The sequence below is a fragment of the Gymnoscopelus microlampas genome, assembly GCF_963454915.1.
Source record: "Gymnoscopelus microlampas genome assembly, chromosome: 4".
In the NCBI taxonomy this organism is placed as follows: Eukaryota; Metazoa; Chordata; class Actinopteri; order Myctophiformes; family Myctophidae; genus Gymnoscopelus; species Gymnoscopelus microlampas.
The window spans coordinates 2,552,631-2,624,719 of record NC_139941.1 but is presented as its reverse complement, the minus strand read 5'-3'; the positions used below and the strand labels follow the sequence as shown (position 1 = coordinate 2,624,719).

Here is a 72,089-nt window from a genome sequence, read left to right as displayed (position 1 = left end):
GGTAGCGCCGAGTAAAAATGTGCCAAAATGGCCTGTTAGACTTTTCTGCTGACATTCAATGTTGTGACATTCATGACATTCAATGGGCTTCAGGTGTGTGCCAGTCACAGGTGTGTGACTGTCTCACAGGTGAGTGACTGGCACCTGAACATGGGTTCTGCAACTTTGTTGAGTTTGTGTATGCTCCAAGCAGCAACACTGCCCCCATGGAAAGATGCCACGTTTGTCAGGATAAGGCCCGTGCAACAGGGCAAGTGAAGCTGGTGTTCCGTTATGCAGAGTGACAGCATTATTTGGTGTTAGCCCTGGTACCATTTCCAAACTTACGATTAAGTTCTGTGAGACTGGTGAAGTCAACAAGGAAGACAACAACCCAGACCCCTTGCTTCACTGAGGAACCATACATTTACAGGCAAGATTTGCACAACGGTACCAGAGACAGATGTCAAAGTTGCAGGGCCCATGCTCAGGTGCCAGACACACACCTTTGACTGGCACACACCGGCCTGCAAATGCTACCAGGGCTGACATCAAATAAGCCATGTTGAACCCATGTTGCAGAACGCAAAGTTGCAGAACCAACCTTTCAGCAGGTGTGTGCTGGCAGGTCGCTCAAAACAAGAGCGATTACCAGCAAAAGCATACTGGGTGATTTTGGCACATTTTTGCTCGGCGCTACCGACACGTTTGCCTGTGTTGCTCATTCCATGAATGCCCGATGCTTACAAGCTGTACCTCGTTGTAAAGGTGACTAATCACCGATAAAAATGATATGTAACACTTTACTGATTGGTATTAGTAAAGGGGAGATATAATGGCCCAAATTCAAGTTTCCTTACATTTTGTGAGCAGTTGGACATGGGGATGCTAAAGAACCATATTCTAGCTACAGCTCAAAAGTGAGTTTCATTTCCCTTACAGAGTGAGGAATATTATGGATGTTTTTCCCAAATAAGAACAGCATGGTAGATAGTTGTCTCCACTACATTAATCTATTCTCTCTCTCTCTCTCTCTCTCTCTCTCTCTCTCTCTCTCTCTCTCTCTCTCTCTCTCTCTCTCTCTCTCTCTCTCTCTCTCTTATGCAAGTCCAGGCTAGTTTATGACTAGATGAGATATCAATACTGTACAATGTCGTACTATTGATGACATTCGGGTACTCTATATGTGGGGATTTGCTGTTTTAACTAAATGTTTTGGAGACCGCTCATCCGACAGACTCAGCCCACTTGTCACATCAAGCCCTCGGTTACTTGCCGATACACACGCCGAGTTTGAAGTCGTTCGTCCCGACCGACTTGACGGAGTGCACTGCACTCCCTTGTGTCATCAACTGTGCAGGCGCCGAGTTTGGCCAGTCAACTTCATTTATTTTGTACTTTTTTGAATACGCTTAAGTTTGTATTAGTTTTAGTGTTTTAGTTCATTTTAGCGTTTAGTGTTTGAATAGGCTAAAGTTTGTATTAGTTTTAGTATTTTTCATTTTCTTTTTAAATTTGTTTTTGTAACCCATTTTTTCACCCAGTGCCAATTGCCCAAGCTGTAATCCTGGTCGCTACTCTCCCTCTGCCAGCCTGGGGAGAGCCCCGAACTGAGCTCATGCTTCCTTCAATGCATGAGGAGTGAGCAGGCCGCTTCTTATCACCTGACAGGGTGATAAGACTCACCAAAGGACCATGTTGGTTTAAGAGGCCAGTGCCTTATCCATTAGGCCACCAGGGCTGCAACAGGGGCCACCACAGCCTGTATTGTACTGTTCATTTGTTCATTCCTACAATGAGATCATTCAGTCATATGTGGACTAATCTCTCAAGAACAGATTCCGACCTGCGGTGGAATCTGTCGGAGCGGTTCGTCCTAACCAGTGCGCATTGGATACAAGTGGGCGTGCCTTCAGATCAGGAAGTGGGCCGCGCTTTACCCAATCAAATGTAGTGGGCGGGATTCACGTGTCCATCCACCATGATCCACCCTCCCCCCCTCGAAACTAGCCGAAGCTAATTTAACAATAGCGTCCTCGGAGCGGACAAAACCACGGAAAGATATTCACATTTTAAATTACTCTTTCATCATAGAAACAAGTGGGCTTATAACCAAAACCATCCATGTTCTCTGGGAGAAGTGGTGTTAGTGTTCCGTGTAGAAATATTGTTAGTGGGAATGAAAACATGGTCGCACCAACCGGAAGTGATGCGCTATAGGCAGACATGAAACCGGTGTTTCCCTGCGCTCTAGTCTAACATTATACTCCTGCCAGACTCCACAGAATATCAGAAAAGCAGAGGTCGCTGTTTTTCATTTTCTGTGGGGTCTGGCTACGCGAGACTATATGTGGACAAACCATTATAGCAGAGGTGTCAGTGAAAGAGAGAGAGATAGAGGCAGTGGTGGAACGTTACTAAGTAAGGCAGTAGGATGACAGTAATAAGGCTGCATAAGGCACTATGGAGGCAGTAATAAGGCTGCATAAGGTAGTAGGGATGTCAGTTATAAGACAGCATATGGCAGTAGTGGGTTAGCAATACGGCTGCATTTAAATGATGAATGTTGATGAAAATACTCCGAATGGAAAGATGATTTAAGTTTGGCTGCATCTATTTCCCCACCCCATCTTTGTTAAATACCCTGAATAAACATGCTTTCTTGTGAAACCCAGCTCTCTCAGCGTCTTGGTGTTGATCAGCTTCCAGAATGTGTTGACAAATGTCGGGCACATAAAAGGGGGGGAAGAGGGGACACGGCAAACCACCAGCCCAGATCCCACCGCTCCGATGAAAGGAGAACAACACTGTGCAGCGAGAAGGGCTCCACGCCCCTGCCCACACTACCGGCCCAAACCACCGGCCCACACCACCGGCCCAAACCACCGGGCCACACCACCGGGCCACACCACCGGCCCAAACCACCGGCCCACACCACCGGCCCAAACCACCGGGCCACACCACCGGCCCAAACCACCGGCCCACACCACCGGCCCAAACCACCGGGCCACACCACCGGCCCACACCACCGGCCCACACCACCGGCCCAAACCACCGGGCCACACCACCGGCCCAAACCACCGGGCCACACCACCGGCCCACACCACCGGCCCAAACCACCGGCCCACACCACCGGCCCAAACCACCGGCCCACACCACCGGCCCACACCACCGGCCCACACCACCGCCCAAACTACCGGCCTACACCACCGGCCCAAACTACCGGCCTACACCACCGGCCCACACCACCGGGCACACGTTGGATGTGTTTAATTTGTATTTCATGTCTCCATCTGCTAGAGGCAGAGAAATAATTGTTTTAGTGAACGCTCACAATTCTGTAAAACTATTCAGAAACCTGTTAGGATTTAGATTTAGGTGTTTTTAGAATCGGCCTCAGGTATAAATGAGCAATATTTCACCACAGTGCCACTCGGGGACAAGCGTTTGGCAACCGTTTTTAAGTATAATTATTCACACTTCTGTAATCATGAGTAACATTATTTTATACTACTCCTACCAATTTTATCCAAATGTCATGCAAATCGGTACACATGATCTCTATAGTCATGTGATCAAGACGGATGTGATTGATTTTTCATATTCTATTCTGATTGGCTAAGATTGACATTAACAAAATTCCGCAAATCATGAACGCACTGTCCGAAACTTTGCACGCACATTCACACTATCTTGAGGAACAAATGCCACCCTTTTAACATTGGCCTGTTATAGCGCCACCAGCAGGTCTAATTTAGTAAAACAAATGTTTTTAACAAAATGCCTCAAATCATGAATGCAGTCAGGGTCCAATTGGGCCCAGTACGTTCCTGGGTGTTATTCTTCATTCAAAAATGCACACATTCAGTGACACAAGCTCTCTCTTTGTGCAGAATCCACAAATGATCTGTAAGTGTAATAAACACAGGTGAACAGAAACATATGCACATAGGGCAGGTGCACTAAAAGCATCAAAAGCACAGGCATCAAAACGTGATCAGACACACGCATGCACGCCTGCACACACGCACACATGCGTGAGCAGAAGGTGCTGGTGGCGGCATGCTCGTGAGAAGCTGTATTCATCAGTTTGAGGCAGTCCGGTTTGTGAGGCAGTCCGGTTTGTGAGAGCGGAATAAGCTGTGAAAACCAAGCTTAAAGGACGACTTCACCCATCTTCAACCTATCTTCATATAATAGGTCCTCACTAATGCTCATGACAAAATGATAAAACAATTATCTGTGTCTCATAGGAGGGCTGTGGACAGTCCAGAAACCTGTCTACCAGTGACATCATCGTTAGGCAGGATTTCCCCCCCCAAAAAGATTACATTTTTTTTATTCAGATTTGTATTAAGGCGAGAACAATGGGATCTATTATTGCATTGCAACTCTCCAGGAATACAAAGCCTGCAGTTTCTATTAGCTTGGATTCCCCATCGATGATGTCACTGGTAGACGGGTTTCTGAACTGTCTACAGCCCTCTCTGAGACACCGACTAATTAGAATTTCTTTTTACCATTTTATCATGAGCATTAGTGAGGACCAATTATATGAAGATAGGTTGAAAATGGGTGAAGTCGTTCTTTAAGGGATGTTCACACCAAGCAATATAATTAAGGGTAACTATCGTTCACCATTGTCTGTTATAGTTGTGATGTGGACACTGGCATCCACTGTGAGAGTGAAATAAGCTGTGAAAACCACAAAACTCTGTCAAGCTCAAGAACGGGAAGCATCGCGTTTTCTACATGAAGCAGAGGTACTGTACAAGAGAAAATACACATGAACTAGAAAAGGTGCTCCTCGGAGCACAAGTCTCCGCCAGGTCAGGTAGGTTATTATGGCCTCCTGGTGGCGCTATAATAGGCCAATGTGAAAAGGATGCCATTTATTCCTAGGCCTTGCACGGCAATCGGACACTGCATGCATGATTTGAGGCATTTTGTTCTAAAAATGTGTTTTGCTAAATTTGACCTGCTGGTGGCGCTATAACAGGCCAATTTTAAAAGGGTGGCATTTGTTCCTCAACATAGTGTGAATGTGCGTTCAAAGTTTCACCGTAATCGGACGCTGCATTCATGATTTGCGGCATTTTGTTCAAAACAGGCCACTTCTGCAAACATTACATGTCAATGTTAGCCAATCAGGATGGCATATGAAAAATCAAACAGATCCGTCTTGATCACATGACTATAGAGATCATGTGTACCGATTTGCGTGAAATTTGGATCAAATATGAAGGCTTAATATCAAAAAATGTGTTTTACATAAGTCTGCCTCCTGGTGGCGCTATAAAAGGCAAATGTGAAAAATGCAGGGCAAAGGTTTGTCCTTGGCCTCTAGAGAGTGTGCGTACAAAGTTTTACACTGATCGGTGCAGTTATAGGTAAAAACACGAATCGCCTGTTACAGCGCCACCATGAGGCTGATTTGAACATTTTCAAATGGCATTTCTTCCTCGGCCTAATGGGAATGTGTGTGCAAAATTGCACGGAAATTGCATGCTGTGTTCATGATTTGAGGTATTTTGTTCAAAACAGAGTACTCCTGCAAACTTTGAAAGACAATTTTTGCCAATCAGGATGGAATATGAAAAATCTGAAATGAGCCGTTTCTTTTAATGACTATAGAGATACTGTGTACCGATTTGGTGTATTTTTGGCCAAAATTTGTAGGAGTACTGTTCAAAAATGTGTTTTGCACAAATCGGCCTCCTGGTGGCGCTATAAAAGGCCCATGTGAAAGATTTGGAGCAGAGGTTCGGCTTTGGCATCCAGGGACTGTGTGTGCACAGTTTCGCTGCGATCAAGCCAACGGTGCCAGAGATTAGCTGTACACAGACAAAACAGAATGACACACACACACACGGACGGACGGACGGACGGACAGGGGGTAAAACATACTCTCTCACCATGCCTTTCGGCCTGGCGGAGACAACCATGTAAAAAATAAGTAAATACAAAATCAAATCATTTTCCCTAGTGAATACCGGTCTATATCTATACGACAGTATACAAATTAATTACATCAATAAACTGAGGAAACTTATTATTAGTATTTGGGTTTATTCCAGAGAAGAGATCTTACAAGCGTCGGAAAAGCATGGTTCCAGAAATATTATTCTGACGTAAAAACAAAGATACAGAGTTGTATACACATAACGTGGGGTAACGCCTTTCGTCATCACGTCAGCCGTCAGTTGTGTCTCGACTTGTTCCGTTTCCTGGGCAACCAGGGTGGTGGTGACACTTATGCACAGCGTTCATAACAACAAATCCGTGTGGCAACGAGGTTAACCTGCTATCTAATAGTGTTGACATACCAGAAGGAGCCCATCAGACCAAAACAACGTTGCAGCTGCCTCAGAGGCACAGACACTTTTAACCTTAAAGGGCAAGACCACTTTCGTAGAGGTTTGGGTTGTGTGGTTACCTTGCCATGATGTAACTCCAAAGGTGGGCAAGAAATAAAAAATAATTGCTCCATTGATTAGAAATTGATAATTCAAAATATGCTCCTCATTGACTTACATTGTACGGTAAAACTGCTCTCAAAGTCACTCTTTTAGCACAGAAACGAACGCAAACAAAGTTGAGTCAGACAATATAGAACATCACCAAACCCAGTACTGTTTTTTTTTTAAATAAAAATGTCAACTTCCTGTTGATTTTGCCATTTTTAATAATTAGAAAACCCGGACTGGATCGGCGGATCCGGATCCAGATCTTCAAATAGTAAAATCAACAGGAAGTTGACATTTGTATTAAAAAAACAAACAGTACTGGGTTTGGTGATGCTCTATATTGTCTGAATCAGCTATGTTTGGGTTCATTTATGTGCTAAAAGAGTGACTTTGAGAGCTGTTTTACCGTACAATGTAAGTCAATGAGGAGCATATTTTGAATTATCAATGTCTAATCAATAGAGCAATTATTTTTGATTTCTTGCCCACCTTTGGAGTTACATCATGGCAAGGTAACTACACAACCCAAACCTCTACCAAAGTGGTCTTACCCTTTAATTAACAGATACAAATGGAAAATGGTACACTTTAGATCCATCAGAAAATGGCACATTTTTTTTTTTTTTGGCGGGCTGGTAGCTGGGTGGCTGACTGGCTGTCTGCCTGGCGTTCTGGCAGCTGGGTGGCTGACTGGCTGGCTGACTGGCTGTCTGCCTGGCGTTCTGGCAGCTGGGTGGCTGGCTGGCTGGCTGGGTGGCCGGCTGGCAGCTGGGTGGCTGACTGGCTGTCTGGCTGGCGGGCTGGCAGCTGGGTGGCTGACTGGCTGTCTGGCTGGCGGGCTGGCAGCTGGGTGGCTGACTGGCTGGCTGCCTGGCGGTCTGGCAGCTGGGTGGCTGACTGGCTGTCTGGCTGGCGGTCTGGCAGCTGGGTGGCTGACTGGCTGGCTGCCTGGCGTTCTGGCAGCTGGGTGGCTGACTGGCTGTCTGGGTGGCCGGCTGGCAGCTGGGTGGCTGACTGGCTGGCTGGCTGGCGGGCTGGCAGCTGGGTGACTGACTGGCTGGCTGGCTGGCGGGCTGGCAGCTGGGTGGCTGGCTGGCTGGCTGGCTGGTGGGCTGGCAGCTGGGTGGCTGGCTGGCTAGCTGACTGAATGTCTGACTGGCTGTCTGACTGGCTGGCTGACTGGTTGGCTGACTGGCCGTCTGGCTGCTGGCTGGCTGGCTGGTCGGCTGGCTGGTCGGCTGGCTGCCGGTTGGCTGGCTTGCTGCGTGACTGGTAAACAAAACCGGTCCGCCCGTTGTAAAGCTCCTGGCGCTTGACCTCCAGGTGTTCCATGGTGGGCATGCGCGCCAGGCCCTCGGCCGTGCGCCACAGGAGGGTTACACCACACAGGTCGATCAGCGAGCCGTCCACCAGGTCCTGAGACTCACCGTCCACCTGGACGGAAACATGAGAACATAAGATTTGGTTGATGTTTTTTTAGACAAGAATGCACATACAGTACTATATGATGAACATAGATTTTGTACATAATTTCTCAAAAGCATAAAACAAAACAAGAGCTTATTTCCATTTTGTGGTACTTTGAGAGCTTGTGCAAATGTGTTTGGGGGAGGGTAAAAGACATACATAAAAATACAAATAAATCAATCAACAATAAATACATTCATTCAATTTCTACAATACAACTAAAATGGCAAAACCCAACATGGTATACTCAACATATTGATGGTTAGGCCTAGCTGATCTGAACCCGAGCATTCCTATGCTGTGAATGTCATATTAGGCGAACATTCAATGACAATAGTCTAAAGGATTTGGTGTAGAGGGGAAAAAGGGAGGGGATAAAGTATAGACCCCTGTAGGACGCATCTGAAGTCAGCCCAGCACCTGGTTATTAGTGAGTGGATGTGAGTGCTTTATTTTTTGTTTCTTCATTTATGTATGAAACAAAGGGAGACACGTGGTGCATTAAATCATGCAAAACGGAAGTTTGTGTGACCCTCTGATTTCCGTAGCGTATTTCACACTTTGATTTCGCACAATGATGTGCGCTGTCAACCAGTGGTGTAAAGTAACTAAGTACATTTACTCAAGTACTGTACTTAAAGGTAGGGTAAGTGTTTTTTTTTGGTTAAAATAAGTGTTAAATAGCTCTATATTCTGATAGTACTCGTTGCTATAGAGTGTTTGTTCAGTAAAAGGAGTCTCCTTGTCTCTCCAGCTCTTTATAAAATAGAAAATGCATTTTTGTTTCAGTTTCAGTTTCATTTCCAATTTTATCCAATCAGGATAGAGAACTCAATCAGGATATAGATTAAACAAGTGAAATTGGAAGTGATGACACTAAGAAATGAGCAGGCAAAATTGGAACTGCAACACTATACAAATGAAGCTTAAAAATGGGTACGCACAACGCGTCGCATAGCAAAGCGGTGTGATCTTGTAGATCTGCTATTTTCAAACACTTTTGTACTTTTACTTTTGATACTTTAAGTAAATGTTGATACCCATACTTTTGTACTTTTACCCAAGTCAATTTTGAATTACGAATTACTTTTACTTGTAACAGAGTACTTCTACATTGCAGTATTGATACTTTTACTTAAGTAAAACATTTGAGTACTTTGTCCACCACTGTGTGCACGTGTACTGTTTGTCGTGAACATGTATACTGTATAGTCCTCACCATCTTCCCCATCTTCATCCGTTGCTGATCGCCGGAGGTCTCCCGATGGGTGAGGACGTTGCCGCACACCGATATCTCCCTCCACAGGCCGGATATGGAGTCCTGAGTGAAGCCATTGAGCGGGTGCATCAGCAGCACGCCGTTGGTGGTCAGTCCATCCATCTGTCCATCAGGCATCTCCCATTTAAATGCCTTCTCCTGCGGGGGGAAAAAAAGGAATGGATAGGGGAGGGGACGGGGCGGAAAGGAGAGGGGGCGGGATTAATGGACTGTGACATCAAAGTCCAGGGGCCAATCACAGATTACTTTTCAGTTTATTTTTTGGGGGTCTAATTGAGGTCATAACCCCCCCCCCCCCCAAAAAAAAAAATGAATATGTATGTTATAGAACCTTTAAAGGGGAAATCCACCCATTTTCAATATTTAACTATGTCATTAATATAGCATAAAGGAGTTGTGTGGAAATAAGAAAAAAGTTCCCCCCTTTCTGTGTTGCCTTGAACTGGAGGATTGATTGTGGGTTTAACATTGCAAATTACAACGTGATGACTCGTCATGTTGTAATTTGCAATGTTGAACCCACAATCAATCCTCCTGTTCAAGGCAACACAGAAAGGGGGGAACTTTTTTCTTATTTCCACACAAATCCTTTATGCTATATTAATGACATAGTTAAATATTGAAAATGGGTGGATTTCCCCTTTAAGTAAAAGCAGCAATACCACAAAATACTACGTTTCAAGAGTAGCAGATCTAAAAGCTCAAAACACATTGCATTGTAATTAATCAAACAAGTTATGAATCCCTGCACAGTCGCACAGACACAATTGTGTATGAGACATTTCATCTGACATTTCACAACCTACACTCAGGAAGATGTTCTTGGAGGTGTCGAAGCCGGCGGCGTAGACACGGGCGGCGTAGGGCGGGCTCCTCTGACAGATGATGCGGCAGGCGATGCGCGAGACCAGAACCGCCTTGCCAACGGGCACTGTGTCCGTCACCACAAAGTCAATGGGACTCTTTTTGTCCCGCCCGATCTGTTATAGACAAACACACAAGGGGTTTCACATTACTCACAGCTTGTTTACATGCACTGTAATCAACCACTTCCACCCTAGTGTCAGTATTTCGGGCGTGTCATTTTAGTTATTCATTATAGGAGGGTGGTGACAGCAGAATGGGTAGAGAGGCCGCCAGGGAAACAAAAGGTCATAGGTTTGATTCCTAGCAAGACACTTGACCCCGTTTAACCTCCAATCAGGAGAGAAGACCATTCATCAGCTTCAAATGTTCCAGTTCCAATTTTGTCTGCTAATTATTAGGTGAAAATCTATGTTGTGTTTACTAAAGAGCTGGAGAGACAGGGTTCTTACTGAACAAACACTCTATAACTATCAGAATATTGGGATTTTTGTGAATCACTGGTTTATATAGTGCAAAGCATAATGTATGCATAATGGATCCTACAGACCTGAAACATGTCCGTGTTTATGTCAGAAGCGTATTCCACGACAGTGTAGGTTACGCTGTGCTGGTCCGGAATGCTGAAAGCCTATGGAACACAGAGAAGTTCACTGTTAGAAACATCCACTTCTGGACAAAGGACTCAACCTCAGTGCTTGAGTCAATGCATAGATTCTCCTCAAATATTACAAAACAGCAAGTAAGTTGTTCTGTCAAATTTGTACTTGAGTTAAAGTAATGGAACATTTGCTTTTAAAAATAAATTAAGCAAAAATAAAGAAAAATAAAAGAAGCAACTTTTTAATACAAGGCATTAATGTACTGCAAATTAGACATTTTCCAAGCAATTGAAATGTTTTGAAAAAGTCAATAATAGTTAAGATAGCGGATCTACAAGCTCACTGTGAGCTTGTAGATCAGCTATTTTCAATATATTTAAAATAGGGCTCTGGTTAATTTATTGTACGAGTGTGGAGTGAAAAGTTCAATATGTGTCTGGTAGTGGAGTCAAGTATAAACACATACAAATAAATACTTGAGTAAAGTACAGATACTAAAAAAAAAAAACGTACGTACAGTACCACTCTATTCAATGTACTTCGGTAGGAAACACAAAGAGTCTCCTTTGTGTCTCCTACCGGAAGCGCTGCCGGTCGTCAGATTATTGGCAAAAAATGTCCATGAATTCAAGTCTCCATGGGGTGACTAATGGATAGAAAAAATATATTTTGGGGGTGAACTATCCCTTTAAGACTTAAGACTCGTCAGCATATTTAACGCCTGGGGGAAAGTTAATTATGTAAGTAAGATCTACAAGCTTAAATGAGCTTGTGAGCTTTTTGAATATCTTAAGTATAAAATAGGGCTTAAGTGTTTAATGACCATTAATTATTACTAAAAAAAAAGAATGACTAAAAAAGTATTATTTTGATGCCAATACTTTTTAACTTGACTCAAGTAAGACGGTATGTTTTTACACTGTGGTTTTGTTGCTTTTTCTAAAGTCCCAAATCTGAGTACTTCTTCCACCACTGACTGTACCTCAGCTTCCTGTTGAGTGCAGTTCATGTACAGTGTCTGATCTCACACCGTTGGCCTTGGGTCTCTGGCACAAAGAGAAGTGGCTTTTCGTCCCGGCCTCGTCCCCGTTGTGCCTGTGAAGAGGAGATGAAACAGTGGCGGGAGCGCTGAGCTTAATAAAGCAAGCTTGAGACAAGTTTAGTTTAGTTTCAGATCTTTGGAACAGTAAGTATGCGTGGGCAGTGTCGTAATATGGAGCTTCATGGCGAAGAGTCATAGGATCAATACTCATTTTCAGAGGTATCAGCACCCTGACACTGTTTGAACAGAATGGAAGTAAGGAAGTAAGGAGGAGGCCCAATTTCTTTCCAATATGGCTGTTGTGCACAGAGCCTATTCAATGAATATGAATAAGTGAATGTTTCATACCCCAGGACAATGAGCTCCCCATATTTGACTGGGCCTTGGTACAGAGACACTGGTGCTTTCTTCTGAGGGAAGGCGGTGCTGGGCTCTCTCATTGCGAATCACTCCTCTGTCGCCTGCTTCAAAGTGTAGTGGTTGTTGCTGTCCTTTACGCCCCACTTAACCTGCAGACATCACAAGAAACACACATGTTAGGTTTCATTCCAAAATGAAGCATTGATATGTAATAATTAATATAAATTTACAAAGTAAATTTTGAATAAGGGTTTCAAATAATTCAGTAAAAAGTAACATATTGCCACACCGGCATGACACACAAGAAACGTTTTGATTGTGTGAGCTATTACAGCCTATAGACACACTAGAGACAATGTTTAGTTTGTATTTCAGACAAAATCTGAAGCAAAGCAAACCCCCCCCTAGCCAAGCTAACATTGGTCAAGCTTCACGTGACACGTGACAATATGTTGTCACCAATGCTTTTGATTGGCTAGCGAGACACATGACGAAATAAAATCCTATAAATAGGTGTGTCACTTCCAAAAAAGATTTATGTTTTTGGAAGTGAGATAACATTGGTCAAGCTAACGGGATCAAGCTAGCATTGGTCAAGTGACACGTGACAATATGTAAATAGGTAAGACAGGATTAATCAGGAACAGTACTGGCGGAGACCTGTGCTCCGAGGAGCACATTTTCTAGTTAATATTATTATTTGGATAAAGTAGTGGGCTACAACCATTAAAATCATAATCATTTAAAGTTTTTATCATGATCTGACTGTGCGGTTTAATTCCAACAGTCTGCTGCTGCTGCTGTGCGGAGTGTGTGCTGCAGTTATAGATTGGCCTATTCGTTGTACGATGGTGTCGCGCGTTGAAAATATCAGAGCTACAAGCTCACAGCAAGTCACAACGCGCCACACTGTGAGCTTGTATGTCTGCTATTTTTGATACACTACAACACAGCTGAGAGACACAGCTGCGTCTCCTCCTAATCAGCGCTGAGTATGGTGGTTCGCTCGGGTGTTGATAAACAGAACCGGGATGTTCCAAGGTGATAGAATCTGAACCAAGCCGGAACCAATGGGTCCAATGGGTCGTGGATATTATGCAAGCACAGTGACTGTCTGTCTGCAATGGATAAAGTGGTGAAAGTTGGTTTAAGCTGGTGACACTGATTGCAGCAGGCAAGTAATCAACTTTGCGCAAGGCCACCACATATATCATGACATATATAATTAACGTTAACAAAACAAAACAAAACCTACTTTTGCATATCAAGGTTGAATGAGAATCGATGTAAAGCCCAAAATATATATTAATTTGTTTATACTGTGCGACGGTGTCGCGCAGGGAAAGGCTCTGGCACAGGGTCGGTTGACTCGCCCCAAAACACCCTAGCCCCCATTTTTCAGGCGGACCAGCGGTTCTTGTATTCTTGTATTTGTTTTACTGAGGATAAGGGTAGAAATAGGTTTAGGATTAGGCATAGTTTTACTGAGGTTAAGATTAGGAATAAGGTTAGGTTTAGGCATAGTTTACTGATATGTTTACCAGGCGAATACCGCCGGATTTGTGTTTTGGGGCGAGCGGGCGTTTTGTTATTCGTCACGCAGCAGTTCACTCATGCGGTCATGCCCACTTTATTCATTTCATTTTTGGCAAGCTACATCTCTGCGTGATATAGTAGATCAGGGGTGGGCAGCATTTATTTCCAGAGGGCCATACTGACTTCGCTAAAATGAGTGAAGGGCCACACATTGTACAATTGAATTGAAACTTGAAACACATAGTGCTGAATGATGTTAAAACTGCATGAATTTGTTAGACATGCCAGACTACTTTAGAATAAGGTCCTTGCTTTCACAACAAGAATGTTCATCAACAAAATGTTGATCTTTCTTTGTCTTTTTGTATCACTCTGGTGTACTCTGTGAGAGGTTAAAATGAAAAGATTACAAAAAACAATCCACGTCAATGCCGTATCTTATCTTCTATGATAGGTCACTGATAAAACACATTGCAATCACGTTGCATTCATTATATATGAACTCACGGCAGACTGTTTCACTGCTACATTAAAACATAAAACATTTGAGTACATACGGATGTAGGAATGCAGATGTTCTCAAATGGCAAATATGAATTACTATTAATTGGAGTTAAATTAATTTGTCTCAAAACCATTAACATATGGCATATGACTTGGCGGGCCGGATTGAGATGGTCAAAGGGCTGGGTCCGGCCCCCGGGCCGTATGTTGCCCATGTGTGTAGCAGATCATATAATAGTTATCTATAAAAACAGGAACAGATTGCAGCTGTGATAAAGTGGAAAGAAGCGCAGCTCTAACGTAACAAGGTGTAATGATCAGTTGGGTGCATGTATGCAGTGCAAACACGCATGTGACGTTAATCATAATATTATGGCCGGTAAATGTATTCTTTGGCCGATAAACCCTGGCCAGGAAAGCACAGTTTCGGCTAGTCTTTGCTTATTAGCAAACTCACTGGTTTTATGTTGTTTTGATTATGCTATTAGCTCATGGTAAAGTGCCAAAGCCCTAAAAGAGAAGTTGCATGTTTCTCAAAATAGGTTGGTCAGGCTTGTCTTGGGGCTGTCTGCAGGGGACCATGTTGGAAAACAACCTTTCCAGCAGTTGGGTTGGCCCCCTCAGGCAGCCATCAATTCAACTACAGCTGAACTTCTAACATCTACATCAACAGCGCCCCTGTGTACCTCTGTAAGTTTTTTCAGAAGCGTAGCAAGGCCCATTCCCACCTAACCAGAGCCAGCATAGCAGACCTGACCATGCCCACGTTCACCACTGAAATACGCTCACTTTAGATTTGAAGGAACAGTTAACTGGACCTCGCTACCCCTGACTATACAGAGCATCAGCAGCCATCTAAGATAAGGGTCAAATCATGTCTTTTAGTAAATGTTGCAGAATAGTAGGGTCACTTATATTAGCAATGCGATTATATGTATTTATGCTGTAGGTAGCTATTATTTATTGCTGTACTGTTCTTGTGTTTGTATCCTTGACGTTTCTCCGATGAACATGATAACTTGTGTTTTTCTTGTCAAATCAAATCAAATCAAATCAAATCAAATCAAATCAAATCAAATCAAATCAAATCAAATATGGCAACAACTAATGTTACACAAAGGGGTTACCGAATTGAAAGGCATAACAATGTGGTTCCCGGCCTAAATGGGTTAAACCAAAAAGCTTTCAAGTTACAAACTGAGCCGGCCCTTTTTGCCTTTGCCTACTATTATTTTTTACAACATAAGACACAGAAAATACTTTTTTTTGTTAGAATCTATATTCCCATAGCAACCATTGTTTGTTTCAGTATGGGGTCTCTCCAGCTAAACAGAAAATAGGTTTTCAGTTGAGGATAACAATTCTGAACAAACATTCCATCACTTACACGACCAGTGGTGGAAAAAGTACTCACATTTTATACTTTTATACTTTGCTTGAGTAAAAGTACAAAATATCAAAATGTACTTAAAGTACTTCAAGTAAAAGTACTCATTATGCAGAATGTCCCATTTCAAAGGTTTTCAAATGTATAACAATCTTTTGAAAATTGCAGATCTGCAAGCTCACAATGCTGAAGTGGTTAATGTATGTGTTGTAATAATAATACAAATCGACAAAGTAACTAGTAACTAAAGCTTTCAAATAATTGTAGTGAAGTAAAAGTACAATATTTTCCTTTGAGATGTAGTGGAGTAGAAGTAAAAGTACTGAAAATAGGAAATACTTCAGTAAAGTAAAAATACCTAAAGATTGTACTTAAGTACAGTAAGTAAACATACTTAGTTACTTCATGCCACTGTACACAAAATGGTTTACAAAAGAGGAAAATCATATTGTAAAGATGCTGCTCACCACTACCCCCCGACCCCCCCCTCCAACTGCCCATCTGATGCCCCGTTGATTAATGGCTGTAGAGAGGCTCTGTCTCTCCTCAGCTGTGGACAATGAGTCTCTTATTAGCATTCTATTCAACTAAAACCGCTCACAAAATGTAAGGAGACTTGAATTTGGGCCATTATATCTCCCCTTTACTAATCAGTAAAGTCTTATATATCATTTTTATCGTTGATTAGTCACCTTTACAACGAGGTACGGCTTGTAAGCATCGGGCATTCATAGAATGAGCAACACAAGCAAACGTGTGGGTAGCGCCGAGTAAAAATGTGCCAAAATGGCCTGTTAGACTTTTCTGCTGACATTCAATGTTGTGACATTCATGACATTCAATGGGCTTCAGGTGTGTGCCAGTCACAGGTGTGTGACTGTCTCACAGGTGAGTGACTGGCACCTGAACATGGGTTCTGCAACTTTGTTGAGTTTGTGTATGCTCCAAGCAGCAACACTGCCCCCATGGAAAGATGCCACGTTTGTCAGGATAAGGCCCGTGCAACAGGGCAAGTGAAGCTGGTGTTCCGTTATGCAGAGTGACAGCATTATTTGGTGTTAGCCCTGGTACCATTTCCAAACTTAGGATTAAGTTCTGTGAGACTGGTGAAGTCAACAAGGAAGACAACAACCCAGACCCTTTGCTTCACTGAGGAACCATAGATTTACAGGCAAGATTTGCACAACGGTACCAGAGACAGATGTCAAAGTTGCAGGGCCCATGCTCAGGTGCCAGACACACACCTTTGACTGGCACACACCGGCCTGCAAATGCTACCAGGGCTGACATCAAATAAGCCATGTTGAACCCATGTTGCAGAACGCAAAGTTGCAGAACCCACCTTTCAGCAAGTGTGTGCTGGCAGGTCGCTCAAAACAAGAGCGATTACCAGCAAAAGCATTATTGGGTGATTTTGGCACATTTTCGCTCGGCGCTACCCACACGTTTGCCTGTGTTGCTCATTCCATGAATGCCCGATGCTTACAAGCTGTACCTCGTTGTAAAGGTGACTAATCACTGATAAAAATGATATGTAACACTTTACTGATTGGTATTAGTAAAGGGGAGATATAATGGCCCAAATTCAAGTTTCCTTACATTTTGTGAGCAGTTGGACATGGGGATGCTAAAGAACCATATTCTAGCTACAGCTCAAAAGTGAGTTTCATTTCCCTTACAGAGTGAGGAATATTATGGATGTTTTTCCCAAATAAGAACAGCATGGTAGATAGTTGTCTCCACTACATTAATCTATTCTCTCTCTCTCTCTCTCTCTCTCTCTCTCTCTCTCTCTCTCTCTCTCTCTCTCGCACAAACACACACACACACACACACACACACACACACACACACACACACACACACACACACACACACACACACACACACACACACACACACACACACACACCTTTTTTCTCTCTATTCCTAGTAAAAAGTACAACAGGAACTTGCCAGTTTGAAAATAAGTCTAAGGGTCATCTTCAACAGGATGTGGTTGGAATAAATAAAAAAGCCCTACAACTATCACTATCTGTTACGGTGAGACTAAACTTGTCCATTATTAAAATTAATAATGGACCCCCCACCCCACACACACACACGGTTATGCAAGTCCAGGCTAGTTTATGACTAGATGACTAGATATCAATACTGTACAATGTCGTACTATTGATGACATTCGGGTACTCTATATGTGGGGATTTGCTGTTTTAACTAAATGTTTTGGAGACCGCTCATCCGACAGACTCAGCCCACTTGTCACATCAAGCCCTCAGTTACTTGCCGATACACACGCCGAGTTTGAAGTCGTTCGTCCCGACCGACTTGACGGAGTGCACTGCACTCCCTTGTGTCATCGACTGTGCAGGCGCCGAGTTTGGCCAGTCAACTTCATTTATTTTGTACTTTTTTGAATACGCTTAAGTTTGTATTAGTTTTAGTGTTTTAGTTCATTTTAGCGTTTAGTGTTTGAATAGGCTAAAGTTTGTATTAGTTTTAGTATTTTTCATTTTCTTTTTAAATTTGTTTTTGTAACCCATTTTTTCACCCAGTGCCAATTGCCCAAGCTGTAATCCTGGTCGCTACTCTCCCTCTGCCAGCCTGGGGAGAGCCCCGAACTGAGCTCATGCTTCCTTCAATGCACGAGGAGTGAGCAGGCCGCTTCTTATCACCTGACAGGGTGATAAGACTCACCAAAGGACCATGTTGGTTTAAGAGGCCAGTGCCTTATCCATTAGGCCACCAGGGCTGCAACAGGGGCCACCACAGCCTGTATTGTAGGCATGCGTTAATCCGACAGACCTTTTCTCCGACTATGTGGCATCCGCGTGCGGTTAGGGTTAGGGTGTGGGTTTGGTTCGGGTTTAGTATTGGAAACGTCGGAGCGCTGCGCTGTCGGAGGAATGCGCTGTCGGACTAACGTACTGCACCCGGCCCAAACCACCGGCCCACACCACCGGCCCACACCACCGGTCCAAACCACCAGCCCACACCACCGGCCCAAACCACCGGCCCACACCACCGCCCAAACTACCGGCCTACACCACCGGCCCACACCACCGGGTACACGTTGGATGTGTTTAATTTGTATTTCATGTCTCCGGGTGCATTTCTCCTTTCCGACATGTCGCCTTTCCGACGTTGACGAACCCTATACCTAACCCTAACCCTAACGTTAACCGCACGCGGAAGCCACTAGTCGGAGTGGTGAGATGTCGGAATGGAGAGTGAACACCCATGTCTCCATCTGCTAGAGGCAGAGAAATAATTGTTTTAGTGAACGCTCACAATTCTGTAAAACTATTCAGAAACCTGTTAGGATTTAGATTTAGGTGTTTTTAGAATCGGCCTCAGGTATAAATGAGCAATATTTCACCACAGTGCCACTCGGGGACAAGCGTTTGGCAACCGTTTTTAAATATAATTATTCACACTTCTCTAATCATGAGTAAAACACATTATTTTATACTACTCCTACCAATTTTATCCAAATGTCATGCAAATCGGTACACATGATCTCTATAGTCATGTGATCAAGACGGATGTGATTGATTTTTCATATTCTATTCTGATTGGCTAAGATTGACATCTAAAGTTAGCATTATTGGCTTGTTTTGAACAAAATTCCGCAAATCATGAACGCACTGTCCGAAACTTTGCACGCACATTCACACTATCTTGAGGAACAAATGCCACCCTTTTAACATTGGCCTGTTATAGCGCCACCAGCAGGTCTAATTTAGTAAAACAAATGTTTTTAACAAAATGCCTCAAATCATGAATGCAGTCAGGGTCCAATTGGGCCCAGTACGTTCCTGGATGTTTATTCTGCCCTCCCTAGGTGAATGACTGGCTAGTTTGGCAGATAGCGAACAGTCTTTCCAATGAGCACAAACAGGTTGTAGTTTAGGCTGTTTATTGCCACTGGAGAAGTTGTAAAACTGCAATACAGAAAATACAGAAAAATATAATTCTGTATTAATATTGTCAAAACATAATATGCACAAACTGCAATAAACATGGCAACACATACAGTCAATCTGCTATCACCACTGTAATGCACTTAAATGACATGCAGCTGTAGCCAACAGAGGTTGATTAGCTTATTTGGCTTCAGCCAGCTTCAAACATAAAACAACATCACATTTAGCTTCATCTAGTTTCAAAGTATTTGGATACACATCACAAAATAGACTAACAGAAGACTAAGATAAAACAAAACTTCCAACAAATCTGCTTACAGTCATATGTTTCCCAAGGTTTGTCACAAGAACAGGATCATAGCATGCTGTCTCCTCTGCTGTCTTACACATACTGAGAAACTATGGCAAGCTCAAAGGTTCAAAAAACATCACATGGTGCAAAACAAACCTATATACAAAACGACCACTAGGTGGCAATAATACACACTATCAGTGGGCAGAACACTCCTCGCCTGGTATAATGCTTTATACCACTTCTACACAGTCTCTTTGCTGAGGAGTAGCACTACTTCTGAGACAGGCCTTGTGTACACCTTCGGGGTGCCTTGTCTCATGACTCTCACTTCCACCTTCCGAACTCTGTTGTCTTGACTAGGGAGCACCTTAACGATGAGTCCGGTGGGCCACCCGTTTCTTTTGACTTGTGCGTCTTTCGGCAACACAAGATCCCAAACTTGCAGATTGGGCTTGTCTGACTGCCACTTTCTTCTTGGTTGGAGAGTAGGAAGATATTCGTGTCTCCATTGTATCCAGAACATATTGGCCAGGCCAGGCTTCCATTGTTTGCCATGGGGTCTTTGAGATCGAACTCTCCAGGGGGTTCAGACACAGACACTTGTTCACCTTTGAGGAGACTTCCAAGCTCTTCTCTGTAAACTTCCTGCTGACAAAGTCACCCATCTCCTCCATCTGGGTTGATGCTTCTGTAGGACTCTGATGACCATGGCATGGTGTTGAGGTGTCAAACTTCTCTTTGACTTCTCGTTGAACATTGGTTCTGTAAACACTAACGTTAGTTGGTTTATGGGCCCGTCCTAAGCACACATCGCCGGCGATGACCCATCCGAGGTCAAGGCGTTGTGCATAGGGTGCGTCGTGGGGTCCATTATACCGCTCCCGAACTTTATGCACACGCAGGATGTCCCTGCCGAGGAGAAGCAGAATGGGAGCATCTGGGTCGACTTCTGGGATTTTGCCCAGAACTGGCTTGAGATGGGGGTAGTGGCGAGCTATCTCAGGAGAGGGAATCTCCGACCTGTCATCAGGCATCATGTTGCATTCGATGAGTGTTGGAAGGGGCAGTTGCATTTTTCCATCCATTGACTCTATGACAAAGTTGCTGGCTCGTCGCCCTGTTGTCTCTGTGTCTCCTGAACATGTTTTCAGGGTGTATGGTTCTGCACCTGCCTTGATGCCGAAGAGGTCAAAGAAGTCTGCTTTAGCTAGAGAACGATTACTTTGTTCGTCAACAACAGCATAGATCCTGGCAGCCTTCTCTCTATGGCCAGCAGGGTAGACTCGAACCAGACATATTTTTGCACATGATCTAGAGTTGGTTGCATCCCCACACACTTCGGTACACTTTGAAATTACTGCTGGATTGTCATCCTCTTGATGCTCCTCGCCGTGATCGATATTAGGGTCAACCCTCTCGGCTTCCCATGGGGGTGGCCCTGGATGTAGTGCAGAGGGATGCCTGTCGCTGTTACACTCCTTACACTGTACTGCCACGTCACAGTCCCTGGCAATATGGCGAGTGGAAGCACAGCATCTGTAACAGATACGCTTGTCTTTGAGATAAACCTTTCTCTCTTCTAAGGACTTGCACCGGAAACTGCGGCATTTCCTCAGAGGATGGGGCTTACTGTGTAAGGGACACTGCTTGTCTATGTCCTCTAACTTCTGCTCTGATGAGGAGCCTTGACTGTTTTCAGATTCTGAAGAGATGTCAGTCTTCTTTACAGATACTGGTGCTCTGTGTTCACCTCCACTGGTGACATAGGCGAAACTTGGATCATTGCAAGTTTGGGCTTCATCGCATACAAACCTCACAAAGAAGGTAAAAGGCGGGTATGAGACTGGATGCTCTTTCTTGAACCTTGACCCTGCGGTTACCCATTTCTCCTGAAGATAGAATGGGAGCTTTGCTAAGATTGGATTGACCCCATGTGCCGTGTCAAGATGTGATAGGCCAGTTAGATATCCATTCATTTTTGCTGCATCCAGCTCTAATAAAAGGTCTCCAAATTCTCTCAGTTTTTTGTTGTCTTTGGCTGAGATCCGTGGGAAGTCTTCAAACTTTTTCAGCAGTGCGTGCTCTATAACCTCAGGGGCCCCAAAGCACTCTTCCAGTCTTTGCCACACCATGTTGAGGCCTGCGGTTGCGTTATGGATGTAGGCTGCTCTTAATCTTTTGGCTTGCTCAGCTGACTCAGGTCCCAGCCACTTTGAGAGTAAGTCAAGCTCTTCCTGAGGTGTCATGTTCAAGTCTCTGGTTGAGCTGAGAAAGGATGTCTTCCAGGCCCAATAATTTTCTGGGCGATCATCATATTTCAGTAGACCAGAGCTGACCATCTCTCGTCTCATCAAGTACTTGGCTAAGTCAGACGTACCAGGAGGATTATAAGGAGAAGAAGAGGGTGTAGAGTAATGAGGCTGGAGAGGGTGAAATTCCTCTCTACTTGTGTGTGTTGTGTCACGTGACTCTCCTCTCACACTCCTATTCTCTTGCTTGGGGCTTACAACAGGAGTGTGTTGTGTTGATACCTTTCTTGTGGCCTGAGGTTCTGTACGGGATTGTGAAGGTAAATTTTTGAACTCTAGGTTACTGAATTCACCAGACTCTACTTCATCGTCATCCATTTCTCGCTGGCACTTTGATGGAGAGACAGGTTCTGATTTGGTTGCGTGAGGGAGTGAAGGTTCAATATGGTTCATCTTTGCGTGTTGTTTCACGTATTCCATGGTGTGCTGCATAGGGTTGAGTGACACCATGTTAGTCTCTAGCTGATGGCGTTGAGATTCTCCATATTCCTCTTCGGCGAATGCTTCCAAAACTTCAGCTTCAGCTAGTGTTACAGCGGCTGCTTTCTCCGACTGGAGCACTTGTAAGTCTGCTTGTAGCTCTGCTTTCTTCTTAACTTGATCAGCTTTCTTTTTTGCAGCTTCCAAAGGTGCATTTTCTTGTTCATATTCCATTTCTGCTTGCTGTTTTAACAGATTTGCCTCCTTTTGGGCATAGGCAAATTGGACCCGTGCGGCCTCTGCTTTGGCCCGTGCTCTGGCAGCACGAGTGCTGGATGTAGAGGTCCCACTTGACCTTGTAGAACCAGAGCATTCAGACCTGGTTACCAAAGTCTCATCTATAGGTTTAGAAGCCATGTTGAAACAGGCTTGTAGGGTTGCTGCAGAGTCAGTGCTGTTAATCCTCTCTTTGCTGGAAAGCCCGCTGTGATATATGACTTTTTACTATTCTGCCCTCCCTAGGTGAATGACTGGCTAGTTTGGCAGATAGCGAACAGTCTTTCCAATGAGCACAAACAGGTTGTAGTTTAGGCTGTTTATTGCCACTGGAGAAGTTGTAAAACTGCAATACAGAAAATACAGAAAAATGTAATTAAGGTTTTGAGGCCATCAGCCTCAAAGCCTTTCTTGGGATACTAGGCTTTCCTCTTCCGCCAGTTTTGGCAGTTCTGGCCTAACCGCGTGGTCACTTTTTATGAAATTCGGCAATATGGTAGAGGGCTATGCCAAACGGCTAAGAAACGAAACTCATAACTATCGGCCAAAGGGTGGCGCTATTTCACTCAATTGACTTTGAACAGGTACAACTCATGCCCTGTTTGACCCACAGCCATGAAACTTCGATTAACACATGCGTCTCCTCATGCCGAACAACTTTCTCAGTCTGACTTTTGACCTCTGACCTTTAGATCTCCCACCATTTCGAATTCTATGAAAAGCAGTAAAAATCGAACTCCTCCTGGGATTTTTGAGCAATCTGTACGAAACTGTCTACACATGAACTTTGGACCAATGCCGACAGACGTGAGCAAGCGGATTTTCCATAAGTGAAAACGTTAAGCTTTTATAAGCCAATGAAAATTGCAGTTTTATGACAATTATTCATTTGCCCCTAACACATACATGCAGACTCACATTTGTTTGACACTTTGCAATATTGTAGAGGGTCATTCCAAGTATCACTGAAACCAATCTTACTCCAATTGGTCAAAGGGGGGCGCTATAGCAATTTTTTGAAAATGCAAACTTTAAACAGGCAAAAGTCATGCCTCGTTTGGCCGACAGCCGTTAAACCTGCTTACACATGTGCCTTGACTCATGAGGAACGCATGTATCACTTTGACCAGTATGCTCTGCCCTTAGATTGTCTGCAATTTTGAGCAGTTTGAAAAACATTTAAATCCAGGATTTCTGAGCAATTTGCATGAAAGTGTGTCATGTGTGTGAACTCCCTGTTCACTAGTTCGGGTCTGTTGGCCCAATGGCTTAATCATCTGCCTTGATACCACAGGGTCGCCGGTTCAAATCCCACGTCATGCAGACTTCAACTCAATTGCATTACACACAACATGATTGTATCAATGAATAAACATGCAATTGATAAATGAAATGCTTATTTAGAGTAGTTATTTTCAATGTATGATGTACTTCATTCCCTCTTTTGTTTTGTTTTGTTGGATTCTCCTTTTTCACTGACTAAGGCTGTGGATTGAATAGCTTGATCAATACACTGTTAGTCTCATGTGCCAGAGGTCCATGGTTCAAACCCCACTCGTCACAGTTTACATTTAAATTGCATTGTACAAAACATGACCCTGTTAATTCAGACATGTGCAATTTGATGCATGTTCACTTCTTCTCTCGCGCTCTCTCACTGCCGCTCTTTCTCACTAAGGCTGTGGATTGAATAGCTTCATCAATACACTGTTAGTCTCATGTGCCAGAGGTCCATGGTTCAAACCCCACTCGTCACAGTTTACATTTAAATTGCATTGTACAAAACATGACCCTGTTAATTCAGACATGTGCAATTTGATGCATGTTCACTTCTTCTCTCGCGCTCTCTCACTGCCTCTCTTTCTCACTGCCTCTCTTTCTCTTTTCTCTCTCTCTCTCTTTCTCTCTCTCTCTCTCTCTCTCTCTCTCTCTCTCTCTCTCTCTCTCTCTCTTCTCTCTCTCTCTCTCTCTCTCTCTCTCTCTCTCTCTCTCTCTCTCTCTCTCTGCCTCTCTCTCTCTCTCTCTTTCAATTTTTTGAAAAATTTTTTGAAAATGCAAACTTTAAACAGGCAAAAGTCATGCCTCGTTTGGCCGACAGCCGTTAAACCTGCTTACACATGTGCCTTGACTCATGAGGAACACATGTATCACTTTGACCAGTAAGCTCTGCCCTTAGATTGTCTGCAATTTTGAGCAGTTTGAAAAACATTTAAATCCAGGATTTCTGAGCAATTTGCGTGAAAGTGTGTCATGTGTGTGCACTCCCTCTTCACTAGTTCAGGTCTGTTGGCCCAATGGCTTAATCATCTCTCTCTCTCTCTCTCTCTCTCTCTCTCTCTCTCTCTCTCTCTCTCTCTCTCTCTCTCTCTCTCTCTCTCTCTCTCTCTCTCTCTCTCTCTCTCTCTCTCTCTCTCTCTCTCTCTCTCTCTCTCTCTCTCTCTCTCTCTCTCTCTCTCTCTCTCTCTCTGCCTCTCTCGCTCTCTCTCTCTGCCTCTCTCTGCCTCTCTCTCTCTCTCTCTCTCTCTCTCTCTCTCACTGCCTCTCTCTCTCTCTCTCTCTCTCTCTCTCTCTCTCTCTCTCTCTCTCTCTCTCTCTCTCTCTCTCTCTCTCTCTCTCTCTCTCTCTCTCTCTCTCTCTCTCTCTCTCTCTCTCTCTCTCTCCTATTCTCAAAACCGCTTATTGTTGCTGCTTGCAGCTATATTTCTGTATTAATATTGTCAAAACATAATATGCACAAACTGCAATGAACATGTCAACACATACAGTCAATCTGCTATCACCACTGTAATGCACTTAAATGACATGCAGCTGTGGCCAACAGAGGTTGATTAGCTTATTTGGCTTCAGCCAGCTTCAAACATAAAACAACATCACATTTAGCTTCATCTAGTTTCAAAGTATTTGGATACACATCACAAAATAGACTAACAGAAGACTTAGATAAAACAAAACTTCCAACAAATGTGCTTACAGTCATATGTTTCCCAAGGTTTGTCACAAGAACAGGATCATAGCATGCTGTCTCCTCTGCTGTCTTACACATACTGAGAAACTATGGCAAGCTCAAAGGTTCAAAAAACATCACATGGTGCAAAACAAACCTATATACAAAACCACCACTAGGTGGCAATAATACACACTATCAGTGGGCAGAACAATGTTATTCTTCATTCAACAATGCACACATTCAGTGACACAAGCTCTCTCTTTTTGCAGAATCCACAAATGATCTGTAAGTGTAATAAACACAGGTGAACAGAAACATATGCACATAGGGCAGGTGCACTAAAAGCATCAAAAGCACAGGCATCAAAACGTGATCAGACACACGCATACACGCCTGCACACACGCACGCATGCGTGAGCAGAAGGTGCTGGTGGCGGCATGCTCGTGAGAAGCTGTATTCATCAGTTTGAGGCAGTCCGGTTTGCGAGAGCGGAATAAGCTGTGAAAACCAAGCTTAAAGGACGACCCATTCACCCATTTTCAACCTATCTTCATATAATAGGTCCTCACTAATGCTCATGACAAAATGATAAAACAATTATCTGTGTCTCATAGGAGGGCTGTGGACAGTCCAGAAACCTGTCTACCAGTGACATCATCGTTAGGCAGGATTTTCCCCCCCAAAAAGATTACAATTTTTTATTCAGATTTGTATTAAGGCGAGAACAATGGGATCTATTATTGCATTGCAACTCTCCAGGAATACAAAGCCTGCAGTTTCTATTAGCTTGGATGCCCCATCGATGATGTCACTGGTAGACGGGTTTCTGAACTGTCTACAGCCCTCTCTGAGACACCGACTGATTAGAATTTATTTTTACCATTTTATCATGAGCATTAGTGAGGACCAATTATATGAAGATAGGTTGAAAATGGGTGAAGTCGTTCTTTAAGGGTTGTTCACACCAAGCAATATAATTAAGGGTAACTATCGTTCAGCCTTGTCTGTTATAGTTGTGATGTGGACACTGGCATCCACTGTGAGAGTGAAATAAGCTGTGAAAACCACACAACTCTGTCAAGCTCAAGAACGGGAAGCATCGCGTTTTCTACATGAAGCAGAGGTACTGTACAAGAGAAAATACACATGAACCATGTAAAAAATAAGTAAATACAAAATCAAATCATTTTCCCTAGTGAATACCGGTCTATATCTATACGACAGTATACAAATTAATTACATCAATAAACTGAGGAAACTTATTATTATAATAGTATTTGGGTTTATTCCAGAGAAGAGATCTTACAAGCGTCGGAAAAGCATGGTTCCAGAAATATTATTCTGACGTAAAAACAAAGATACAGAGTTGTATACACATAACGTGGGGTAACGCCTTTCGTCATCACGTCAGCCGTCAGTTGTGTCTCGACTTGTTCCGTTTCCTGGACAACCAGGATGGTGGTGACATTTATGCACAGCGTTCATAACAACAAATCCGTGTGGCAACGAGGTTAACCTGCTATCTAATAGTGTTGACATACCAGAAGGAGCCCATCAGACCAAAACAACGTTGCAGCTGCCTGAGAGGCACAGACACTTTTAACCTTAATTAACAGATACAAATGGAAAATGGTACACTTTAGATCCATCAGAAAATGGTACATTTTTTTTTGTCTGACTGGTGGGCTGGCAGCTGGGTGGCTGACTGGCTGTCTGCCTGGCGTTCTGGCAGCTGGGTGGCTGACTGGCTGTCTGGCTGGCGGGCTGGCAGCTGGGTGGCTGACTGACTGGCTGGCTGTCTGGCGTTCTGGCAGCTGGGTGGCTGACTGGCTGTCTGGGTGGCCGGCTGGCAGCTGGGTGGCTGACTGGCTGGCTGCCTGGCGGGCTGGCGGGCTGGCAGCTGGGTGACTGACTGGCTGGCTGGCTGGCGGGCTGGCAGCTGGGTGGCTGGCTGGCTGGCTGGCTGGTGGGCTGGCAGCTGGGTGGCTGGCTGGCTAGCTGACTGAATGTCTGACTGGCTGTCTGACTGGCTGTCTGACTGGCTGTCTGACTGGCTGGCTGACTGGCCGTCTGGCTGCTGGTTGGCTGGCTGGTCGGCTGGCTGGTCGGCTGGCTGCCGGTTGGCTGGCTTGCTGCGCGACTGGTAAACAAAACCGGTCCGCCCGTTGTAAAGCTCCTGGCGCTTGACCTCCAGGTGTTCCATGGTGGGCATGCGCGCCAGGCCCTCGGCCGTGCGCCACAGGAGGGTTACACCACACAGGTCGATCAGCGAGCCGTCCACCAGGTCCTGAGACTCACCGTCCACCTGGACGGAAACATGAGAACATAAGATTTGGTTGATGTTTTTTTAGACAAGAATGCACATACAGTACTATATGATGAACATAGATTTTGTACATAATTTCTCAAAAGCATAAAACAAAACAAGAGCTTATTTCCATTTTGTCGTACTTTGAGTGCTTGTGCAAATGTGTTTGGGGGAGGGTAAAAGACATACATAAAAATACAAATAAATCAATCAATAATAAATACATTCATTCAATTTCTACAATACAACTAAAATGGCAAAACCCAACATGGTATACTCAACATATTAATGGTTAGGCCCAGCTGATCTGAACCCGAGCATTCCTATGCTATGAATGTCATATTAGGCGAACATTCAATGACAATAGTCTAAAGGATTTGGTGTAGAGGGGAAAAAGGGAGGGGATAAAGTATAGACCCCTGTAGGACGGGTAACCGTCTTCCACGCCGACATCTCGCCACTCCGACTAGTGGCTTCCGCGTGCGGTTAGGGTTAGGGTGAGGGTTAGGTATAGGGTTCGTTAACGTCGGAAAGGCGACATGTCGGAAAGCCGCCATGTAACCGTAGGACGCATCTGAAGTCAGCCCAGCACCTGGTTATTAGTGAGTGGATGTGAGTGCTTTATTTTTTGTTTCTTCATTTATGTATGAAACAAAGGGAGACACGTGGTGCATTAAATCATGCAAAACGGAAGTTTGTGTGACCCTCTGATTTCCGTAGCGTATTTCACACTTTGATTTCGCACAATGATGTGCGCTGTCAACCAGTGGTGTAAAGTAACTAAGTACATTTACTCAAGTACTGTACTTAAAGGTAGGGTAAGTGTTTTTTTTTTGGTTAAAATAAGTGCTAAATAGCTCTATATTCTGATAGTACTCGTTGCTATAGAGTGTTTGTTCAGTAAAAGGAGTCTCCTTGTCTCTCCAGCTCTTTATAAAATAGAAAATGCATTTTCGTTTCAGTTTCAGTTTCATTTCCAACTTTATCCAATCAGGATAGAGAACTCAATCAGGATATAGATTAAACAAGTGAAATTGGAAGTGATGACACTAAGAAATGAGCAGGCAAAATTGGAACACTATACAAATGAAGCTTAAAAATGGGTATGCACAACGCGTCGCATAGCAAAGCGGTGTGATCTTGTAGATCTGCTATTTTCAAACACTTTTGTACTTTTACTTTTGATACTTTAAATAAATGTTGATACCCATACTTTTGTACTTTTACCCAAGTCAATTTTGAATTACGAATTACGAATTACTTGTAACAGAGTACTTCTACATTGCAGTATTGATACTTTTACTTAAGTAAAACATTTGAGTACTTTTTCCACCACTTTGTGCATGTGTACTGTTTGTTGTGAATGTGTATACTGTATAGTCCTCACCATCTTCCCCTGTTGCTGATCCCAGGAGCTCTCCCGATGGGTGAAGAGGTTGCCGCACACCGATATCTCCCTCCACAGGCCTGGCTTGGAGTCCTGAGTGAAGCCATGGAGCGGGTGCATCAGCAGCACGCCGTTGGTGGTCAGTCCGTCCATCTTTCCATCAGGCATCTCCAATTTAATTGCATTCTCCTGCGGCGGGAGGAAGGTGGTGAAAGAATCCTCAGATTTTTTCCTTAAAAAGGTTTCATGACATTCAGTCTTACAACACATTAAAAGTATTTATCATGGTCCTTCAAACGTGTATTAAAGGTTTTAACTGAAAAATCCACTCCAGTGATCCATGGCAGGATGATTTTTTCTCTCTGATTTCTTAAGCCTTTTCAACTGCAATGAAAAAAAGAAATCTTTGCCTGCGGGTGTCGTTGTTGAGGGATTTTCGCCTCTGTCATAAAACCCCCCAAAAAACATAAAAGATAAAAAAAAGAGAAAATGAATGTCATAGAACCTTTAAGTTAAAGCAGCAATACCACAAAATACTACATTACAAGTAAAAGTCCTGTAACTTAAGTACAAAAGTATCGGCATCAAGATACACGTACTTATAGTAAGTAAAAGTAAAAAATGTTTTCAAGAGTAGCAGATCTAAAAGCTCACAACACATTGCATTGCAACGCGCTGTGATATTTTGTGCCTATTTTCGAGGTTTCATTTTGAATGCATTTTGTTCATGATGGATTAATCAATTCATCAAACAAGTTATGAATCCCTGCACAGTCGCACAGACACAATTGTGTATGAGACATTTCATCTGACATTTCATAACCTACACCCAGGAAGATGTTCTTGGCGGTGTCGAAGCCGGCGGCGTAGACACGGGCGGCGTAGGGCGGGCTCCTCTGACAGATGATGCGGCAGGCGAAGCGCGAGACTTTGCTGTCGGGGTCCGTCACCACAAAGTCAATGTTTTTCTCTCTGGAACGCCCGATCTGTTATAGACAAACACACAAGGGGTTTCACATTACTCACAGCTTGTTTACATGCACTGTAATCAACCACTTTCACCCTAGTGTCCCTATTTTGGGCGTGTCATTTTAGTTACTCATTATAGGAGGGTGGTGACAGCAGAATGGGTAGAGAGGCCGCCAGGGAAACAAAAGGTCATAGGTTTGATTCCTAGCAAGACACTTGACCCTGTTTAACCTCCAATCAGGAGAGAAGACCATTCATCAGCTTCAAATGTTCCAGTTCCAATTTTGTCTGCTAATTATTAGGTGAAAATCTATGTTGTGTTTACTAAAGAGCTGGAGAGACAGGGTCCTTACTGAACAAACACTCTATAACTATCAGAATATTGGGATTTTTGTGAATCACTGGTTTATATAGTGCAAAGCATAATGTATGCATAATGGATCCTACAGACCTGAAACATGTCCGTGTTTATGTCAGAAGCGTATTCCACGACCACCGTGGCGGCATCGGAGAGAGTGTAGGTTACGATGTGCTGGTCCGGAATGCTGAAAGCCTATGGAACACAGAGAAGTTCACTGTTAGAAACATCCACTTCTGGACAAAGGACTCAACCTCAGTGCTTGAGTCAATGCATAGATTCTCCTCAAATATTACAAAACAGCAAGTAAGTTGTTCTGTCAAATTTGTACTTGAGTTAAAGTAATGGAACATTTGCTTTTAAAAATAAATTAAGCAAAAATAAAGAAAAATAAAAGAAGCAACTTTTTAATACAAGGCATTAATGTACTGCAAATTAGACATTTTCCAAGCAATTGAAATGTTTTGAAAAAGTCAATAATAGTTAAGATAGCGGATCTACAAGCTCATTGTGAGCTTGTAGATCAGCTATTTTCAATATATTTGAAATAGGGCTCTGGTTAATTTATTGTAGGAGTGTGGAGTGAAAAGTTCAATATGTGTTTGGTAGTGGAGTCAAGTATAAACACATACAAACTAGAAAAAGTGCTCCTCGGAGCACAGGTCTCCGCCAGGTCAGGTAGGCTATTGTGGCCTCCTGGTGGCGCTATAATAGGCCGCGTGAAAAGGTTGCCATTTCTTCTTAGGCCTTGCACGACAATCGGACACTGACTGCATTCATGATTTGAGGCATTTTGTTAAAAACATGTTTCGCTAAATTAGACCTGTTGGTGGCGCTATAACAGGCCAATGTTAAAAGTGTGGCATTTGTTCCTCAACATAATGTGAATTTGCGTGCAAAGTTCGAGCGCAATTGGACGGTGCATTCATGATTTGCGTAATTTTGTTCAAAACAAGCCAATAATGCAAACTTTAGATGTCAATCTTAGCCAATCAGTATGGCATATGAAAAATCAAACACATCCTTCGTGATCACATGACTATAGAGATCATGTGTACCGATTTGCGTGAAATTTGGATAAAATTGGAAGGAGTAGTATAAAATAATGTGTTTTACATAAGTCGGCCTCCTGGTGGCGCTATAAAAGGCAGATGTGAAAAATGCAGGGCAAAGGTTTTTCCTTGACCTCTAGGGAGTGTGCATACAAAGTTTTACACAGATCGGTGCAATTATAGGTAAAAACACGAACCGGCCTGTTATAGCGCCACCATGAGGCTGATTTGAAAATTTTCAAATGGTAGTTCTTCCTCAGCCTAATGGGAATGAGCGTGCAAAATTTCACGGAAATTGCATGCTGTGTTCATGATTTGAGGCATTTTGTTCCAAACGGAGCACTCCTGCAAACTTTGGAAGACATTTTTAGCCAATCAGGATGGAATATGAGAAATCTGAAAGACCGGTTTTGTTTAATGACTACAGAGATACTGTGTACCGATTTGTGTGATTTTTGGACAAAATCTGTAGGAGTGCTGTCAAAAAATATGTTTTGCACAAATCGGCCTCCTGGTGGCGCTATAAAAGGCCCATGAGAAAAATGTGGGGCAAAGGTTCTGAATTGGCATCAAGGGAGTGCGTGTGCACAGTTTCGCTGCGGTCAAGACAACGGTGCCGGAGATTAGCTGGTCACAGACGGACGGACACACACACACACACACACGGACACACGGACGGACAGACGGGGTGGAAAACATACTCTCTCGCCATGCCTTTCGGCCTGGCGGAGACAATAAATACTTGAGTAAAGTACAGATACTAAAAAAAAAAAACGTACGTACAGTACCACTCTATTTCTTTAAGACTTAAGACTCGTCAGCATATTTAACACCTGGGGGAAAGTTAATTATGTAAGTAAGATCTACAAGCTTAAATGAGCTTGTGAGCTTTTTGAATATCTTAAGTATAAAATAGGGCTTAAGTGTTTAATGACCATTAATTATTACTAAAAAAAAATAATTACTAAAAAAGTATTATTTTGATGCCAATACTTTTTAACTTGACTCAAGTAAGACGGTATGTTTTTACGCTGTGGTTTTGTTGCTTTTTCTAAAGTCCCAAATCTGAGTACTTCTTCCAACACTGACTGTACCTCAGCTTCCTGTTGAGTGCAGTTCATGTGTACAGTGTCTGATCTCACACCGTTGGCCTTGGGTCTCTGGCACAAAGAGAAGTGGCTTTTCGTCCCGGCCTCGTCCCCGTTGTGCCTGTGAAGAGGAGATGAAACAGTGGCGGGAGCGCTGGGCTTAATAAAGCAAGCTTGAGACAAGTTTAGTTTCGTTTCAGATCTTTGGAACAGTAAGTATGCGTGGGCAGTGTCGTAATATGGAGCTTCATGGCGAAGAGTCATAGGATCAATACTAATTTTCAGAGGTATCAGCACCCTGACACTGTTTGAACAGAATGGAAGTAAGGAAGTAAGGAGGAGGCCCAATTTCTTTCCAATATGGCTGTTGTGCACAGAGCCTATTCAATGAATATGAATAAGTGAATGTTTCATACCCCAGGACAATGAGCTCCCCATATTTGACTGGGCCTTGGTACAGAGACACTGGTGCTTTCTTCTGAGGGAAGGCGGTGCTGGGCTCTCTCATTGCGAATCACTCCTCTGTCGCCTGCTTCAAAGTGTAGTGGTTGTTGCTGTCCTTTACGCCCCACTTAACCTGCAGACATCACCAGAAACACACATGTTAGGTTTCATTCCAAAATGAAGCATTGATATGTAATAATTAATATAAATTTACAAAGTACATTTTGAATAAGGTTTTCAAATTATTCAGTAAAAAAGTAACATATTGCCACACCGGCATGACACACAAGAAACTTGTTGATTGTGTGAGCTATTATAGCCTATAGACACACTAGAGACAATGTTTAGTTTGTATTTCAGACAAAATCTGAAGCAAAGCCTGCAATGAAGCTCTACATTTACTGACATTAAATAACTACTGAAATAAATACATGTTCACTGAGCAGCCTTTATCAGTAATATAAAGAGTTAAGGAAGAGTTGACAAAGCGGTTTAGCTAGCAGCTAGTTGACATTCATTCACTACATTGTAACACAAGGTGTTATAATAAATATTATATGTAAAAAAAAAATATATATATACAAGAAAACAATCACTCAAGAAGAATCATTAAATGTTAAAAAGAAAAACCCAATTGTACTTACTTGACTTATCTTGAGTAGGATATTCAACAACGGCTGGGTAGAAGAAAGTAATAGCTTCTCAAAACGTACTTCTTTTAGTAATTATAAGAGCTCATCTGTTCGGTCAAGTCCTCAACCCTCAATGTATGGACTGATGTTCATGGTGTGCTATTTATATGTAGGCCTACTGCTGCTCTCTCTTTCTCTTTGATTAAGTCATTTACAGTTCTTTGACATACAGCCTGATCAATAACCTTTTCAGCTGATACAGTCTTTACAGTTCTCTGACAATCAGCATGATCAAAGGGCTCTCTCTCTCTCTCTCTCTCTCTCTCTCTCTCTCTCTCTCTCTCTCTCTCTCTCTCTCTCTCTCTCTCTCTCTCTCTCTCTCAATTCAAATTAGTTCCATTCAATTCAAAGGGGCTTTATTGACATGAGAAAACACACGTTTATATTGCCAAAGCAAAAGTGGAACAAAACAATTAAAAAAACTCTGTAGGTACAATTATAACAATGAATAAATACATGTGCAAACAGAGCTGTGTTACATTGCAACTTATAGAAAACTATCTTACCAAACCATGAAGGTTAGACATCCAAGTATAGGAAAAGTTAGCTTGGGAAATCAAACAAATGGCATCAATAAAACCTTTGGGACAAATAAGCAGCAGAGTTTTAATAATGTATATAACAGTAGTTTGTATTTCCAGTATTTCCAGTGGTGTTTACCACTTTTTTAGGTTAAAGTTTAAAAAAAAGTTTATTTTTGGTCATAGGCTCTGCCTGTGACCTTCGGCGTCCCACAAGGGAATGTCTTCGGCCCCCTGTTGTTTTTCACTTTCATAAACAATCTCCAAGCTGCTTGCTCTGTTAATTTGTTCTTATACGCGGACGATTCAGCCACAAAACACCCTCGCCCCCATTTTTCAGGCGGACCAGCGGTTCTTGTATTTACGGGGACAGAGCTCTGCTCTGTACACGTATTGTTATTGGCAGTATTCTGTCACTTCTTCTTCTTCTTCTTCTTCTGCCACTTTTCGCAGTTCTGGCTGAACCGCGCTGTCGCTTTTTACGAAACTCGGCCATATGGTAGATGGTCATGAAAAACGATCAAAAAATAATTCTCACAATCTTTCGTCCAAAGGTGGCGCTATAGCACTCAATTGAAAATGCCAACTTTGACCAGGTACAACTCATGCCCTGTTTGACCTACAGCCATGAAACTTGGATACACATATGTGTCTCCTCATGCTGAACAACTTTCACCCTCTGACTTTTGACCTCTGACCTTTAGATCTCCCACCATTTTGAATTATATGAAAAACAGTCATTGGCTCCTAACTTCTGCATTTTTTCACTTATGGAAAATCCGTTGGAAATTTTTGTAGGCAGTGATCCAAGGTTCAAGTGCTAAACGTTTCGTGCAGATTGCTCAAAAATCCCAGGAGGAGATAGATTTTAACTATTACAGTTTAAAGAAAATTATTCATCTGTGCCTAAAACATACATGCAGACTCACATTTCTTTGAAACTTTGCAGAAATGTACAGGGTCATTCCAAATATCACTGAAACCAATCTTACTCCAATTGGCCAAAAGGGGGCGCTATAGCAATTTTTTGAAAAGGCAGACTTTAAACAGGCATAAGTCATGCCTCGTTTGGCCGAAAGTCGTGAAACTTGCTTACACATGTGCCTTGACTCATGAGGAACACGCGTATCGATTTGACCATTAAGCTCCGCCCTTAGATTTTCCGCAATTTTGAGCAGTTTGAAAAATACTTGTTTTTGCCAGTTCTGGCTTAACCGTGCATACGCTTTTTACGAAACTCGGCCATATGGTAGATGCTCATGAAAAACTACCAAGAAATAATTCTCACACTCATTCGTCAAAGGGTGGCGCTATAGCACTCAATTGAAAGTGCCAACTTTGAACAGGTACAACTCATGCCCTGTTTGACCTACAACCATGAAACTTCGATACACACATGCGTCTCTTCATGCCCGACAACTTTCGTGGTCTGACTTTTGACCTCTGACCTTTAGATCTCCCACCATTTTGAATTATATGAAAAACAGTCATTGGCTCCTAACTTCTGCATTTTTTCACTTATGGAAAATCCGTTGGAAATTTTTGTAGGCAGAGGTCCAAAGTTCAAGTGGTAAACGTTTCGTGCAGATTGCTCAAAAATCCCAGGAGGAGATAGATTTTAACTATTACAGTTTTATGAAAATTATTCATCTGTGCCTAAAACATACATGCAGACTCACATTTCTTTGAAACTTTGCAGAAATGTACAGGGTCATTCCAAATATCACTGAAACCAATCTTACTCCAATTGGCCAAAAGGGGGCGCTATAGCAATTTTTTTTAAATGCAGACTTTAAACAGGCATAAGTCATGCCTCGTTTGGCCGAAAGTCGTGAAACTTGCTTACACATGTGCCTTGACTCATGAGGAACACACGTATCGATTTGACCATTAAGCTCCGCCCTTATATTGTCCGCAATTTTGAGCAGTTTGAAAAACACTTAAACCCAGGATTTTTCAGCTATTTGCATGAAACTGTATCATCTGTGTGATCTCCTTTTTCACAGTTACTTGTCTGTTGGGCCAATGGCGTCTCCCTTAAATGAATGCCTCACAATCTCAAGGTCGCCAGTTCAAGCCTCACTTGATGTAGACTTAATTTAAGTTGAATTGCAAACAACATGACTGTATCAATGAATACATGTGCAAATGGTAAAGATAACCTGAAATGCTTATTTGAGAGTACGTTTTTTACGTATGACATACTTCATTCTGAAAATAGCTGATCTACAATCTCACAACTTTTCATGGTTTGTGAGCTTCTAGATCGGCTACTTTCATTAGTTTTGGTTCTGAGGAGATGTACAATTTCTTCATTGGTAAATGGCTTGTGAACGAGTGATCTTAGTGTTAGTGAAACAGGGCCTTGGTTCATGAAAGAAGGCAAGAGTTTATGATCTTCAACAGACAATATCAGCCTGGACAAAGCTATAGCACTATAGGTAGTGTTGCAGCCTATTAGTCTGAAGGTTGAGAGTTCGAATCCTGTTAATGGCAGTAGGTTGAGATGTCCAATCAAACCATTATGTTTCCATCTCTCTCTCTCATCAATCTATTGTTTCCATGTCACTCTCTCTCTCTTCAATCTATTCCGTTTCCATGTCTCTCTCTCTCTCTATTCACTGGCCCCGTATTATCGCTGCTTGCAGCTATATTCTTGTATTTGTTTTACTGAGGATAAGGGTAGAAATAGGTTTAGGATTAGGCATAGTTTTACTGAGGTTAAGATTATGAATAAGGTTAGGTTTAGGCATAGTTCACTGATATGTTTAGGAATACCAGGCGAATACCGCCGGATTTGTGTTTTGGGGCGACCAGGCGTTTTGTTATTCGTCACGCAGCAGTTCACTCATGCGGTCATGCCCACTTTATTAATTTCATTTTTGGCAAGCTACATCTCTGCATGATATAGTATTCAGGGGTGGGCAGCATTTATTTCCAGAGGGCCATACTGACTTCGCTAAAATGAGTGAAGGGCCACACATTGTAGGCCTACAATTGAATTGAAACTTGAAACACATAGTGCTGAATGATGTTAAAACTACATGAACTTGTTAGACATGCCAGACTACTTTAGAATAAGGTCCTTGCTTTCACAACAAGAATGTTCATCAACAAAATGTTGGTCTTTCTTTATCTTTTTGTATCACTCTGGTGTACTCTGTAAGAGGTTAAAGTGAAAAGATTACACAAACAATCCACGTCAATGCCGTATCTTATCTTATATGATAGGTCACTGATAAAACACATTGCAATCACATTGCATTCATTATATATGAACTCACGGCAGACTGTTTCACTGTTACATTAAAACATAAAACATTTGAGTACATACGGATGTAGGAATGCAGATGTTCTCAAATGGCAAATATGAATTACTATTAATTGGAGTTAAATGAATTTGTCTCAAAACCATTAACATATGGCATATGACTTGGCGGGCCGGATTGAGATGGTCAAAGGGCCGGGTCCGGCCCCCGGGCCGTATGTTGACCATGTGTGTAGCAGATCATATAATTTAGTTATCTATAAAAACAGGAACAGATTGCAGCTGTGATAAAGTGGAAAGAAGCGCAGCTCTAACGTAACAAGGTGTAATGATCAGTTGGGTGCATGTATGCAGTGCAAACACGCATGTGACGTTAATCATAGTATGGCCGGTAAATGTATTCTTTGGCCGATAAACCCTGGCCAGGAAAGCACAGTTTCGGCTAGTCTTTGCTTATTAGCAAACTCACTGGTTTTATGTTGTTTCGATTATGCTATTAGCTCATGGTAAAGTGCCAAAACCCTAAAAAAGAAGTTGCATGTTTCTCAAAATAGGTTGGTCAGGCTTGTCTTGGGGCTGTCTGCAGAACCCGCACCCTAACCCTAACCGCACGCGGATGCCACATAGTCGGAGAAAAGGTCTGTCGGATTAACGCATGCCTCCCCTGCAGGGGACCATGTTGGAAAACAACCTTTCCAGCAGTTGGGTTGGCCCCCTCAGGCAGCCATCAATTCTACAAATACAGCTGTAACATCTACATCAACAGCGACCCTGTGTACCTCTGTACGTTTTTTTCAGAAGCGTAGCAAGGCCCATTCCCACCTAACCAGAGCCAGCATAGCAGACCTGACCATGCCCACGTTCACCACTGAAATACGCTCACTTTAGATTTGAAGGAGCAGTTAACTGGAACTCGCTACCCCTGACTATACAGAGCATTAGCAGCCATCTCCTTTTTAAGATAAGGGTCAAATCATGTCTTTTAGAAAATGTTGCAGAATAGTAGGGTCACTTATATTAGCAATGCGATTATATGTATTTATGCTGTAGGTAGCTATTGATTGTATTATTTATTGCTGTACTGTTCTTGTGTTTGTATCCTTGACGTTTCTCCGATGAACATGATAACTTGTGTTTTTCTTGTCAAATCAAATCAAATCAAATCAAATCAAATCAAATATGGCAACAACTAATGTTACACAAAGGGGTTACCGAATTGAAAGGCATAACAATGTATAGGGGTTCCCGGCCTAAATGGGTTAAACCAAAAAGCTTTCAAGTTACAAACTGAGCCGGCCCTTTTTGCCTTTGCCTACTAGTTTTTTTTAAAACATAATAAGAAAATACTTTTTTTTGTTAGAATCTATATTCCCATAGCAACCATTGTTTGTTTCAGTATGGGGTCTCTCCAGCTAAACAGAAAATAGGTTTTCAGTTGAGGATAACAATTCTGAACAAACATTCCATCACTTACATGACCAGTGGTGGAAAAAGTACTCACATTTTATACTTTTATACTTTGCTTGAGTAAAAGTACAAAATATCAAAATGTACTTAAAGTACTTCAAGTAAAAGTACTCATTATGCAGAATGTCCCATTTCAAAGGTTTTCAAATGTATAACAATCTTTTGAAAATTGCAGATCTGCAAGCTCACAATGCTGAAGTGGTTAATGTATGTGTTGTAATAATAATACAAATCGACAAAGCAACTAGTAACTAAAGCTTTCAAATAATTGTAGTGAAGTAAAAGTATAATATTTTCCTTTGAGATGTAGTGGAGTAGAAGTAAAAGTACTGAAAATAGGAAATACTTCAGTAAAGTAAAAATACCTAAATATTGTACTTAAGTACAGTACTTGAGTAAACATACTTAGTTACTTCATGCCACTGTACACAAAATGGTTTACAAAAGAGGAAAATCATATTGTGAAGATGCTGCTGCTCACCACTACCCCCCCCCCCCCCCCCCCCCCCCCAACTGCCCATCTGATGCCCCGTTGATTAATGGCTGTAGAGAGGCTCTGTCTCTCCTCAGCTGTGGACAATGAGTCTCTGATTGGCATTCTATTCAACTAAAACCGCTCACAAAATGCAAGGAAACTTGAATTTGGGCCATTATATCTCCCCTTTACTAATACCAATCAGTAAAGTGTTATATATCATTTTTATCGTTGATTAGTCACCTTTACAACGAGGTACAGCTTGTAAGCATCGGGCATTCATATATATTCATATAATGAGCAACACAAGCAAACGTGTGGGTAGTGCCGAGTAAAAATGTGCCAAAATGGCCTGTTAGACTTTTCTGCTGACATTCAATGTTGTGACATTCATGACATTCAATGGGCTTCAGGTGTGTGCCAGTCACAGGTGTGTGACTGTCTCACAGGTGAGTGACTGGCACCTGAACATGGGTTCTGCAACTTTGTTGAGTTTGTGTATGCTCCAAGAAGCAACACTGCCCCCATGGAAAGATGCCACGTTTGTCAGGATAAGGCCCGTGCAACAGGGCAAGTGAAGCTGGTGTTCCGTTATGCAGAGTGACAGCATTATTTGGTGTTAGCCCTGGTACCATTTCCAAACTTAGGATTAAGTTCTGTGAGACTGGTGAAGTCAACAAGGAAGACAACAACCCAGACCCCTTGCTTCACTGAGGAACCATAGATTTACAGGCAAGATTTACACAACGGTACCAGAGACAGATGTCAAAGTTGCAGGGCCCATGCTCAGGTGCCAGACACACACCTTTGACTGGCACACACCGGCCTGCAAATGCTACCAGGGCTGACATCAAATAAGCCATGTTGAACCCATGTTGCAGAACGCAAAGTTGCAGAACGCAAAGTTGCAGAACACACCTTTCAGCAGGTGTGTGCTGGCAGGTCGCTCAAAACGAGAGCGATTACCAGCAAAAGCATACTGGGTGATTTTGGCACATTTTTGCTCGGCGCTACCCACACGTTTGCCTGTGTTGCTCATTCCATGAATGCCCGATGCTTACAAGCTGTACCTCGTTGTAAAGGTGACTAATCACCGATAAAAATGATATGTAACACTTTACTGATTGGTATTAGTAAAGGGGAGATATAGTGGCCCAAATTCAAGTTTCCTTACATTTTGTGAGCAGTTGGACATGGGGATGCTAAAGAACCATATTCTAGCTACAGCTCAAAAGTGAGTTTCATTTCCCTTACAGAGTGAGGAATATTATGGATGTTTTTCCCAAATAAGAACAGCATGGTAGATAGTTGTCTCCACTACATTAATCTACTCTCTCTCTCTCTCTCTCTCTCTCTCTCTCTCTCTCTCACGCACAAACACACACACACACACACACACACACACACACACACACACACACACACACACACACACACACACACACACACACACACACACACACACACCTTTTTTCTCTCTGTTTCTAGTAAAAAGTACAACAGGAACTTGCCAGTTTGAAAATAAGTCTAAGTGTCATCTTCAACAGGATGTGGTTGGAATAAATAAAAAAAACACAGCCCTACAACTATCACTATCTGTTACAGTCAGACTAAACTTGTCCATTATTAAAATTAATAATGGACCCCACCCACCCCACACACACACACGGTTATGCAAATCCAGGCTAGTTTATGACTAGATGACTAGATATCAATACTGTACAATGTCGTACTATTGATGACATTCGGGTACTCTATATGTGGGGATTTGCTGTTTTAACTAAATGTTTTGGAGACCGCTCATCCGACAGACTCAGCCCACTTGTCACATCAAGCCCTCGGTTACTTGCCGATACACACGCCGAGTTTGAAGTCGTTCGTCCCGACCGACTTGACGGAGTGCACTGCACTCCCTTGTGTCATCGACTGTGCAGGCGCCGAGTTTGGCCAGTCAACTTAATTTATTTTGTACTTTTTTGAATACGCTTAAGTTTGTATTAGTTTTAGTGTTTTAGTTCATTTTAGCGTTTAGTGTTTGAACAGGCTAAAGTTTGTATTAGTTTTAGTATTTTTCATTTTCTTTTTAAATTTGTTTTTGTAACCCATTTTTTCACCCAGTGCCAATTGCCCAAGCTGTAATCCTGGTCGCTACTCTCCCTCTGCCAGCCTGGGGAGAGCCCCGAACTGAGCTCATGCTTCCTTCAATGCATGAGGAATGAGCAGGCCGCTTCTTATCACCTGACAGGGTGATAAGACTCACCAAAGGACCATGTTGGTTTAAGAGGCCAGTGCCTTATCCATTAGGCCACCAGGGCTGCAACAGGGGCCACCACAGCCTGTATTGTACTGTTCATTTGTTCATTCCTACAATGAGATCATTCAGTCATATGTGGACAAACCATTATAGCAGAGGTGTCAGTGAAAGAGAGAGAGATAGAGGCAGTGGTGGAACATTACTAAGTAAGGCAGTAGGATGACAGTAATAAGGCTGCATAAGGCACTATGGAGGCAGTAATAAGGCTGCATAAGGTAGTAGGGATGTCAGTTATAAGACAGCATATGGCAGTAGTGGGTTAGCAATACGGCTGCATTAAATGATGAATGTTGATGAAAATACTCCGAATGGAAAGATGATTTAAGTTTGGCTGCATCTATTTCCCCACCCCACCTTTGTTAAATACCCTGAATAAACACGCTTTCTTGTGAAACCCAGCTCTCTCAGCGTCTTGGTGTTGATCAGCTTCCAGAATGTGTTGACAAATGTCGGGCACATAAAAGGGGGGGAAGAGGGGACACGGCAAACCACCAGCCCAGATCCCACCGCTCCGATGACAGGAGAACAACACTGTGCAGCGAGAAGGGCTCCACGCCCCTGACCACACTACCGGCCCAAACCACCGGCCCACACCACCGGCCCAAACCACCGGGCCACACCACCGGGCCACACCACCGGCCCACACCACCGGCCCAAACCACCGGCCCACACCACCGGCCCACACCACCGGCCCAAACCACCGGCCCACACCACCGGCCCACACCACCGGCCCACACCACAGGCCCACACCACTGGCCCAAACCACCGGCCCACACCACCGGCCCAAACCACCGGCCCACACCACCGGCCACACCACCGGCCCACACCACCGGCCACACCACCGGCCCACACCACCGGCCACACCACCGGCCCACACCACCGCCCAAACTACCGGCCCACACCACCGGCCCAAACCACCGGCCCACACCACCGGCCCAAACCACCGGCCCACACCACCGGCCCAAACCACCGGCCCACACCACCGGCACACTTCTAATCATGAGTAAAACACATTATTTTATACTACTCCTACCAATTTTATCCAAATGTCATGCAAATCGGTACACATGATCTCTATAGTCATGTGATCAAGACGGATGTGATTGATTTTTCATATTATATTCTGATTGGCTAAGATTGACATCTAAAGTTAGCATTATTGGCTTGTTTTGAACAAAATTCCGCAAATCATGAACGCACTGTCCGAAACTTTGCACGCACATTCACACTATCTTGCGGAACAAATGGCACCCTTTTAACATTGGCCTGTTATAGCGCCACCAGCAGGTCTAATTTAGTAAAACAAATGTTTTTAACAAAATGCCTCAAATCATGAATGCAGTCAGGGTCCAATTGGGCCCAGTACGTTCCTGGATGTTATCCTTCATTCAAAAATGCACACATTCAGTGACACAAGCTCTCTCTTTGTGCAGAATCCACAAATGATCTGTAAGTGTAATAAACACAGGTGAACAGAAACATATGCACATAGGGCAGGTGCACTAAAAGCATCAAAAGCACAGGCATCAAAACGTGATCAGACACACGCAGGCACGCCTGCACACACGCACGCATGCGTGAGCAGAAGGTGCTGGTGGCGGCATGCTCGTGAGAAGCTGTATTCATCAGTTTGAGGCAGTCCAGTTTGTGAGAGCGGAATAAGCTGTGAAAACCAAGCTTAAAGGACGACTTCACCCATTTTCAACCTATCTTCATATAATAGGTCCTCACTAATGCTCATGACAAAATGATAAAACAATTATCTGTGTCTCATAGGAGGGCTGTGGACAGTCCAGAAACCTGTCTACCAGTGACATCATCGTTAGGCAGGATTTTTTCCCCAAAAAAGATTACAATTTTTTTATTCAGATTTTTATTAAGGCGAGAACAATGGGATCTATTATTGCATTGCAACTCTCCAGGAATACAAAGCCTGCAGTTTCTATTAGCTTGGATTCCCCATCGATGATGTCACTGGTAGACAGGTTTCTGAACTGTCTACAGCCCTCTCTGAGACACCAACTGATTAGAATTTCTTTTTACCATTTTATCATGAGCATTAGTGAGGACCAATTATATGAAGATAGGTTGAAAATGGGTGAAGTCGTTCTTCAAGGGTTGTTCACACCAAGCAATATAATTAAGGGTAACTATCGTTCAGCCTTGTCTGTTATAGTTTTGATGTGGACACTGGCATCCACTGTGAGAGTGAAATAAGCTGTGAAAACCACACAACTCTGTCAAGCTCAAGAACGGGAAGCATCGCGTTTTCTACATGAAGCAGAGGTACAAGAGAAAATACACATGAACCATGTAAAAAATAAGTAAATACAAAATCAAATCATTTTCCCCTAGTGAATACCGGTCTATATCTATATGACAGTATACAAATTAATTACATCAATAAACTGAGGGAACTTATTATTATACTAGTATTTGGGTTTATTCCAGAGAAGAGATCTTACAAGCGTCGGAAAAGCATGGTTCCAGAAATATTATTCTGACGTAAAAACAAACATACAGAGTTGTATACACATAACGTGGGGTAACGCCTTTCGTCATCACGTCAGCCGTCAGTTGTGTCTCGACTTGCTCCGTTTCCTGGGCAACCAGGATGGTGGTGACATTTATGCACAGCGTTCATAACAACAAATCTGTGTGGCAACGAGGTTAACCTGCTATCTAATAGTGTTGACATACCAGAAGGAGCCCATCAGACCAAAACAATGTTGCAGCTGCCTCAGAGGCACAGACACTTTTAACCTTAATTAACAGATACAAATGGAAAATGGTACACTTTAGATCCATCAGAAAATGGTACAAAATTAGACACATTCAGTGTCTCCAGTTGTCCATTATCCTCTTGTCGGAAGGTTCGAATCTCCGCAAGGATCATTTCAGTGTTGTTGCTCATGCGAGTTCTGTTTTCTTGCTCGACGGGTCAGCTGGCTGCTGGGTGTCTGCCTGGCGGGCTGGCAGCTGGGTGGCTGACTGGCTGTCTGCCTGGCGGGCTGGCAGCTGGGTGGCTGACTGGCTGTCTGACTGGCTGTCTGGCAGCTGGGTGGCAGACTGGCTGGCTGACTGGCTGCCTGGCAGCTGGGTGGCAGACTGGCTGTCTGACTGGCTGCCTGGCAGCTGGGTGGCAGACTGGCTGTCTGACTGGCTGTCTGGCAGCTGGGTGGCAGACTGGCTGGCTGACTGGCTGCCTGGCAGCTGGGTGGCAGACTGGCTGGCTGACTGGCTGCCTGGCAGCTGGGTGGCTGACTGGCTGGCTGACTGGCTGCCTGGCAGCTGGGTGGCTGACTGGCTGGCTGACTGGCTGTCTGCCTGGCGGGCTGGCAGCTGGGTGGCTGACTGGCTGTCTGCCTGGCGTTCTGGCAGCTGGGTGTCTGCCTGGCGGGCTGGCAGCTGGGTGGCTGACTGGCTGGCTGCCTGGCGTTCTGGCAGCTGGGTGGCTGGCTGGCTAGCTGACTGAATGTCTGACTGGCTCTCTGACTGGCTGTCTGACTGGCTGTCTGACTGGCTGGCTGACTGTCCGTCTGGCTGCTGGTCGGCTGGCTGGTCGGCTGGCTGCCGGTTGGCTGGCTTGCTGCGCGACTGGTAAACACAAACGGTCCGCCCGTTGTAAAGCTCCTGGCGCTTGACCTCCAGGTGTTCCATGGTGGGCATGCGCGCCAGGCCCTCGGCCGTGCGCCACAGGAGGGTTACACCAAACAGATCGATCAGCGAGCCGTCCACCAGTTCCTGAGACTCACCGTCCACCTGGACGGAAACATGAGAACATAAGATTTGGTTGATGTTTTTTTAGACAAGAATGCACATAGTACTATATGATGAACATAGATTTTGTACATCATTTCTCAAAAGCATAAAACAAAACAAGAGCTTATTTCCATTTTGTGGTACTTTGAGTGCTTGTGCAAATGTGTTTGGGGGAGGGTAAAAGACATACATAAAAATACAAATAAATCAATCAATAATAAATACATTCATATCAATTTCTACAATACAACTAAAATGGCAAAACCCAACATGGTATACTCAACATATTGATGGTTAGGCCTAGCTGATCTGAACCCGAGCATTCCTATTGCTGTGAATGTCATATTAGGCGAACATTCAATGACAATAGTCTAAAGGATTTGGTGTAGAGGGGAAAGTACTAAAACATTTTAGTACTTTTACTTTTGATACTTTAAGTAAATGTTGATACCCATACTTTTGTACTTTTACCCAAGTCAATTTTTAATTACGAATTACTTTTACTTGTAACAGAGTACTTCTACATTGCAGTATTGATACTTTAACTTAAGTAAAACATTTGAATACTTTTTCCACCACTGTGTGCACGCGTACTGTTTGTCGTGAACATGTATACTGTATAGTCCTCACCATCTTCCCCATCTTCATCCGTTGCTGATCCCCGGAGGTCTCCCGATGGGTGAGGACGTTGCCGCACACCGATATCTCCCTCCACAGGCCGGGCATGGAGTCCTGAGTGAAGCCATTGAGCGGGTGCATCAGCAGCACGCCGTTGGTGGTCAGTCCATCCATCTGTCCATCAGGCATCTCCCATTTAAATGCCTTCTCCTGCGGGGGGAAGTTGGTGAAAGAATCCTCAGATTTTTTCCTTAAAGGTTTCATGACATTCAGTCTTACAACACATTAAAAGTATTTGTCATGGTCCTTCAAACGTGTATTAAAAGTTTTAACTGAAAAATCCACTCCAGTGATCCATGGCAGGATGATTTTTTCCCTCTGATTTCTTAAGCTTTTTCAACTGCAATGAAAAAAAGAAATCTTTGCCTGTGGGTGTCGCTGTTGAGGGATTTTGACTGTCAGTCATCGCCTCTGCCCCCCCCCCCCCCACAAAAAAAAAGGAATGGATAGGGGAGGGGCGGAGAGGAGAGGGGGCGGGATTAATGGACTGTGACATCAAAGTCCAGGGGCCAATCACAGATTACTTTTCAGTTTATTTTTTGGGGGTCTAATTGAGGTCATAAACCCCCCAAACAAAAAAAAAATATGAAAATGTATGTTATAGAACCTTTAAGTAAAAGCAGCAATACCACAAAATACGTTTCAAGAGTAGCAGATCTAAAAGCTCACAACACATTGCATTGCAACGCGCTGTGATTGCCTATTTTCGAGGTATTCATTTTGAATGCATTTAGTTCATGATGGATTAATCAATTAATCAAACAAGTTATGAATCCCTGCACAGTCGCACAGACACAATTGTGTATGAGACATTTCATCTGATATTTAATAACCTACACCCAGGAAGATTTTCTTGGAGGTGTCGAAGCCGGCGGCGTAGACACGGGCGGCGTAGGGCGGGCTCCTCTGACAGATGATGCGGCAGGCGAAGCGCGAGACCAGAACCGCCTTGCCAACGGGCACTGTGTCCGTCACCACAAAGTCAATGGGACTCTTTTTGTACCGCCCGATCTGTTATAGACAAACACACAAGGGGTTTTACATTACTCACAGCTTGTTTACATGCACTGTAATCAACCACTTTCACCCTAATGTCCCTATTTTGGGCATGTCATTTTAGTTACTCATTATAGGAGGGTGTTGATAGCTGAATGGGTAGAGAGGCCACCTGGGAAACAGAAGGTCATAGGTTCGATTCCTGGCAAGACACTTAACCCTGTTTAACCTCCAATCAGGAGAGAAGACAATTCATCAGCTTCAAATGTTCTAGGTCCAATTTTGTCTGCTAATTATTTGGTGAAAATCTATGTTGTGTTTACTACAGAGCTGGAGAGATAGGGTTCTTACTGAACAAACACTCTATAACTATATCTCTATAACTCTATAACACTATATCAGAATATTGGGAATATTGGGATTTTTGTGAATCACTGGTTTATATAGTGCAACGCATAATGTATGCATAATGGATCCTACAGACCTGAAACATGTCTGTGTTTTTGTCAGAAGCGTATTCCACCACCACCGTGGCGGCATCGGAGAGAGTGTAGGTTACGCAGTGCTGGTCCGGAATGCTGAAAGCCTATGGAACACAGAGAAATTCACTGTTAGAAACATCCAGTTCTGTTCTATGGAACACAGAGAAGTTCACTGTTAGAAACATCCACTTCTGGACAAAGGACTCAACCTCAGTGCTTGAGTCAATGCATAGATTCTCCTCAAATATTACAAAACAGCAAACTAAGTTGTTCTGTCAAATTTGTACTTGAGTTAAAGTAATGGAGCATTTGCTTTTAAAAATAAGATAGCCGATCTACAAGCTCACTGTGAGCTTGTAGATCAGCTATTTTCAATATATTTGAAATAGGGCTCTGATTAATTTATTGTAGGAGTGTGGAGTGAAAAGTTCAATATGTGTCTGGTAGTGGAGTCAAGTATAAACACATACAAATAAATACTTGAGTAAAGTACAGATACTAAAAAAAAAACCGTACGTACAGTACCACTATATTCAATGTACTTCGGTAGGAGACACAAAGAGTCTCCTTTGTGTCTCCTACTACCGGAAGCGCTGCCGGTCGTCAGATTATTGGCTTATTGTGAATGGGACAAAAAACAAAAAATATCCATGAATTCAAGTCTCCATGGGGTGACTAATCCATAAGAAAAATATATTTTGGGGGTGAACTATCCCTTTAAGACTTAAGACTCGTCAGCATATTTAACGCCTGGGGGAAAGTTAATTAAGTAAATAAGATCTACATGCTTAAATGAGCTTGTGAGCTTTTTGAAAATCTTAAGTATAAAATAGGGCTTAAGTGTTTAATGACCAATAATTATTGTCCTATTAACATGGTGTATGATTCTGAAGTGGCCATTCCGCATTTTGATACTAAAAAAGTATTATTTTGATGCCAATACTTTTTAACTTTGACTCAAGTAAGACTTTGTTGCTTTTTCTAAAGTCCCAAATCTGAGTACTTCTTCCACCACTGACTGTACCTTAGCTTCCTGTTGAGTGCAGTTCATGTGTACAGTGTCTGATTTCACACCATTGGCCTCGGGTCTCTGGCATAAAGAGAAGTGGCTTTTCGTCCTGGCCTCGTCCCCGTTGTGCCTGTGAAGAGGAGATGAAACAGTGGCGGGAGCGCTGGGGTTAATAAAGCAAGCTTGTGACAAGTTTAGTTTCAGATCTTTGGAACAGCAAGTATGCGTGGGCAGTGTCGAAATATGGAGCTTCATGGCGAAGAGTCATAGGATCAATAATACTTTTCAGAGGTATCAGCACCCTGACACTGTTTGAACAGAATGGAAGTAAGGAAGTAAGGAGGAGGCCCAATTTCTTTCCAATATGGCTTTTGTGCACAGAGCTTATTCAATGAATATTAATAAGTGAATGTTGCATACCCCAGGACAATGAGCTCCCCATATTTGACTGGGCCTTGGTATAGAGTGCTGGGCTCTCCCATAGCGAATCACTCCTCTGTCGCCTGCTTCAAAGTGTAGTGGTTGTTGCTGTCCTTTACGCCCCACTTAACCTGCAGATATCACAAGAAAAACACATGTTAGGTTTCATTCCAAAATGAGGCATTCATATATGTAATAATTCATTTTCAATAAAGTTTTCAAATAATTCAGTAAAAAGTAACATATTGCCAAACCAGCATGACACACAAGAAACGTGTTGATTGTGTGAGCTATTATAGCCTATAGACACACACACAAGAAAACAATCACTCAAGAAATCATCATTAGATGTCAAAAGGAAAAACCCAAGGCAATTCTACTTACTTGACTTATCTTGAGTAGGATATCCAACAACGGCTGGGTAGAAGAAAGTAGTAGCTTCTCAAAACTTACTTCTTTTATTAATAATAAGAGCTCATCCGTTCAGTCAAGGCCTCAACCCTCAATGTATGGACTGAGGTTCATGGTGTGCTATTTATATGTAGGCCAACTGCTGCTCTCTCTTTCTCTTTGATTCAGTCATTTACAGCTCTTTGATATACAGCCTGATCAATAACCTTTTCAGCTGATACAGTCATTTACAGTTATCTGACAATCAGCATCTCTCTCTCTCTCTCTCTCAATTCAAATCAGTTCAATTCAATTCAAATGAGCTCCATTGGCATGAGAAAACATGTGTTTATATTGCCAAAGCAAAAGTGGAACAAAGCAATAAAAAAAACTATGTAGGTACAATTATAGCAAAGAATAAATACATGTGCAAACAGAGCTGTGTTACATTGCAACTTATAGAAAACTATCTTACAAAACCATAAAGGTTAGACATCCAAGTATAGGAAAAGTTAGCTTGGGAAAATCTTTCCAAACAAATGGCATCAATATTTCAATGTTTTGCATTCACTTCACTTTGAATAAAACCCAAATAGCAGCAACGTTTTAATAATGTATATAACTATGTAATAAGTATGTAAGTATGTAATAAGTAGTTTGTATACAGTATTTCCAGTGGTGAAAAGTAAGTACATTTACTTAAGTACTGTAGGCTACTTAAGTACACTTTTGAGGATTTTTTACTTTACTGGAGTATTTCCTATTTTCAATACTTTTACTTTTACTCCACTACATCTCAAAGGTAAATATTGTACTTTTACTCCACTACAATGATTTGACAGCTTTAGTTACTAGTTACTTTGCAGATTTAGATTATTATTTAGATTATTATCACAAAACGTACATAAACCACTTATATATACATACATAAGCCCTATATATATTTTGGCCATTTGAAAATAGCCAATCTACAAGCTTACAATGTGTCGCAATGCGACACATTATGAGCTTGTAGATCTGCTATTTTTAAAAGATTTGTAAACATTATGAACTTGTGAAATGAGTACTTCTACTTTTGGTACTTTAAGTATATTTTGATGCCAATACTTTTGTAATTTTACTGAAGTAAAGTTTGATTACCGGACCTTTACTTGTAACAGTGTATTTCTACACTGCACTATTGATACTTTTACTTAAGTAAAAGATTAGAAGAAGTACTTTTTCCGCCACCGAGTAAATCTACATACAGAGATCGCTTGGTGCAGACAGGGCAGAAATACACATGTATTCCATCAATCCTTCTCCTGTCAGTCACAACAGATCACACATCTTGCTGCTGTGTTTGCACATTTTTGTACTTCACCCAGCAGATATGAGAGTGTTTTATCATTAATCATGTTATCAAACTCTCCTTGGGTGATTGATCTGTGGAAAGTATACGTCTCTGATGTCTTGGTATAGTGCAGGGGTCTTCAACAGGGGGTCCGGGACCCCTAGGGGGTCGTCAGAGTTACTACAGGGGTCCGCCAAATCTTTGTGTGATAGGATTTATTGTTTTTACATTAACCACTTGAACCCTAGCATCCCTTTTCTGAGGAGAACTTTAGCCAAAAATAGCCGATCTACAAGCTCACAACTTCTCGCGCTGCGAGGCGTTGTGAGCTTGTAGATCGACTATTTTTGGCAAAGAGGTAGGTGTGGAGGAGGGGAAAAATAGCAGCAAAAGTTTATCTGAAACACAATTTTATACAATTTAGTGCGGGTCCCTGCTTCATCTCTCTCTCAGCTAAGGGGTCCTTGGCCTGAAAACGTTGAAGACCCCTGGCATAGTGGGCAAGTGGTTAGGAAGTGTAGCTCAGTTTCTACCTCATTTTATGTGCGCTCTTCTCTTGGGAGCTCAGCTCAGTTCACTGAGTCGGTACACAGTCAAGGCTTTTATTTGTTTCGGGTCGGTCACAATGCGCAGGTATTCTGCCGATGTGTCTTCTCTGTTTAGGGTCAAATAGCAGTCTAGTTTGCTCTGATTCTGGGTTGCTTCTTTCTAATGTGTCAGGTAGATTTAGGTTTGCTGTCATAAAATGTGCTCTCTCTCACGCATTAATCACCATTCATATTTTAACCCATTTAGACTTGAGGGCGATTCGAAAATCCTAAATCCTGACTGAAGTTTTCTGAAAAACTTCAGATTTTAATTTAAAAAAATCTAAAATAAATATGTTGATATATATCTATATAGGTATATCTTAACGGATGCAGCCGACATGATTGCACCATGTGTGTCACACACACACACACACACACACACACACACACACACACACACACACACACACACACACACACACACACACACACACACACACACACACACACACACACACACACACACACACACACATTACACACATAGTTAATCTGTCCCTAGAGCAAGGAACTGTCCCCTTGGACATGAAACATGCGAATAGAATCCCGCTTTTTAAGAAGGGAAATAGGTCTGACCCCGGAAACTACAGACCCATCTCCATAATCAGTGCCACTTCCAAGGTACTGGAGAAAGTAATTCATGAAAAACTTTATTTGTTCATCAGTGACTCCAAACTACTGTATACTTCCCTGTCCGGTTTCAGGAAGTCCCACTCAACTGACTCATGTCTTCTCTACCTTACAGATTTTATCAGATCTGAAATGGAACATTACATTACATTACAGTCATTTAGCGGACGCTTTTATCCAAAGCGACTTACAATAGACCAATTATTTGTTTACTAACATTGAGCCTGGACGCACAGGTGATTGTTTCACGCAATCAATTCCCAACCTGTTTCGGGGTGCACTGGTTTCAGCACACCCCAACCCCCTCTTGTGTGTGTTGGCTAGTGAGACGCGTCCTAACGAGACCTGATATAATGGGTTTCGTTGCGCGCATACTGGCTGCGTGCAGCCAGTGTGACGTCGTCTGTTAAGGGGTCTATAAGTGCATTCAACATAGGTAGGGAACGAAAACTACTAATCACCAGAAGTCTTAAAGGAGGAGTTCACCCAAAAAATGACTTATTTTCTATCAATTGCACACCCTATGAAGCCTTGGATCCACGGATTCTTTTTTGTTTTTGTTGCATTCCTAAGCTAATAATTTGATTCCCGTCTTCTACCGGCTAATGTATCCGGTAGGAGCCACAAAGTAGATTATTTGTGTCTCCTACCGGAAATACACAAGGTCATCAAATTATTTGTCTTAAAACAAAAATAAATCCATGAAATCAAGGCTTCATGGGGTGTGTAATTGATAGTAAATAAGTCATGGGTGAACTCCTCCTTTAAGTGTATTCAGCCATCCTAGCCTCCGATGAGGATGAGGTAACGTTGAATGCCACCCTTGTCAAGGAATTCAATTGCATTAAGACTTGGCTCTCAGACAACAAATTGTCCCTTCACATTGCTAAAACGGTGTAGATTGTATTTGGTTCTCAGCCCAGGTTGCACAAACTGGCCTCACCCAGTATTACTTTTGGGCGCCAGTCCTTTCCTGCTAAACCCTCAGTCAGCTACTGTACCTCTGTTGTCTGCTACTGTAGATCGCAGCCTGGGTGGTGAAACCATATGGCTCTTAAGACCATTAGTAAGGTGAATCAAATTCTTAGCCAGGAAGGCACAGTTTCGGCTAGTCTTCGGTTATTAGCAAACTCACTGGTTTTATGTTGTTTCGATTATGCTTAGGGTTGCCAACCGTCCCGTATTAGCCGGGACGCCCCGTATTTGAGCCAAAAGGGGCGTGTCCCGTACGGGACTTTGTTTGTCCTGGACTCCGGTGTAAAGGGAAAAATAAAAAATATATTTCTGTTTGCGCACACTGCAGTGTGTCTGGCTGCGTGTTTGTGTGCTATATGCGAAGGGCGCTAGGACCGCTCAGTTGACAGGGCAGGCACAGTGCTCGCACGCATGCGTGTGTGTGTGTGTGTGTGAGATTTTCTCCGGTGGGCGCGGCATCATTGTTTGTGTGGCATGTCAGCCTGTTCCCAACCCTAACCCTAACCCTAAAACCGAAATTAAGTGCCAAAAAAAGTAACTTTATCGGCGGGAAACCCGGAAAAAATCGCGCACGCTTTGCGCGCGCACACAAGGGACCCATGCATGCGCGCTGCGCGCGTGTGCATGTGTCCCGTTTCTCCAGTTCTGGATGTTGGCAACCCTAATTATGCTATTGGCTTATGGTACAGTGGCCTAACCAAAGCCCTAAAAGAGAAGTTGCAGGTTTCTCAAAATAGGTTGGTCAGGCTTGTCTTGGGGCTGTCTGCAGGGGACCATGTTGGAAAACAACATTTCCAGCAGTTGGGTTGGCTCCCTCAGGCAGCCATCAATTCAACTACAGCTGAAGTTGGAGCATAACATCTACATCAACAGCGCCCCTGTGTACCTCTGTAAGCTTTTTCAGAAGCGTAGTGAGGCCCATTCCGACCTAACCAGAGCCAGCATACTGTAGCAGACCTGACCATGCCCACGTTCACCACTTAAACGCTCATTTAGATTTGAAGGAGCAGTTAACTGGAACTCGCTACCCCTGACTAGGGCTGCACGATATATCGTCATCGTATCGATATCTCGATATGAACGTGCGCGATGTCCGTATCGCAAAAGGCAACGATGTTGACAATATAACATTTCCCCTGCATATACAGCTCAGATAGGGTACATCGGTACATCCACACATGTCCGTATGCTGGCGTGGAACGGAACGCTTCGTAACGTCAGCCCCGTCCACTCCCATGTTAAAAAAAAACGGAACAGTACTGTTCCGTTTTTTTTTAACATGGGAGTGGATGGGACTTCCGGCCGTCCGTACGGCAACTTGACGGACGCGAACTGAAATGTGTGGATGTACCCATTGTCCTAAATGCACAGCTAAGGCCCGGCTGCCGCTGGCCAGCCAACCACAAACCTCATTTCATGCTTTCCTTAGATCGACAGCTGAAGTCAACCAATCACAAACATCCCCTTGAGCGAAGCAGGAAACACGGTCTCTCTCACACACACAAACACAAACACAAACACCACAGCGCGGAGGAAAAGAAAAGGGGGAGAGAGATGAATGAGGAGGATAGCAGCACCGGTGCAGAATCGGCTGCAGATTCTGCTAATTTGGTCGTGAAAAGTAAATCAAGCTCTATTGTTTGGAGATATTTCGGTTTCAGAAAGGAGGATGTAAAACAGAGCGAGGTGTTGTGCAGAACGTGCCTCCGCATTGTCGCGACAAAGAAAGGCAACACAACCAACCTGTTTCATCACCTAGAAAAACACCACAAAACACTGTATGAGGAGAGCCAAGCAATAAAAGAGACTCAGGGGCCAGGGCCATCCTCCCGTGTCAAGCCCAAGCAAGGTCGGATTGACGATGCATTCAGTAGTGTAACGCCATACGAGAAGTCGTCCTACAGACACAAAGAGATTACAGACGCCATAACGTACCATATTGCAAAAGATATGATGCCCGTGTATTCAGTCGACAAAGAGGGCTTTCACAAAATGGTTCGGACACTTGACAAACGTTACAAAATACCGTCTCAAAACCATTTTAGTGATAAAGCCATTCCCCAACTTTACAATAAGACCAAGATGCGTGTTGAGGCTGAGCTCCATGACATTGATTATTTTGCCACAACGACCGACTTGTGGTCGAGCCGAACGACTGAACCCTACATGAGTTTAACTGCCCATTTCATCACAAAGAACTTCGAGTTGAAAACCCGATGTTTGCAGACTTCCTTCTTCCCCGTGGAGCATACTGGAGTTAACATAGCGCTTGAGATGAAAACTGTGTTAGCAGACTGGGGCATGCTGGAGGAGCAGCAGGTTTGTGTGACCACGGACAACGCATCAAACATGATCAAAGCACTGGAAGAGAATAAGTGGACCCGACTACAGTGCTTCGGGCACAGGCTACACCTGGCAATAGGTACGTTTTGCTGTTTATTTCTAATTACTTTGTTTAGAACACATTTTGAAATAGAGAAAATCTTTTATTTTTTCATCATTTTTGTTATCTTACATTTTATTATACCCTGGCAAAGTTGATTGATTCTGTATTGTTGCAATGTGTTGTGTGAACTTGCAGAGTTAGTTTTAATAGACCACTTGCATGATTATGTGGGTGTTTTTTTTTAAATAATTTATGGCACAGAATAGCTGGGCTCACCTGAGGGAGGGAGAGACAGAGTGTGTGTGTGTGTGAGAGAGAGAGAGAGAGAGAGAGAGAGAGAGAGAGAGAGAGAGAGAGAGAGAGAGAGAGAGAGAGAGAGGGGCGGGGGGGGAGGAGAGGAGAGAGAGGGAGAGGACAGAGAGTGGAACAATATGTGTTAATGAGTGGTTAATTTATATATTTTGTTTGTACATATCTTCTCTAGAAAATGCAGTGAAAAGTGAGAAGCGGATCAGCCATACAACAGCCGTCTGCAAAAAGTTGGTGTGCCACTTTTCACACAGCTGGAAAAAGAAGGTGGCACTTGAGAAGGCCCAGAAGCGCTTCGACCTTCCAGATCATGAACTCATCACTGAGTGCCAAACTCGATGGGGCTCCAGGCTGCTCACGATTGACAGGATCCTGGAGCAGAGGACAGCACTGGCATATGTACTCTCAGAGGACCCAAAAACACGACACCTAGTTCTAGGGCATCAGGAGCTAGATGTAGCCTACTGGAGTCGGTCAGCAAGGCACTGGGACCACTGCTTAAGTTCACTGATGCTCTGTCAGGGGAAGAATATGTGGGGCGAATATGTGGGGCGGCAGTGGCTCAGGAGTAGAGTGGCCGGGTAGAGTGAACTGGAAAACCGCAAGGTTCCCAGTTCGATCCCGGGCTGGGGCGCTCCCCTAGAGTTAGTGTCGAAGTGTCCTTGAGGAAGACGCTGAACCCCTAATTGCTCCCGATGAGTAGGTTGGTGCCTTGCATGGTTTCCTCCGCCATCGGTTTATGAATGTGTGTGTGAATGGGTTAATGGCACAATCAATGTAAAGCGCTTCGGATAGAAGCGCTATATAAATGCACCATTTACCATTTATGTAAGTGTCTCACACCTCAAGCCAGTACTGAGCCTTTTCAACACAACTCTCTTGGCACCAAAGGAGGGGGACTCTAACTTGACAAAGTCCTTGAAAAATAAAATATTAGAGTACTTGAATAGCAAGTATGAAGATAAAGTCACACAAGAGCTACTGGATGTGGCATCCTTCTTAGACCCAAGATGCAAGACCCAGTACATCACTGAAGACAACATTCCCATCATCAAAGCCAGACCGGTGGAAGAGATCAAGACGCTGGAACTCAAGGTAAATATAATTATTAGAATGGAATGTATGAAATAGAAAACTGCTAATTATATTGTATTATCTTACATTTAAGTACATATTTATAAGTGTACACTGAGCTGAACATTGTGGTCTTCATACAGTAATGATTATCATTATATGATGTTGTATTATAATATTTCAACATGAAATAATGAAAATTGCTTTCTTCTTTTTTTGTCTATTTTATTTTAGAGTCCTGGGGGCATCAGAGTCAGAGTAGAAGAAGTTCCACTCCCACCCACCAAAAAGAAGAAGACGTTGGCAAGCTTCTTCAAAACCTCCACTGCCAGTGCCACTGCCACAGCACCAGTTGATCCCACTGCTGCCATAGAAGCTGAGCTGAACAGCTATCTACTGGTCACGCCACTTGACAATGAAGAGGACCCGCTTCTGTGGTGGAATAAATACAAGTTGAACTTTCCCCGGCTCAGCAACATGGCAAGAAAATATTTGTGTGTGCCAGCCACCAGCTCTCCCTCAGAGAGAGTCTTCAGCACATCGGGAAATATTGTTAGTTGTGAGAGATCCTGTCTGGCGCCAGAAATGGTTAATAAGCTGGTGTTCCTTGCAAAGAATCTCTAGAAGTCGCGCACACAAATATTAATGCACAGGGTGGCCAGAGATGGTGAAACGGAGGGATGGGACTTGAGACTGATACTTTGACTGCTGAATTGTACAAGGTGGTCCACTGAGTGACTGTGCACATGGGTTGATCACTGCCTGTGCCTGCCTCCTTTTTATTTTTGTTTAATTTATTTATATGCACACATTCATACAGTACCGAGACGCACCTACCTCTATTCTGAATGTGAAAAGGGAAAGATTGTTTACTTACACAGTCCGATGTTTACTTACACTGTCCAATACAATAAGAGAAAGAGGTACTACTGATTCTCTTTTGTATGTTATGTTGGACTGTTGCACTAATGTTCTGATGAGTCAAATATTTTGTTAAGTAACTATACATTTATGCAAGCACTTGCACTGTTGTTGTTAGTTACACTATTGTCAAAGAAAAGCTGCAATATTTTTTTATATTTCTTATCTAAATGCAGGCTAAGATAGTGATTGGTCTGTTACAGTTCAGTTACTGTATGATCAATAAAATCATTTCCTATATACATTTTGAAATAGGATATTTTGTTTTTGTGAAATAATGCTTAGCATTGTTAGATGTACAATACTGTTGAATAATTGTCAAAGCAGAGCTGCAGCAAAATGTTTGATTACAGTATAACTTGGTGGCATTAGTATGTTCATGTTGATTGACACATTTGACAGTGATTGGTCTGTTAAAATCTGCAATAAAACTGCACTTTTCCATGTCCATTTGGTATCATTATGCAGTTTTTTTGAAGAATGCTTAGTTTTCACTGTTTTTTTTAGTCATTACGTATCGTATCGATATCGAGATATCTGCCATATATATCGTGATATGAATTTTTGTCCATATCGTGCAGCCCTACCCCTGACTATACAGAGCATTAGCAGCCATCTCCTTTTTAAGATAAGGGTCAAATCATGGCTTTTAGAAAATGTTGCAGAGTAGGGTCACTTATATTAGCAATGCGATTATATGTAGGCCTATTTATGCTGTAGGTAGCTATTGATTGTATTATTTATTGCTGTACTGTTCTTGTGTTTGTATCCTTGACGTTTCTCTGATGAACATGATGTAACTTGTGTTTTTGTATAACATCAAATCAAATCAAATCCGGCAACAACTAATGTTACACAAAGGGGTTACCGAATTGAAAGGCATAACAATGTATTAGGGCAGGGTTGTCAAACTCGCGGCCCGCGGGCGTGTTGCCGCGGCCAAGCCAAGCAAAAAATATTTTTTCAAAAATTGTAAAAAAGAAAAAAAGAAAAAACACCCAGCCCCTGTAAAACCGAAATAAAGTCACCATAAACCTCAAAAAACTAACAATTAACCGCAATTAACCGCAATTTTTGCGCACGCGCACACACACACACACACACACACACACACACACACACACACACACAAGGGCGCCGATATTTATAAACACCTGCGCTGCGCGCGCGTGCATGTGAAAATTTGCGGGTTTGGGTCGGATAATTAACTTTTTTTGGGGGGGTTTGTAACTTTATTTCGGTTAATTCGGTTTATTCAGTACACAAAATTTACTCTGAACTGAGTATGTTTAAACTCCCCCGCCCCCCCACCCGCGGCCGAAAGAAAAGGCATTCTTTTTCTTTGGGTACTTTATTAACAGTTTGCCAATAGTACAGTGGTACTGGTATGATTTTACAACAATGAATGTCAACTCAGACTCACTCATGACTTTACCGACCACGACCACCACCAGCAGCGGAGCTGGCTGTGCTATCCTCCGCTTCCTCCTCCTCCTCCTCCTCCTCCTCACTCTGACTGTGCTGTTCGCCTCGGCGGGTTTTAAGAAATTTAGTTTCTGCTGGGTGAATCTCTTCTTTGCTGAAGGTGCTGGTGGCTTCATCTTGCTATTAGTGCAGTAAAGGCAAGCCTCTCTCTCTTAGTTTGTGAACTTTGTGTTAATTTACCCTGCTAGGTGAAGACTGTCTAGAGCCGGCAAAACGTAAACAAATGGGAGCGCGCTGCAAGTACGAGCGGCTGCGCGTTGACCGCGAGTATGAGCGCGTGCACCCCCCCCCCCCTCATACTCGCGCGCGGCGCCCCCCCCACCAATGAGTGGATCTCCGAGTTAGACAGCTAGTAGCTACTGTAATGGTTATGGTACTGTAAATCCGGGCACCCACCACTACTGATTTTGAAAAAATAAAAAATATATATTTTTTTTTTTTTTTTTTTTTTTTTTGGGACCAGCACCCAGTGGGTGCTCCTCATTTCAGGTGGGTGCTTCAGCCCCGAGGCACCCACGGTATCGGCGCCCTTGCACACACACACACACACACACACACACACACACACACACACACGAACGTAGTGCAGTGTTATGAAAATAACTGGTCCCTGACATTGGCAAGTTGGTTAAAGCAAAGAGATGTCAGGTGTCTGGGAGCAGCAAGTGACTTAGATGAAATTTCATGCTGGCTAGCAGATATACAAGCTCATAGTGCGGCACTGAGTGCTGCACTATGAGCTTGTAGATCTGCTATTTTTGAAAAATCATGGAAATCTTTACAAATGTCTCCTAAATGCTAACAGTTTTCTGAAACACTTATGTTGCTATAATGTGGTTCTATAACTTTTTTATGTCTATTATACATATATATATATATATATATATATATATATATATATATATATATATATATATAATAATAATAATAATAATAATAATAATAATAATTATTATTATTATTATTATTGTTACAAATTGCATTGTTTGTTTTCTGAGACAACAGATTGAAAAACAAAGAAGCTTTCAAGTTACAAAGTACCTTTTTGCCTCTGCCTACAATTTTTTTTACAACATAATAAGACACAGATTATTCTTTTTTTTGTTAAAATCCATATTCCCATAGCAACCATTGTTTGTTCAGAATGGGGTCTCTCGAGCTAAACAGAAAATATGTTTTCATTTGAGGATAACAATTCTGAACAGACACTCTATCACTTACACAACCACTGGTGGAAAAAATACTCACATTTTATACTTTACTTGAGTAAAAGTACAAAAGTATTGGTATCAAAACGTACTTAAAGTACCAAAAGTAAAAGTAGGCTACTCATTAGGCAGAATGTCCCATTTCAAAAGTTTTCAAATGTATAACAATCTTTTGAAATTTGCAGAAAATAGGAAATACTCCAGTAAAGTAAGAAATACCTAAAGATTGTCCTTGAGTAAATGTACTTAGTTACTTTACGCCACTGTGGTTGGTTTTCAAAAGAGGAAAATCATATTGTAAAGATGCTGCTGCTCACCATTACCCCCCGACCCCCCCCCCCCCCCCAACTGCCCATCTGATGGCCCGTTGATTAATGGCTGTAGAGGCTCTGTCTCTCCACAGCTGTGGACAATGAGTCTCTGATTGGCATTGTATTCAACTACTATCAGTTGTAGCCACTCTTTGAAGGTGTTGCTCTCACAAGAATAGCCCCGGCCCTAACATGGACGCGGGGATGCTAAAGAACCATATTTTAGCTACAGCTCAAAAGTGAGTTTAATTTCCCGTACAGAGTGAGGAATATCATGGGTGTTTTTCCCAAATAAGAAGAGCATGGTAGAAAGTTGTCTCTCCACTACATTTAATTTCTCTCAAACAAACAAACACACACACACACACACACACACACACACACACACACACACACACACACACACACACACACACACACACACACACACACACACACACACACAGAGTGAGAAATGCAAAATAATACCTGGCTATATGAATCTGGACTCAAGTGACTGAGATGACAGTTCATGCTGGCTACTAGCCCTAGAATGTCTGTGATCTTACATACATTTCATGTATTCCAAATACACAGCCATATATATATATATATATATATATATATATATATATATATATATATATATATATATATATATATATATATATATATATATATAATTGCATCAAGTTGTAATTAAGTGTGCCTGCCATTCCAATGGCAAAACATTTATTGTAATCCACCATACTTCTTTAATGATATTGCCCTCTGAGTGACAGGAGTTCACAAATGGAGTTCCATTGCCATCCTTGTTAATTGATCTATCCACCTGATTCCGCGGGTAGTTTCCTGATCAATATAATTAAACGTGCAGGCCCAAGCCAAGTGCTCCATTATTTTATTTGGGTAGTCTATTTGGGTCGGCGAGGAAACACGTGCTGTTTATTGACATTCTAAGACCACCTCATGGCTAATTTGCATATGACGTTCATATTATCCCACTGTCAACAAAGGAAAGGACATGTATTGTATTGTGTGGTGGCTATTCTCACCTTCTTTCTTTTTTTTTAAAGATATTTTTTGGGCTTTTTGCCTGTTATTGATAGATGACAGTATACTGACAGGAAATGGGGAGAGAGATGGGGGGGTGACACGCAGCAAAGGTCGTCGGGATCGGGAGTCGAACCCGCGACACGCTGTCAGGCTGGCATTGCAGCCTAGGGTGCCTGGACCGCCACGCTGCGGCCCAGGCCTATTCTCACCTTCTTAATATAACTATCACTGTACAAATGAAAGCATGGTTCTACTTGCACACTCACTTACAACTGGTCTGGATAATGAACACTGAGGATTTTACTGTGAGAGACGCTATGCACACAAACACGGCTTACACTTACCATAACTAAGTAACCAAGTAAAAGTACTCATTATACAAAATATCCCATTTCACAAGTCTTCAAAATGTTAAAAAGTATTTTGAAAATAGCCGATCTACAAGCTCACAACGAAAGCTTGTAGGTCTGCTATTTTCAAATAGCTGAAGTATTGGGTAAAGTGTTTAATGCATGTTTTGTAATAATGAAAATCGACAAAGTAACTAGCAACTCAAGTTTTAAAATAATTATAGTGGAGTAAAAAGTACAATATTTGCCTTTGAGATGTAGTGGCCTAGACGTACAAGTACTGCAAATTGAAAATACTCCAGTAAAGTCAAAATTCCTCAAATTTGTACTTAAGAACAGTACTTCAAGTCACCTCCAGACAGATGGTCTTCTTCAGCTCAGTTGCAGAGCCGATGTTAACAGGCAGGGCCAGGCAAGCCCAAGCCTACATGATTCAGACCTGAGCACACTCTGTCACACTGAACACAGTACTACACTCACTCACCTGTAGGAAATGCAGGGTATTTTATGAAACCTACATCAAATATCTCAAACATCTCCAATCCAAGCAGCTACACTGACGGAAGAAACCAAAACACAAAGTGCTTCACATGGCATAATGCTAGGAAGCTGCGTCTAACAGCCAGCACAGCAAAACGAGTCCCCAAAAGACAGACCACAGACCCAAAGATTTTTTTAAATGAGTGTGTACCCAACATTCACTGGCAATGCAGCAACAAAACACGGCAAAGATAACGAGGCCAATGTAATTGCACTTCTGGAGAGCAGAGCGCAAGTTGTGGAGAGGAGAGGCCTGGTTGTGCACCCTGAATATCCTTGGTTGGGAGCTAGCCCAGATGTAATCCTTGATGGAACACAGCTCCTTGAGATCAAGTGCCCCTCCAAGAGTTGCACATCTATGTCAGACTTTCTTTTGAGAAAAGGTTACAACTCTGCCAAAAGTATATGGCTCTCTTTAAGTAAATGGATCATACACACACACACACACACACACACACACACACACACACACACACACACACACACACACACACACACACACACACACACACACACACACGTAAACCTACAGTACACAAACACAGTGCGAAATCTTTCATCAATGTATTTGTCCTAGGACACAAATCATCTTTCATGTTAGAATTTGTGCAGCCCTTGTAAATCTGAGAGGAGAGTTAATGTAAAGCAAATAAACACAATGTAGATCACAATCACATCACTGTTAATTGTATTTTATGTATTTCTGTTTTGACAGGCCTGAATAAATGCTTATGTAATTTCTAATGAGATAATCCAGAAACAGTATTGTCTAATTTCCAATGAGATAATCAAGTTGAATTCATTTTTCGAAGTACACAGCGTTTTCGGTTAACCGAAAACGCTGTGTACTTCGAAAAATGAATTCAACTTGATTATCTCATATATATATAATGACTCCAGATGGCGCAATTACAACTAGATATTTCACAGCATTACAAGCATAGTAGTGGCTGTAAGATTAGGTTCTTGAGTCCAGATTTTTTGCTTTCTGCAAAACACTTTCTGTACAGTCAATTACACAAGTAGTGTTTGGAAAATTCTCCAGGAAACCTTTGGCATAGTAGCTTTTATGGTTTCACAAGGCAGCCATGGAATTAGATCCTTAGTGTGCTCAGCAATTACATCTATCCAGAATGACAATGTTTTACTAGCCTGACTATGTGACCTTTTGAAGCGTTTTGCTGAATCAGGTTTCATTAATGTCATTAAAATTTGATCTTTGATTGATTGAAATGTGTATTAGGCAAAATAATGTAGAACAACACAGTTACATTTATAATACTTTTGTCTAAAAGGTCCGACCAAAAAAGTCCTTGCAGACTTGTTTCTGTTGAGGTCCTTGGTCCATCTACGACAAGCATTGTTGATGTGCGGGCAAAGCTTTGTAAGCATTCAAGTAGAGGAATCCCTGTGTAGAGAAGACAGTCTTCATCATCTTTTAGGAGATCCTCTGCAACAGACTGTGAGCTCTCAGGGGATGGTTCAGTCAGCACGCTAGATGTCCTGGTAGGTGGAGCTTTGGCATAGATGTGGTCCTCCATTCCTGGGTCTGACCACTGTGTCTGGACATCATGTGAGCTCTTTGCCACGGAATGTGGCTCCTCTGAAGCCTCCATTGCAACTGGCTCGTCGTCTGCGGGTACAGACATATTTAGTGTACAATGAGATGTATTGCAGTAGTTGTTATCGATTGAGACAGATGTAATTGTACATGTTTAACACACCACCATGCTTAAGGCACTGAATTAAACATACGATTATGACACATATTTTTTTATTCATTTATTATGACACATATTTTTTTATTCATTTATTATGACACATATTTTTTTATTCATTTATTATGACACATCGTTTTTTGTTCATTTATTATGACACATAGTTTTTTGTTTTTTGAAAAAAGAAAAACTTTGTTTATTGCATCTTTTTTGTCTTTAAGGTTGTACCGTCACCTTCCTAAAATAATGGCCTACATCATTCTTTTTGGGAAATGATATTTTTGCCTAAAGAGTTGCTTGTGGCTAGAAATAGGCCATTATTATGGCAAGGTGCGTGGAGAAGAAAAAAAAGACTAGCGCTGTGCGTGGGTGTCAGACACACGCACGCACACGCACACACACGCACACACACACACACACACACACACACACACACACACACACACACACACAGCGCGCGTGTGTGACGTTACAAATGACAGATTAGTACATGTGTTTGTGATCATAAATGCGTTGCAACTTTTTGTTTGCGATAGGTTGAATCGCTTGCGACACAATCACAATGAGCCCTGCTGTGGACCAGGCCAGGTCAGATTTTTTTTAAAGTCGCGTTATAACACCCGTCATTTTCATGTATTGTACATCCCAAAATAAAATGTATTAACCATGTTATGGTGCTGTAATGTCTTTATATTTTCGCAACATAATACTGTCTTACACGGGCCATGGAAAAGAGCATCACTTCCGCATTTTCTTCTTCTTTGGTCTAAACAAAGACACGGTTGCCAGATTTTTGAGAGAGAAATAAGCAACCAGGTCAATGAAAACAAGCCCAAATATTTAAGTGACTATTAGGCTACATGAGCACTTTAAACCTATATGCATCGGCTATTTCAAAATAGACTATTTGGAAATAGCAGATCTACAAGCTCACAACAAAATAATAACAAATAAAAAGCAACTACCAATATTTACAAGCAACTTTACAGAAAACAAGGTCGCTTAAAATTAGTATACATGGCAACACTTTGTGTGTGTGTGTGTGTGTGTGTGTGTGTGTGTGTGTGTGTGTGTGTGTGTGTGTGTGTGTGTGTGTGTGTGTGTGTGTGTGTGTGTGTGTGTGTGTGTGTGTGTGTGGGAACTTCTTCCATCTGGCTAGAAATAAACAAGGAACTTACCACAACCGAAAAAAATGTCTACCTGTGTGCCACATACATCCCCCCAATTGAATCCCCTTACTTTACAGAGGACTTTTCCCCCACACTAGAAGAGGATATCAGCCGTTTCCAGGCACACGGTCACATTGTAATTTGTGGAGACCTAAATGCCAGAACAGGACAAGGGCCTGACACCCTCAACACACAGGGAAACAAACACTTACCAGGAGGGGGAAACATCAGCTCCCCAACATTTCCCCGAGATACAATCACGACAAAACAACAAACAAACATGGGTCACAACTGCTACAGCTCTGTCGCTCACTGGGTCTGTACATCGTTAACGGTAGACTCCGAGGGGACTCCTTCGGTAGATATACATACAGCTCATCCCTGGGAAACAGCACGGTAGATTACTTTATCACGGACATAAACCTGGCATCGCTCAGAGCTTTCACAGTCAGCCCGCAAACACCCCTGTCAGACCACAACAGAACCACAGCCTATCTAAACAGATCAACACACAGACACAAAGACCAAACGCAGAACAAACTACATACTATAAGAAAACGTTACAAATGGAATGAACATAGCGCAGAAGCTTTCCAAAATGCTATTAGGCAAAAACAAGTCCAATCACAACTGGATCAGTTCCTAGAAAAAACCTTTGAAGAAAACAGTGAAAGTGTAAACAGGGCAGTAGAAGGCCTCAACCACATATTTGAACTAACAGCTTCACTAGCAAACCTAAAAGTATCAAACAGGAAAGCCAGAAAAAATGTTGAGAATGACAAATGGTACGATAAGGACTGCAATAATCTCAGGAAAAAAATAAGGAAACTATCAAACCAAAAACACAGAGACCCAGACAACCACAATACACGTCTCCAATATGGGGAAACACTGAAACAATACAAGAATACAGTAAGACAAAAAAGAGATCAACATGTTAGAAACCAACTGCAAGATATCGAGGATTCCATACAGACAAACAGCTTCTGGGAAAACTGGAACAGACTTAATAAGCTAAAACAGGACGAACTACCCATCCAAAATGGAGATATATGGGTGAACCATTTTTCTAGCCTCTTTGGCCAAATCGAGAAGAACAAAGAGCAAAAACAAATAAAAGAATATAGCTGCAAGCAGCAATGAGCGGTTTCGAGAATAATGGCAGACTGGCAGACTGTGACAGAGTGGCAGACTGGCAGACTGGCAGACTGTGACAGAGTGGCAGACTGGCAGACTGTGATAGAGTGGCAGACTGGCAGACTGTGACAGAGTGGCAGACTGGCAGACTGGCAGACTGTGACAGAGTGGCAGACTGGCAGACTGGCAGACTGTGACAGAGTGGCAGACTGGCAGACTGTGACAGAGTGGCAGACTGGCAGACTGTGACAGAGTGGCAGACTGGCAGACTGGCAGACTGTGACAGGGTGACAGACAGACAGACAGACAAACAGACTGTGACAGAGTGGCAGACTGGCAGACTGGCAGACTGTGACAGAGTGGCAGACAGACAGACAGACAGACAGACAGACAGACAGACAGACAGACAGACAGACAGACAGACAGACTGTGACAGAGTGGCAGACTGGCAGACTGGCAGACAGACAGACTGGCAGACTGTGACAGAGTGGCAGACTGGCAGACTGTGACAGAGTGGCAGACAGACAGACAGACTGTGACAGAGTGGCAGACTGGCAGACTGTGACAGAGTGGCAGACAGACAAACAGACAGACTGTGACAGAGTGGCAGAGTGGCAGACTGGCAGACAGACAGACAGTGACAGAGTGGCAGACTGGCAGACAGACAGACTGTGGCAGACTGGCAGACTGGCAGACAGACAGACAGACAGACAGACAGACAGACAGACAGACAGACAGACAGACAGACAGACAGACAGACAGACAGACAGTGACAGAGTGGCAGACTGGCAGACAGACAGACTGTGACAGAGTGGCAGACTGGCAGACTGGCAGACAGACAGTGACAGAGTGGCAGACTGGCAGACTGGCAGACAGACAGACAGACTGTGACAGAGTGACAGAGTGGCAGACTGGCAGACTGGCAGACAGACAGACAGACTGTGACAGAGTGGCAGACTGGCAGACTGGCAGACAGACAGACAGACAGTGACAGAGTGGCAGACTGGCAGACTGGCAGACAGACAGACAGTGACAGAGTGGCAGACTGGCAGACAGACAGACAGACAGACAGACAGACAGACAGACAGACAGACAGACAGACAGACAGACAGACAGTGACAGAGTGGCAGACTGGTAGACAGACAGACAGTGACAGAGTGGCAGACTGGCAGACAGACAGACAGTGACAGAGTGGCAGAGAGAGAGAGAGAGAGAGAGAGAGAGAGAGAGAGAGAGAGAGAGAGAGAGAGAGAGAGAGAGAGAGAGAGAGAGAGAGAGAGAGAGAGAGAGAGAGAGAGGGGGAGAGAGAGAGAGGGAGATGGAGAGAAAATAAAGAGAGAGAGAGAGGGAGAGAGAGAGAGAGGGAGAGAGAGAGAGGCAGTGAGAAAGAGAGGCAGTAAGAGAGAGAGCGAGAGAGAAGAAGTGAACATGCATTGCAAAGTCATGAAATTGGGGTTTGAACCAGGGACCTATAGACTTGTGGGTAGACAGTGTAAAGGATAAGGATAATTCCAGGTCCGTTCATGAAAGTCCTTGCGGTCTTGTTTCCAATGAGGGCCTGTGAGCAATTAGGGGTTAAGAGTCTTGCTCAGGGACAAATTTAATTTCATCGACACATTTGCTGGCCTGGCCTGGAATCGTACTTGGGGCAACCAGGGCCTCTGGCTCCCTAGGTGGGCTCACTAACCACTCAGCTATGGCCACAGTACAGACTGAGCCATTGGATAGACAGAATTGGATTTCATATTTGGTAAGTTATCATACAGCATGGGTTGCTTATTATATACATACAAGCTCATAACGCGTCACATTGTAGATCGGCTGTATGTGGTTACTGTAGGTGTTGTATTAATAATTACATCTGCAAAGTAACAAGTAACTAAAGCTGTCATCTGCTGTAATTGTAGTAGAGTAGAGTAGTAAAGTAAAAGTACCTAAAAATTGTACTGTGCATGTGGCAGGTGTGATTGGTGATGAGTGAGAGCAGGTGAGAGGGGTGGATCCAATCCATGGGAATAGGGGGAATTCCAAATGATGATCACCTCAACGCATTGTTGGGGACAGGGATCGAACCAGCGACCTATGGATTCACAGGCTGCCTCTCTTCTCATTGAGCTAAAGATATGGCCTCCCTGATGGTGTCTGTTGATATCTATAGGTTTTTCCGTCCTATAGGTTCTTCCGGTGTGAGATTGTAGGTCAGCTATTTTCACAAGAAAGTATGTCATACATAAAAAACAACTACTCTCAAAAGCATTTCATGTTATTGTTTAAAAATTGCACATGTCTGAATTAACAGGGTCATGTTTTGTACAATGCAATTTAAATGTAAATTGTGACAAGTGGGGTTTGAACCATGGACCTCTGGCACATGAGACTAACAGTGTATTGATCAAGCTATTAAATGCACTGGCTTAGTCAGTGAAAAAGGAGAATCCAACAAAACAAAACAAAAGAGGGAATGAAGTACGTCATACATTGAAAATAACTACTCTCAATAAGCATTTCCTTTATCAATTGCATGTTTATTCATTGATACAATCATGTTGTGTGCAATGCAATTGAGTTGAAGTCTGCATGACGTGGGATTTGAACCGGCGACTCTGCGGTATCAAGGCAGATGATTAAGCCATTAGGCCAACAGACCTGTACTAGTGAAAAGGGAGTTCACACACATGACACACTTTCACGCAAATTAGTCAGAAATCCTTGCTTTAAATGTTTTTCAAACTGCTCAATATATTTCGGAATGGAAACTAGTGGAAAATAGTCGATCTACAAGCTCACAACGCGTTGCTATCTAAAAAGGTGTGAGATTGTAGATCGGCTATTTTCACAAGAAAGTATGTCATACATAAAAAAACAACTACTCTCAAAAGCATTTCGTGTTATTGTCTAAACATTGCACATGTCTGAATTAACAGGGTCATGTTTTGTACAATGCAATTACAATACAATTTAAATGTGAACTGTAATAAGTGGGATTTGAACCAGGGATCTTCGGCACATGAGACTCACACTCTACTGGTGGAGCTATTAAATACACAGCCTTAGACAGTGGAAAGGGAGAATCCAACAAAACAAAGCAAAAGGGCGAATGAAGTACGTCATACATTGAAAATAACTACTTTCAAGTATGCATTTCTCGTCATCTTTAACAATTGCACATGTATTCATTGATACAGTCATGTTGTGTGCAATGCAATTATAATTAAGTCTACATGAGGTGGGATTCGAACCGGCTACCCTGTGGTTTCAAGGCAGATGATTAAGCGATCAAGCTATTGAACCAACACACCTGAACCTGTGAAAAAGGGCCTCAAACATTTATTTGACACAGTTTCACGCAAATTGCTCAGAAATCCTGGATTTAAATGTTTTTCAAACTGCTCAAAATTGCAGACAATCTAAGGGCAGAGCTTACTGGTCAAAGTGATACATGTGTTCCTCGTGAGTCAAGGCACATGTGTAAGCAGGTTTAACGGCTGTCGGCCAAACGAGGCATGACTTTTGCCTGTTTAAAGTTTGCATTTTCAAAAAATTGCTATAGCGCCCCCCTTTGACCTATTGGAGTAAGATTGGTTTCAGTGATACTTGGAAGGACCCTCTACAATATTGCAAAGTGTCAAATAAATGTGAGTCTGCATGTATGTGTTAGGGGCAGATGAATAATTGTCATAAAACATGCAATTTTCATTGGCTTATAAAAGCTTAACGTTTTCACTTATGGAAAATCCGCTTGCTTAGTTCTGTCGGCATTGGTCCAAAGTTCATGTGTAGACAGTTTCGTACAGATTGCTCAAAAATCCCAGGAGGAGTTTGATTTTTACTGCTTTTTACTGCTTTTCATAGAATTCGAAATGGTGGGAGATCTAAAGGTTAGAGGTCAAAAGTCAAACAGTGAAAGTTGTTAGGCATGAGGAGACGCATGTGTGCATCGAAGTTTCATGGCTGTGGGTCAAACAGGGCATGAGTTGTACCTGTTCAAAGTTGGCATATTTCAATTGAGTGCTACAGCGCCACCCTTTGGCCAATGTTTGTGAGTTTCGGGTTTTCGCCGTTTGGCATAGCCCTCTACCATATTGCCGAATTTCATAAAAAGTGACCACGCGGTTAGGCCAGAACTGGCAAAACCGGCGGAAGATCATGAATTCCTACAGATGTAATAAGGCTTCGAGCCTATTGGCCTCGAAACCTTAATAAACTACAAAACCTAGAGTCAGCCGTAAAAGACTACCAAAATCCAGTAGATTCCCAAATCAACCTAAAAGAACTGCAAGACAAAATAAAAACACTTAAAACCAGGAAGGCCTGTGGGGCAGACGGTATTCTAAATGAAAATATAGCTGCAAGCAGCGATAATACGGGGCCAGGAGAGAGAAAGAGAAATGATAATTCTTTTAACAGGTCAGTTCATGAAAGTCCTTGCGGTCTTGTTTCCAATGAGGGCCTGTGAGCAATTAGGGGTTAAGAGTCTTGCTCAGGGACAAATTTCATTTCATCGACATCGAACCTGGGTCAACCAGAGCCTCTGGCTCCCTAGGCGGGCTCACTAACCACTCAGCTATGGCCGACCCTCAGAGAGAGAGAGAGAGAGAGAGAGAGAGAGAGAGAGAGAGAGAGAGAGAGAGAGAGAGAGAGAGAGAGAGAGAGAGAGAGAGAGTAAGTAGATTGAAGAGACAGAGAGAGAGACATGGAAACGGAATAGATTGAAGATAGAAACGGAATAGATTGAAGAGACAGAGAGAGAGACATGGAAACGGAATAGATTGAAGATAGAAACGGAATAGATTGAAGAGAGAGAGAGAGCCATGGAAACGGAATAGATTGAGTCATGTTTTTTGCAATTCAACTTAAATGAGTCTGCATCAAGTGAGGCTTGAACCGGCAACCTTGCGATCGTGAGGCACTCTTAGGTAGCTGCAACACTACCTATAGTGCTATAGCTTTGTCCAGGCTGATGGTGTCTGTTGAGGATCACAAACTCTTGCCTTCTGTCATGACCCAAGCCCCTGTTTCACTAACACAAAGATCACTCGTTCACAAACCATTTACCAATGAAGAAATTGTAAATCTCCTCAGAACCAAAACTAGTCAAAGTAGCGATCTACAAGCTCACAAACCATTAAAAGTTGTCAGATTGTACATCGGCTATTTTCACAATGAAGTATGTTATA

At 42.8% G+C, this 72,089-nt stretch overlaps 1 protein-coding gene across 1 annotated transcript; it reads left to right on the top strand.

Moving 5' to 3' along the window:
* Nucleotides 1–54,044: 54,044 nt before the first annotated feature.
* LOC311043253 (E3 SUMO-protein ligase ZBED1-like) lies at nucleotides 54,045–59,647 on the top strand (the record flags this gene model as incomplete). Its single annotated transcript, XM_084054429.1, has 6 exons — nucleotides 54,045–54,217; nucleotides 54,931–55,691; nucleotides 56,140–56,363; nucleotides 56,814–57,059; nucleotides 57,273–57,518; nucleotides 59,633–59,647. The coding sequence occupies 6 exons, from the start codon at nucleotides 54,045–54,047 to the stop codon at nucleotides 59,645–59,647; spliced, it is 1,665 nt and encodes a 554-aa protein (XP_083910555.1).
* Between the last annotated feature and the right edge of the window lie 12,442 nt (nucleotides 59,648–72,089).